The sequence below is a fragment of the Tyto alba genome, unplaced genomic scaffold, assembly GCF_018691265.1.
Source record: "Tyto alba isolate M040663 unplaced genomic scaffold, T.alba_DEE_v4.0 Super-Scaffold_27, whole genome shotgun sequence".
Classification (NCBI taxonomy): domain Eukaryota; kingdom Metazoa; phylum Chordata; class Aves; order Strigiformes; family Tytonidae; genus Tyto; species Tyto alba.
Window position 1 is genome coordinate 19,763,567 of NW_024881301.1, and position 72,089 is coordinate 19,835,655.

Sequence of the window (72,089 nt, forward strand, 5' to 3'; positions counted from 1 at the left end):
TATTACCCTAACCTCAGGCTTCACTTCCAGCAGTCTCAGACTGGTCACATGCCTAATTTCCAATTAGCTGATCCAATCATTTCACATCAGATGACTCTTTACTCTGCAAAGTGTTGCAAATCTTTAAGTGGACTTGGGATTTTGAAAATATGTATATAATTGATTTCTTCAGGATAGCATAGAGGGAGAAGTGAAGCAGAAAATGGATTAACACTAGAGTATCACCTGCTGAAGACACAACAGGAGGTAGGATTCAGACATAAATCTGCTGGTCCCAGAGCCAAACATAGATCATCTTCAGTAACTTAATGGCTTGTTCATGCAAGTACATTTGTGCCATCAGGTTTTTTTAAGAATGTATATAAGCTGTAAAACTGAAATACTGAGATTAAAAAAAGGATCAGAATGTCAATTACTTCCAGTACTTCCTAAAGACAGTGTATTTCCAATTCAATCTTTACCATATGTCCTACAATATGTGAAAGCAGATGCAAAGCTTGAAATGAAAAAAATACTAATTGTATTATTCCATTACTTATTCATTAAATGTCTTTTCAGGATAGCGTAACGTTAGTATTACAAAGTTCTGTCTTTCCTCACACACAAATATTCTACTCTTACAAAATCTACTCTACGATATAATTAAAACTGAAATTTTAAGATCCTTATATACCTGTGTAAAAATTAGAACAAAATATGGTGGACATGTGGTATAATTACTATGATTTTTTTTTTTTTCCTCAAAAACAGTCTTCTACTTAACATATCATACAGGTAGCAAACTTGGAACAAAATGATTTAGTTTCAGAGTATCATACCTCTCTTTTAAGGTTTTTGTTAAAGGTTTTCACTAGGTACACACAGACACCTCTCTTCGCACAATTCTAACAAAAAAAAATAAGGGAAAGTGGTAAATAAAGGTGTTATAAAACAAATGAGATCACAACAGACAAAGAACCACTGATAATCACAAATAAGAATACTGATTTTATTAATTATTTCCAGATTTTTCTGAATGGTGAGAGTTTTCGGTATATTTCTAAATATGTATTTTTTATCTTTACTCATTGTTTTCAGATTTTTCTGAACACCAAGAGGTTTTATTTGTAAAAATGTATTTTTTGTCTTTGGTACGGAAGAAATACTGATGATACTGAACTCTGATAAGCTAAGTATTTGCCTTAGCTTGAGGGGTTTGGTGATGGGTGTTTTATTTAATAGTTCAACACATTCCAATCCCTGCAGACTAAAATGATTTATGGTATTTCAGTGAATAAATAGGACATTACCTAGCTATTACACATTCTTCCCTTCCTTGATTTTTTTTTTTTATATATAAGATTTCATCAAGACAGCTGAATTTAACTTTGTGCATGACTGATTCAGGAGAGAAAAAAATGTTAACATGCATTCCAAGTGGTCTGCATGCACAAAAAAAGTAATTCTACCTACTAATATATGATCAGCACCTGACTCATAAGTGCATTTGCCTACAAAAGATTCATCTCTCTTCTGGAGCTAAACAACTTAAACACACCAAAGAAAACTAAAATGGGAGTTATTCTTTCTAGGTTTAAAAACCTTACAGTTTTTAACTTTATTATAAACACTTCTACAACTGAAGTAGCACATATACAAAGTAGTATTACTCTTTTTTCATTGATATTTCAAAAGAGGCACAGCATGAGGACACCTAAATGGTTTAAAATTTTAAGTAAAGAATAAGCAATGCTTTGACATTCAGTACAAAAAAAATCTTTCCTCACCAACACACAACTCACTATTTATCTTTGTTGCCACCATTTCCCATTCTGATTTATGGTGGAAGCAAGAGACAGAAAACAATGACAGGATTTAACTTTTCACATTAATGTCCTTCCAACCCAATACACACAAGCAGAGATTAAAACCCATCACTTCTTCTCATTTTAATTCCTCGAAACACTATTTTATCTGTGCAGTTTCTAATGCAGTTATATTTGAGCTCAGATTCAGTTATCACAAATTAGTGAGTCACTGTATCAGCTGAGCTGTAGTAATATGCCAGACAGGCAAAAGAGCAAATGCTTTTACCTAAATCTCCTTGTAATTGTTTGAACGTGTTGGAACATCTGGTACATACAAGGTCGGCTACTACATGACTGTTGCTGGATGGTAACATATTAAGATATACCTGAAACACACAACTTGCTCACTTGTCTAGATCCTTAATCTGAAAGAGTATTAATCCATTTCAGCTCATGGTATCCTTATTATACTATAGATATCTTTTTGCTAAGTACTCAATCACTAGCATCAGATAGCCATGTAGACGAATAAAAAGAGACAGACCTCGTCTCAAAAAGCAAGCATAAGATAATGAGAACAGTTTTAATGAAATCAAGACCATACCTAAAGATCTAATGGATTAATGCAAATCAAAATATGCTAAGTAGTAGAAGAGAAGCCAGGCAGTAAAAAAAAAAAAAAAAAAAAAAAAATCTGTGATCAGGCTATCCACCATACAACTGATTTCTGTATTCAATCACATGTCACAAAAGCACATTGGAGCAGAAATGCATTATGAAAGCAGAGCTGGTTCTCTAATAGCAATTGCAAAAAGATGGGAAGAAAACCCAGAACTGAAAGGCCAGTCTGAAGAAAAATACTGTGATTACTACCCTACATTACTTCAGAAATATATATATGCTATTAGTTCCCCACTAAAGTAAGGCAACCACAGTAAAGAGCAACAATTCCAGAGTGGCAGTATTAAAGACAATTCCTCAGATGATATAAACCAACACAGTTCCAACTTGTATCAATCGAAGATCACATTAAGTGCCCAAGAATATTAATGAATTGTTCATTGAAGACATTTTCCATTTACAAATACCTCTTTCAAAAAGAAAAAAAAAAGGGAAAGTCAAGAATACAGAATATGGAAGCACTTAGGTACACAGCCGACATCTGGCAAAACATTGACAAATGACAGGATTAACATTTAGATGTAGTTCTATCAAAAAGAAAACTCTTCCACTATTGAAATAATCTCATAAAAGCTCTTTCATTAAATCACTCTTTTATACTAACTGATTCCTTTTCAATGCAATTTAAACTCATTATGTTAAATGAAGACTATTATACTTGCAATAAAATAAACATAAGTACTGTTTTTATGCTTGCCTACCAGGTAAATTGCCCTTTAAAAAATAACAGTTGTATTTGTTGCAGAGTACTTAAACATACACATGTAAAAGTTGGTGGTGGTTACTCTTTTTACTTGGATGAGTTGGTCCCTGAAGCACACACAAATACAAGTAAAATCTTTAACTTTTACATTTTTTTCCACTTATAAGTGCTTATACTTTCTCTCACAGAAATTGTCTGACTACTTGGATAAACAATGCAATAACAACAAAGACACTGTCCTGTCTTCAGCATGGAACACTAAGAGAATCATTAAAAGCAGTTGCAAGAAATCCTGAGGCATTAAGAGAAAAATGTCATGTAAGACAGTGTCATGACCAGTTGTGTAGTTTGATGACAGGATTTCAACTTGTGCTTCCATTCTTCCTCTCTGTTCTAACAACTGTCTTTTATATAGCAAGAATCTTTTATTGCAAAGTGGGACATGCAACTCATCCTACTGCCGCTTGCACCAGGTATAGAAAAAGGGACTTAGCAAAAGATTAGCTGAAGATTTTATCAAAACACGTAGTTTTTTGGAACATATATTTTCTTTCATGAAAAGGGCCAGTGCAGTTACCTAATGTCACCCTTTTTCTTTGTGGAGGTTCAGTGTATGTCGTCACTTACAGAAAGAAAGGAAGATGGGAGTTGAGGAAATGGGAGTTGAGGAAATGGGAGTTGACTTCGGCAGCTTCACAGCAGATCAGAGAACACACTTGCACATCTCAGAGGATCAGTGCAGCCAGAATAATTCTACACCTTTGTTTACAGGCTTAGCAGTGAGGCCGACAGAGTACTTTGGGACTGAGCTACCGTTTCCTTGCTAAAGGTGGTGCCTCAAAGTCTAACTTCAGGCAAAACAAAATCTTGACTGGCCACTTGCCTGTGCAGCATGAATTTCAGATATTCATCACACCCAGTCCACTTGTTAAAATATTGATATTACTTCAATGAATCACAGTCACCATCAGCAGTCAGTAAGAAAGGAGACAGAATGCATCTGATCATGCTTGTTGCACTGGCTAACCACCAAACACAGAAATGTTTCGGTTTCTTCATTAGGCAAGGTTATACAAGTCAAACTAGAACTGAATCAGCCTTAATTGTATTATCTTTGACATTTACTTTAAGAAACAACCCTACCACTGCAGTATAGATCTTCTACTGTCTCTGTAGTATAGAGCACAAGTGTTTACACATAAACATTGCTTGAATGAACCAATTAATGTACTTAAATGAATAAAGAGAGGAATTATTTTTAAGGAAATCACTATCATAATAAAGTCACAGAACTCAACAATATACTATGACTTATAACATGCTATGTAATGACACTGGAGTCCCAATCTCATGTCATTTTATTTTATTTTTTATACAGGGAGTAGAAGATTTAGTCCTAAAGTTACTTCAAGGAATCTGAAAGATCAGGCACAAACATTCAATTTTTATATGAATATTTAATGTTAGATAAGCAGTATCATATATGCACTGTTTCCAAACCAACTGAATGTTAAGTACCTTATGAGCAGATATGAACTCAGCTGTGCTGATAATTGGGACGCTTATTCATAGGCCAATACGTGAGGCAAGTATCTAGACTCAGACAGAAGGTTAAATATGGGAAAACAGAGCAAACAGAAATTTAAAGAAATCTCACAATAGATATTATATGTGATTTTCTTAACAAATGCCTTAACTGCCATATTGTTCAGATGTGTGACTTCCTGTCTACCTTTTAAATCCTCTACTAGGATTCAAGTGAAGTATTTTCTGAAAAAAAGAAGTATTTCTGTATTTAACAAAACCTGTCAAAAGCTATTATTTACCAATAACCCTCTAACAAATCTGAATGGAACAGCACACACGCTGTTTTACTACTAGGCATAAAAGTCAATGTTCTCAAAAACAGTGTAGCTTACATAAGGTAAGGCATCTTCACAGTATGGCTCTCACAAGAAGTAATTTGTTAACCGTAAGCCATAGTAACAAGTATGTATACAGAAAAATATTCCTGAAAATAATTTCAATATACCCAGTACCAGAAACAGACTAACCAAGTGATGTTCAACAGAGAAGAAAAAAATTCATTTATATCAATATGTCTCTTCAATCTCTCCAATGCCAATTAAAAAAAAAAAAAATATGCAATTGCACTTGTTAACGAAAAACTTGCAGGAACAGTCTTATTCATTGCTATAAATTTTAAACATCAAAAGTTTAGTGTGTTTTTTGCCTTTTTTTTTTTTTAAGCAAGGAAATTAGTGACCTAATTAAGTCAATAATTTGTTCCATACCAGTTATTTACCTTTTTGGTGCTTATATAAAGCACCAAATTGACTATAAAATACTCCTTGGTTTCTTCCAACCATACCAATTCAACACTGACTTTACCCTCTGAATCTGCATAATCTGTGGTATAGGTATGACCCATATAGTCAAAAAGGCAGGATGCCTTGGAGGACAGTTCCATGTGGACTGGGGCACTGAAACACCAGAAGGGCTTTCCAGTTTCATCCAAGAGAGTAACGTCCATCACATAGCAGTCCTACAAACAGAAGCAGAAGAGATTATTTCCCTGTGCCATGGCATAGTAAGTAGACCTGTCCCTGATTTCAGGAGAAATATCAAGGGTTCAGAGAGCAATTTGGTGTATGAAGGCTAAAAACTCAAAATATAATTGATAGTGCTGCACTGACTACTGCAAAGCAACAAATGAGTATTTAGAGCTTTCCTACAGGAATCTGAATTGCAGCCTACAGACATCAAAAACTGTACTACAGAAGGTAATCAACCTAAACCTGACAATATTTCTTGAACATTTTTTTAAGCCTTTAACGTCTGTGTTTCTCAGCTATTAGTTACCTTACTATTTAAGTAACGATAGCCCTTTAAATATGAGAAAGAAACTTAAGTTTGAACTCAGGTGCTAACTTGTGTGAATGCAGCAATGTTTGCAAAGATACCCAAAGAGACTACTCTCAAGGCAGTGTACACACACAATTAACCTCATATGGCAGCTATAAATTAAAGGTATACAGTACTTTTTGAATGACTGCAAGCTTCAATTCCTATAAAGGTAATATTAATATATCTTTCTACCCTCCAAATAAATCTTGCTTTTAAAAATTCTTGAAAATATTTCTTTACAACGCTACACATCATTTTATAATGCCAAAGGCAGGATACGAATTCTAGGGCACTTGCAAACTGATGCCTTCACACATGCCTTAAAAGCATATACGTTATGTGTCATTGTTAATATCAGCTGTTACCTATTCTCATGAGTTCTGAATCACTAAATGAATCAGATTATCTTAATTATGCTCTATATATGCATTACTTCCAGAAGTATCATATGCTTCAAAAGCATAAACAAACCAACATCACCTATTCCTTGCCAATTAACTTAGAACGATACATAGTTGTGCTTCCATTGCTTATAGCATTTCTTTCACTGTTACTGTACTTCAGTTAAACAATACAGAGCATATGGCATAAACTGAATTTGTTAGTGTAGACTCTGCTGAAAATACAAAATTGAAACCAAATCTGATGATCATTTAATAACTTATACAAGCTATAGATTTACTTGAAACAAGAAAGAATTGCTATTTTCTGGTCTGATACCTTTCATCAAAGGCCAATTAAGAGAAATAAAGCAGGGTGGCCTTGAGTGTTAGTTTTTTTGTTTTTTTTTTTTTTCCATGTATTTCCAACTATCTGTACTTCAGCAATTAATTTTTTATTAAAAACCCCATAATTACTAAAAAAAAGCCCTTCTTCCTTAGAGTATTGGACAAAATTAAAATAAATTCAAAGTAGTGGTGGGTTCAGCTGCTATGGCTAATTTCATTTGGCCTTCATATGTTTTAAAAGTTTGAGAGATTTATGTTAAAAGCCAAATTGAATTCTACCCACAGCTATGTGTTGACATGTGCAATCTCTCACCACAAAATGAGGGGTTTAAAACAAAAATTGTTATTATTTATTTTTTCCTAGAAACAAATATTCAGTACAACTTACCCTGTAAGCACATAAAACAGAGCTACACTAAAGACTAGAGCCATATCTCTGTTTCCTCTGACAGTTAATTTCCCAGATTTTTATGTGGTACTCATGATTATTTTCATGGAATCAAAAATTCTGCCAAGCAGCTGCAAATAATGTAGAATCATAGAATATTTTGGGTTGGAAGGGACCTTAAAGATCACCTCGTTCCACCCCCCCTGCCCCGGGCAGGGCCCCCTTCCCCCAGCCCAGGGGGCTCCCAGCCCTGTCCAACCTGGCCTTGAACCCTTCCAGGGAGGGGGCAGCCACAGCTGCTCTGGGCACCCTGGGCCAGTGCCTCACTTCCCTCATCATAAAAAAAAAATATTCTTCCTAATATCCAATTTTAATCTACCCTCTTTCCATTTAAAACTGTTGTCCCTTGTCCTGTCACTACAAGCCTTGGTAAAAAGTCTCCGTCAGTCTTTCTCATAAGCTCCCTTTATATATTGAAAGGCCACAATAAGGTCTCACTGGAACCTTAATTTTCTGATATCTGTCCAACAGAGCAGCAAGATTTCCTACCTCACACCATATGCTTTTCAAGCAAATGAAGCTTATTCTGTAATTATGTGCTAAGACCCCACTAACTTTAACCATGCAAATAGTTCTAAGGAATTTAGTGGGATACACAATAAAAATAAAATTAAAATTATAAAACAAACTAATTCAAGTTTAAAATTTTTCAGAAGCTTCAAAAAAGCACCTATTCTGCATTATGGTTCTCAATTAACATTCACGGCAATTAAAAAAAGATGGTAAACAATTGCCCTAAAAGCATTTTCCGTTTAGCTTAAATTCCTTCTCATTACCAACATGCAGTATTTTTTATTAAAACACATAGGGGAAGGATTTGTTGTTCTTCTGAAAACAAAAGCCCAACTCAATAAAGTTTAGCACAAACTGAGAAAAAAATGCAAGTGAACAAACTGGTCAGTATGCAAACAAGGAATTTGAAGAAAAAAAAAATGCTATCAGCAATTAGAGAGGGAGGACTGAATAGAAACTGTAATTCAAGCTCAACTGTAGTTGATGTTCCCAACAGGTACCAGTAGATTACTAAATTTTAAGATAAATTTTATATTCCTCATTGCATAGAAAAATCGGCTGACACTATAAAGTAAAAAACAAATATGTGAATGTCTATGAGCAAAATATTATCAAACAGTACTCCATTTCATGCTTATGGAGGATTAGCAGGAACAAGTTTTAATAATTTTTCCTTTTTTCAATATAAGTGCCAAAATTGAAATCAAACGTTGAACCAGATCATTTTTCAGTGGTGCTTAGGTGACGTATATCAGAATTTTTGGTACTTCTGAAATATTCATGCAGCTGAAGTACATTTAAAAATACGCGTTCACCACTATTGCAAGATCTACAGAACGACTCCCAGATTTTCTTTAAAATCATTCTTTTAGGAATTATATATAAGAGAACAAGTGAGAATTCCTCTAAAACACAGTTAATCCAGCTGACCCATTTACATGACTCAAGAGCTAGCTGCTGACTGCATGAATGTGGACTGTAGTTTCTGCCCGTGTCCATTGGCATTTTAACATTTTCCAACAGTTTCTGAATTTCATCACACATACATGCTACAACAGAACTGCAGAGTATTTCATATTTCCAGGGGTTCAAGACTTATTACCTGAAAAAAAAAAAAAAAACAAAAACAAAAACCAAAACCCCTCACATCTGCAGTGCATTTTTTGTCCAGCATTTCCAAGCAGTGCTGGTCAGTCACAATATGTTTGCTGAGCAGAAAGCACTGGAGTCATCACACATGCATAATGGGTCTATCATGTAATCTAGACTCTAGGAGAAAAAGGGTAGAACTTTTTTTCCTCAAAATTCATATCACTTTTGTAATATCTGAATTGAGATTATTTTCTAGCTACAGACACCTTCCACAAATAAAAACTTGGTTTTTTTTTTTTTCAAATTATCATACTTAAGATGCATAAATATAATTCAGTTTTGAGATAAGCATTTCCAGAAACAAAAAATATTTCTGACTGACCTTTACATTGCCTTTAAACACATCTGTTTTCCAGGATAAGCCAAGTCTTCCAGTAAGAGGCAAGTGCTTCATACTATCCTCTATGCTTACAACTGTGAGCCTCAAATACCCATTTGCAATGTCACCTGAAAATATTGACAATATATAACATTATACTCCTACAAATCAAACTAAGCCCAAGTACACTGTAAATGTTCTCTAGTTTCCTCCTGCTCACCAATAAGGAACCCTGACATACACCAACAGCTAGATATCAAGCATATTACAGAGAATTTAAGTCACAGTTCGGGGCTTTAATTTTGTGATCCACAGTAGAAGCAGCAGATAAAAAAAAACATTGGTATATTTGAGTATAAAAATCTGAATGCCACCTACAGGACTTACACAAGGATGCAAGGAGCAACTTCCACGTTCAATATTTCAATTTCATGCCACCAGTGGCTTCATCACTGCCCACTCCCCAAAAGTCAAGCTCAACACATAACACAGGAAAGAAATTATGAGATACCTCCCCCTTGCCTTTTTTTTTTTCCCAAATCTCTCTGCTCTGTCTGGTAACTTAAATATTTGTTGTGGTTTGAGCCTGCTCAGCAGCTAAACACCACGCAGCCGCTCACCCACCCTCGCCCCCACTTGGGAACGGGGAGGGAATCGGAGGGGCAAAGGGAGACTCGCGGGTTGAGATAAAAACAGTTTAATAACAGTAACAGAACAACACGCTGACAGCAGGATCAGCGGGTAACGTACAATACAGCTGCTCACCTCCCACAGACCGACACCCGCCTGCTCCCAGCTGGGGATCCCCAACACAAAGGCACCACAGCCACACTCCCAGAAGTGGGAGCCCCTCCCGGCCCACTCCCGCCTTTATATAGTGAGCACAGTGTCACATGACACGGGATATCGGCCAATCGGGGCCCAGCCCTCCAGCTGTGCTCCCCCCGCCCCCGCACACAGGTGAGGGCACTGGGACCTGGGGAGCCCCTGGGGTCTCTGTGCTGCAGCACTCCTCCAGCTACTAAAACAAACAGGAACTCTATTTCAGCCCAAACCAGGACAATATTCCTATGCAACGGGGTCTAAGGATGACTATCAGTCCTCCCTGTAAAATATATTGCATTTAAACTGACAAGCAGTATGCCTTGATTTGCATCAAGTCTTTAAATTATGGATTTGTTCATTTTTTAAATAGCTTTCCAAAGGCTTTTATTTTCTGACAGAATTATTAAGATTTCTTTGTGCTTTTTTTTTTTTTTTAATTTTATTACTACACATAACCATATTTCTTCGGTCTGCCTTCCTCTCCCCCCAGCAGACATCAACTTTTTTTAATTGTTCTTTTTACCCTTGTTATTGGAGGATGAAAGTTAACCTGGAAGTCCAACAGTCTAATTATAATTGGAGTACATCATAACAAATAAGATCTCCGACTACAAAAAAAAAAAATGCATCACATCATAACACAAGCAGATTTCTTAGTACGACACTCCTTAGGCAAATTTCCTTGAACAAGAGGTACTCTCTTAGAGCAAATAAAAGCACACGAGACCTCAAAGAAAAAAACAAAGGAAAAAAAAAAGGGAACAGAACTAAGTATCTAGCATCGACAGGAGACAGACAGGAAAGGAGAAAAGGAATTCCCAGGAAAATACTGCTTGTCAGGATCCAGTAACAAACCCTAGATGGTAAAATGATAACTGAAGGGTATTGTATAGGTTTAAGATGCAAGTGGCAAAGATGAAAAAAGAGGGAAGTGTTTTTCCTGTGGTGGTTCTTCAGTCAAGCTCAAGTAGCAGCATGAGGCTGACAGAAGAAGCGACATCAGAAAGGCTGGCTTTGAGTTAAAAAGCTAAAGCCTTTGTGAAAGAGCAGCAAGCACCTTTGCCTGGTGGCTGCTGCAGGCAGACAGCTGTGGGCCAAGTGACAGAGAAAGAGACCCCACAGTTTAACAGAGAAGCCAGAAACTTCTCTGAGTTGGTACTGTGGAGTCAGGCAACTCCCAAGAGATGCCTGGCTGCAAACCAATGCTGGAAAAACATCACTCAAGCAGGAAGTCCAAAGAATACTTACTGTGTGGAGAAAGCAGCAGCCAAACACATGACAGAGGACAGAAACAGTAGGTTTTTCAGTACAGACACTGTCTGGAATAGGAGTATGAATACAGTGAAACCAACATGACTACACCCTGGAAATATTTTGTGTGATTGAAGGAAAATGCATCACTCCGACAGTGATACCCACTGTCTTTGCAGTGAAGTCCCAGAGAACTCAGTGAGGAAAATGTAAGCAGAATTCACTTTCAGGATCCAGCTCAAAGTGCAAAAAAGGCTATTAAGTTTATATCTACCCAAACGGTTCTGTTCCAAACCTCAGTAAATCAAATACAAATGACAAGATTTCATTCACAATAAAAGTATTTTAGATAAATAGTCAAGCTTTACCGAGTGGATGCTGGAAGCCCACATTTAAAGCTTTTACACAAGAGACTTTAAACAACATCAGTCAACAAGCACTTTTTCCAAAGGACTATTCAGTTATCTGCAGTTCAGATTTGAATGGAAGCAGCTATTCCTCTCACTCATTCAAACCAAAGGAAAATTTTAATGGAATAAAAACAGATTGAAAAAAAGCATACTGCTAATATATTTATGAAGTCCAGGACATCACTGTTATTGCATGGCATTAATAACATGAACTGCTGCATTGCTAGATGGGTCACCTGGCTAAGGTGTAAGTCATACATCCCCTACTGCAGTTACTTCTTAACTTTAAACCAGAATGAAATAGGTGACACGTATCAGGAATCTGAAGGCTAATCATTCACGGGTTAGTTAATCCAGTCTTTTTTTTTTTTTTTTTTAATATATATAAAAGCTCCATTGCAGTCCTCATATCCAGAAAAAAAAAAAAAAAAAAAAAAAAGTATGCCTAGAAATTAGCAAGAAGCCTAAATGCTAAATACTGAAATCTCCTCTTCCTCATCCCAGTCAGTGGAGATAAGGGCAGGGCAAACTATGTTAAACATAACAAAGGAAACACAGCGAAAGCAAATTGGACAGGGCTTTCTTCAGCCTGGTCTAGAATTCATTTCATTGTTCCTTTATAATATCTACAGTCTAGAGTTTATGCAAGACACATATAGCAGCAAAGCAGCCCTTTAATCAGTATAGGTTATAGGGAACAAATATTTACAAATAAAGATAATACCAATATAGAGAACATATATCATGTAGACAAACCTCAAGGGAAAGAAACAAATAGCCCAGTAGTTCAAAAGCACTTATTTTAGCTAAAAGTCAAGCAAGTTTGTTGTGCAAACCAAGCCTTTGTTGCAAGTTGTAATTTGACTGTTATTTTCACAGGGAAGGCTGTTCTTAACATTAATTTTGCTGGCAACAACCAGCCTTACCATGCTGAAATGGTCATTTAAACTTGCAAACCAGTCTTCAAGGTCAGGCAAAAGCATCACATCAGGCATTTCAAACGTTTACTAACAAATCTTAAAAGCTCTCCAAACACACAAATACCATCCCATTACATTTTGCAGGCACAACACATCAACTTACATCAACAAGGAATAACACCAAAAAGCCAAAGCTTAGGCTACCATATGGCTACAAAGCTATGCTTAAAAAGTTGAAAACCTAGGTAAATACATTTCAAGAATGTTTATTAAAAAGCTAGATAGAGTATTCATGGCTTCTATCGAGTCATATGAAAAGCCTGTCACAGCTTCCTGAAAAAAAGAAAAGTTTTCTAATACTTTCAATTCAATTTGAAAATATTTAGCACATTCACCCTACAGTATCTGTCAACAAGACCATATTACCAATTCTGTTTAAATGGAAGGTAGCATAAAATAAAATGATAAAAAAACAGCCAGAACAGTGGCAAAACAGCTAGTTACTGCAATGCAAGTATTAATAAGAGAAGAAAGATCTGAAGCCACATATACTCCATCCACTTGGCTCAATGAAGTGTCATATAGCTTTTTTAATTTAACGTTAAGAATTTTGCAGAAAGAATTTAAAATAGAGCAGCAAAATGAAGCACAACATTAATGAACACTAACAAAAAAACACACAAAAATAAAACTAAACGTGAACAAATAAATCAGTTATTCTGCAGAATAACAAATGGGCATTCCCTGATAACCTAGGAGTGTCTACAGCTTTCTAATGGATGCAAATAAAGAAGTAAAACCCCCAGTATAATAGCTGACAACTAATCTGTGTCTCTGGTTGTGGAAACTACCATTGGCATGTCACATCCTCAATTTAAAATAAATCTGGATTGGGTAGAGAATTTTAAGAAATATCAAGATCTCTCGCTATGTCGGAGACCTCCATGCTTTAGAGCCCGCCCAGAGAATGGGACAAAGAGTATCATTAGAATGGAGCCTAAAAACAAAGCGCAGACCATCAAGTATAACCAGCTTGGACAAACATACATTGTTGGCCATATTCAGAAACCCCATGTTTACCAGAAGGAGCAAAGTGAACAACAAATTACTGTGAAGATATGTGACAGCAGACAGCCATAAGATGCCTCACTACATCATTTCTGAACACAAATTATGGAGGAAATCAAACATTTTCCAAAAGGAATTATTGTGCGAGTACATGGAAGGAACTAGATGACAAATGAGCTTATAGCCTGCAGAACCATGGCTTCAGCTGGCTGATGTGCTGTGAGAGCAGAATCTAGCTGCTGTCACACAGCTGAAGGACACAAAACCAAAAGAGTTCAGAAAACACTCATGATCATAAAACACAACTGTAGCTCCTGGACATTTGTTACAATTTGCATAAACATCAACTTAATCTTTACCAGAACTAGCTTCTAAGCAGCAAACAAGTGATACCAACAAAGAAAATGTGCCACATACTGCTTTCTCTTGTACAGCTGTATTGTTAGGATAGAATTCTTATTTTAGAAAACAAAACATGACATTCACCTAAAAACAAACAAACAAAAATACCATCTGGCCAATTTACAAAATAATTTTTTTATGAGGGTAGAGAATTACACCTCTGGAAAGATTTCTATTGCTGCATGCATAACATTTCACTGATTTTTTACCCTTATAAGTATTCCTTTATTTCAAGCTTGGAGATTTTCAGGAATCTAAACCCATGTATGTTTCAAATTCAAAGGACTACAACACTCCATCCACACTGTGAATAAGGCTACAGTCTAAATTACTTTTCTTGGAGTCATCAAATACAAATTTAAAAAAAAAAAAAAAGTCATGAGGAAATTTATTCTAACACTAAAACCACTCAAGCCTGATAACAGTGCCCTCTACTGTCTTCATCGAAAACAGTATTTTCTGAAATCAACAGAAGGCTCATTAGTACTGTTATCACAACAATACTGGGGAGCAATAATTAATTTACAGTACTTAATTTTAATTGTTTAATTTTAAGTTTAATATTTTAATCTGTCTCTGCTGGCAGAAAGACAGTTGTGTAGCTGTAGGCAGGACTGTGTTGAAGTTAAGTCAACAGAGAGATCACCTATGTATTTTGCAAAACCCTAGTAGAATTATTAAATTGGGCTATACATGAATAACAAGGATAGTCAGTCACATCTCATTAAAATAAATGCTAAGAACTTAAAAAAAAAAGCAGCACAGTTCAAAACAATCACTGAAATTCTTTATCACACAATGAAATGATGTCTGAATAGGCAACCTTATATTGAACTAAATAAAAGCTATCAATCTTAAACTTCACAGTATATTCCACAAATATATTTAAATGTTTAACCTGCCAATACACCTAAAGTATACTTGAGAAGAAATCTACAGAAACAGGTCTCCAAAATGTGTGAGGACAAACTCACTCTCCCTTATAGATACAAGTGGAAGAAACATAAACCTGCACCAAAAGGTGTGCCACTGCTTTATTAACTCAGCACTGAGCCAAATGAAAATATCCTGACAATCCGCAGAACTTACATCTCAGGCCTGACAGTATGTCAGCACAATAGCAGGCAGGCTTCATACAGAGCAAGTTTATGACACCACACAACACACCATGCAGATATGAAGAAATCACACAAAAGAAAGAGAGCTTACTCTTAAAAATCCATTTGAGTTTCTCACCTTAAAACAGAGATATTGCATATAAGAGGGAAAATGAAACAGCAGGGATCATTTTAAAAGAAGACATTACTGTTCTGTCAACTCTACCTTTTCTGCAGAAGAGGCCCTTGAAAGTTCCACACAGGTAGGCACAGCTCCCACTGTGCATATCAAGATGTAGGTTGTAGTCGTGCAGTCCATATTCTGGGTCAACATCATCCAATACAGGTTTATGAGGCGGAAGGGTATATTGACTTTAAGAAAATAGTAACAATTGAATTAAGCAAGGGGGAATGACTTAATAGAAAGAGATACAGTAAATAGCCCTACACTGAGACGATCATCTTAGGAAAGGTTATATGAGGGGGAAAAAATTTCTTCTTAGAAAAGTTATATTTTCTTCTTTATTATTAATGCTTTTGAAAATCAAACTTCTCTAGTTCATCATACTTCCTTTAAGCTAATACAGTGTCTAATACTTCTAATCAGCTGTACGGCCCAACCAAAGGCAGAAAATATGGCAGTCAACTTTAAAAGGTACATCTGTTAAACTCCAAAATAGGGACTTGTTTACACAAAAAAAAATGCAACAGCTTAACTAAAAATCTAAAAGCCAACTAGCTACAGACTTCTCTGGAATAGCAGTTACTGAATAATTTTGTCTGTGCCTAACCTAAACAAGAAACTACTGCACACAAATGACCAGAAAAGCCCAAATCCCAGAGGCAACAGAGCAGCTCCTACATAGGATCCTATCTGACAGTAAGGGAGATGGTGTTAACTCTTCACCTCCTGTGTGAAAAGAGTCATACTAAGTTATAGAGGGCACAGAATGCTATCAGTAGATACAACAGTATCTGAGCAGAAAGCTGAGGGGTGGGCTGAGGAGAAATAAATCCCTCAAATCATCCTCTAAAGCTAAAAAACTCCATCTTTTAAAACAGTTTATAGTGTATAAACAGGTATTATATCATACACTGAAATATACACATATACACAAATACTTCATAGGAAATCCAGCTCATTTTTCAATAGGACTTAATGATAAACGCAGGCACCTTACGAGTTTATTAGAATTTTTTTCTCCCCTCTTGCACAGCTAAAGATTATTCTTCTACTTTCTAAAATGTCTCCCTCTTTTCTAGGTCTTTCAGACAGAAGTAGGAATAAAATGACTGCTTCTGAAAAGGGAGAAAGTATGGGCAATGTATTTCTAACTTTCTCAATACAGCAAGTACTAGTACACTTATGACTAAATTATCTCCTTAATAGCGTAACAATGGCAACATTTTAGTATGAAACTACTTCTACAGCTTTGTATATAGTTACCAGAACTGTTGGTTAAATTAAACAAGAATAGTTAATTAGTGCCTAAGTATAAACCTCTTACAAGCAGCCAATTTTAACTGCAAAACTCAGTGCTTTATTCAAAAGATTATCTTTATTACCCGCAAAGGAGAAACCAAAACTTACACAGTAGCAGAACCCAAAGTGCTTCTCTCAAGAAGTTGATGATAATGAAGACTCGCCATAACAAAAGCAATTTCATTTTTCTCCTGAAAAGTTAATTAAAGTTGACTTATTTTCATCTGGAAATATTTTTTCACAAGGTCTTCCTAAGCATTAAAATTCATAGATAAATGCTGTTGCTTATTACTCTGTCAGTTACCGTAGTCATGAGAGTAATGGCTTGCTTTAACACTTGGACTCCTATAACTGCTGTCTTTTCACAGGAGCACAGAATACATGTAAAAGATGACAGCATTTCTATATTATGGGGAAATGGAGGGAAACTAGCTATGCCAGGGCAAAAGTTATCAGCAGCATTCCATGAATTGTACTTCTCTAGCTTCTACTTACCACTTTAAACCAGATACCTAGAGTCAAACAGGCCTTACTCCCAGCTACTAAATACCTAAGCATCAAGCTGATTTTCATATGTAAGGAACTATATGCAAAGAGGGCTAACATCCGTGAAGAATACAGAGCTATTCAGTAGAAATATTGAATTTCAAAGTAAAACCCCCAGATGCCTTCACCAGATTATGTACTCCTGGGAAAATGGTAAAACATGCCTTCTATAGGCCTATGTAACTCAAAGAAAACTTCAGTGCTCAGTGCGAGAACTAAAGAGAGCCAAAAGTATCTATTTACTTCAAAAGCACAGGATTCTAAGATTTCAGCTCCTTTTGTTTTGTTTTAAATAAAAATGCATTTTAAAGTCCTACATATGCAAACACGTAAATCAATAGCAAAATTATTCACCACTAGCAGTCTATTATTGTCCTCATATCTCTGAGTTACCAAATAGAAAATGACATCCCCTATTCAAACTTTTTTTTTTTTTAGCTACTCCTGTACTTTTGTAGTGCAAAACTACAGCTATAAAAGTTCTCAGTCTTTCTGTATCCAAATACCAGAAGGCCCACATATCCTGTCCTTGGTTGTCAAAACTACTAGCATAAACAATTTCTGCTATGCAGCTAAGATATGTGTAAAAAAAACAAGATGTGTGGCATTTATGATTATTACACCCATCTACAGTTAACTGCGTAATGTTACTCTGCCCACACAGAGAATAAGAACAGCTGTTCAGAAAAGTAAGCAGGAAAAATCTACTGGAGCGAGACATTCAATGCTTAACAACTTTGTGGAACTCAGTTATGATTGAACTGTTTCCAGGTGCTGAAAGAGTTCTCTTTCCAAGCATGGCATGGGGTAATGTGCTAGCAAGACCATAGGGACAATGTCACAGGGACACCAATCTACTAAACTTGTGAAGATACAAAATAAATGGCTGTTAACTTATTGGAGCTTTTAATTGACTGAGATAACCCATAATAGGCTCCTGTAGATCAGCCAGTCTCAAGTTTTCTAGGAAATGGACACCTTTAAGTAAGAGTGAAGCAAATATTCCCTCTGTGGTTTTAAACAATTCTTCTGGTGATTGTGCACATTTGAGGTAGCAAGAATTTCCAGCTGGAAACGAGACATAGTGTAGAGCAACTGTTCACAGGCTTCCTGAGGGAAGTTCCTTGCCAGTGCCAAATAAGGTAAGTCTACGTCATTAACATGGCTGGGGAAGGAAGAAGGGGCTGATACTTCTGAATTCAGTCCAAGAGCAGAACACCTGAGATAGGCTTCCATAGCACCTGACCATATGCAACTTCAGGCAGACACCTAGGTCCCAGTGTATTCGGTGCAAAAATACAGATTCCTTTACAGTAGAAGTCTACTTCAGATGTTCCGCACTGCTCTCTAAAGACATGGATCTCTATGCACAGCCTACAGAGACTAACCCCTCTTAACCTAGACACTCAATACTAAGAATTCAGTATCCCCAAAAGGCCACGATTTACAGCATTCCTACTGCTGGAGCATGGTACGACTACCTGGTGATGTGGATTAAAGGAAACAACTAGCAAAGATCCCTTGTGGGAATTCATCACTTTGAGTGATGGGGACAGGGCAAGGCATGACTCAGGGGAAAAAGCACATCTCTCCTCAAACCATTCTATTTAAAATGTCTTTAGGATATCAAAGTTTGGCATGTGAAGACTGCAAATTAAATGCAATTGAACACAGAAATAAGATCAGTACAGTATCTAATGTACTGTGATACATAATTGTTCTTTTAATTAGAGGTGGATTTTTTTTTAAAAGTACAGACACTCCTGCAACAGCTCTTCAGAATGCAATAAATCATCAACTAGCTGTCCCTACCTGTATTTCCTTGTTAGGCCAGACAAGCTCTTTTAAAATCCAACAAAAAAAAAAAGGAAGATGGAAAAAAAATTAAACAACAAAAGAACCTGAAAAAACTCCCAAAATCCCAAACCACAAGACAGAAAAATCTTTTTCTTCAAGTCATAATAAAGTATTGAAACAAAACGTTATCTTACCTTCCAAAGTCCTACTAAGAGTCCTGGATTCAGACTGAAGAGCTGGACAAGCTTATCAGCACCAACTGCTGCACTACTTTCAGTCAGGTTAGCAAGACAGTATTCAGCAATTAAAGAACGTCGATGAGGTCTTTAAAAAGAATATACAAAATGTAGCAACAAGACTATGTCTCCTTATTTAGGTAAAAGTTCAGCCTAATTTCATTTTTAACTCTGAAGTCTGACCAACAGCACATGATGAAAACAGTTTTGAAAGCGTTCAGCATGCACAACCACAAACTACTTCTGAACAACTACAGCATACTAGCAGGATGTCAACACCTAACAACAAAAAGGAACAAAAGTCCCATAGGATGGCCTAATAAGCTACTTAAAGAAGAAAAACTTACATGCTTGCCCAGTATTTCAAAATAGCCACAGAATTACTTTATAATTTGCTTTTAATACTATGTTGGTACTAGATGGAATCACTGAACATTTGCCAGAATGAAGCAAGCTACTAAGAAGATAAATTCTTCCTCCACAGAAGTAAAATTCCAAGGAAAGGCTAAAACCATACATATAATAAATTAAAAGCTTCTGCTAGAGGAATCTTTCCTTTTTTAGAAAATTATGTCTAGATTTTGCCTGTAATTAAAGAGATTTCACTTCATACACCCTTTAACTAAAGTTCATACTTCACAGGCATTCTTATTGGCTGGTGATGTGTAAAAAAGCAGAAAATGGAGTCTGTGTTACCTATTCAGAGTTGAGAAATAACTCTTTCTAAAACCCTTCACAGACCTAGACTCTTATATTCAAAACTGTTCCTAGATTTCCCAACAGAGTATCACAGTAGTACCACCTTCCACTACACACTATTAGGAAGGCAGGAACCAACAAGAACTTTGTCACATTACCTTGAACTGTAAGATTTGGGGCAGGGATGGGACATCAACCCTTTCCATCTTTAAGTCAGTCAGGCTGGTATAAATACAGGGACTTTCCCAAAGTTCCTGCACTAGCTCCTTACAGTCTTAACATTCTGAGTAACAGTCTGATATTTGTGGAACGATTACTTTCATGTATATTCACAAGCTCTAACAACTTAGGATTCTGTGAAATAAATACATTACCTGTCTGAAATTTTCTGTTACTATTTTCTACATATGTATCATCATCTTGGTAAAACAACTGTATTTCCCATATAATTTGACTGCAAGACTTGTTTAGCTGACTTTAAACAAAAGGCTTCTCTTGATGATTTTTTTTAGGCAAATACTTTACTTCTGCTTGAGGAGCCATGGTTTTTGTAAGTGAATAACAATTCTCTTTTCAGAGCTCTACCACTAGGCATTTTGTGTAAGAAGCATGTAGCTGATACTGCATATACTAAAACAATATATAAGACAGACATGTGGAAAACGCCTTGACAGCAACCAAATACATACATACCTCAAATACATACTTCTAATTTAAACATCTTTTCCAAGAATGTAATGCCAGAAAAATATTGTACACACAAGTTACAAAACAACAACTATTCCACATTGTGCTGTGGACTATGTTTTATAAATATGCAGGTACTTATAATGTACATGCAGCCAAACACCAAGTTCCCTAAATTCACAAACACACCTATCAGATAGAAAAAAATAAATGTTAGATTACCTAATTGTAGCCACATAAAGAGTGATGAACTGTTCCAATCTAAATGTCTCACATTAAATTCTCTCAGATTTATATGTTTGTTTAATGCTCATTTGTACCTATGCCTTAGATTCAACTTTCCAAGGCAGGACCTATCAGTCTTTATCTTGAATGCCAGTAGCTACATTAGCCTATGAATTAATGTCATAGCTTGCTGGATTGTATCTATTTCTTGCTGTAAAGCTCTACCAATGAAGAAAAGGACATAGGCTTTGGAAGAAATACTACAGAGAGGCTGTCCACAAAAGAATTAACTTAAATCAAACTAAGGTCAGATAGCACCCACAGACACATTATCAACCAGTTACACCAAAAACCCCCTCAAAAATCCTATGTTAAAACTCACCCATTCTTGCTGGCAGGTCTGCTTTGGTCAGGAAACACGGGAATAACTCCAAATAGTTTTAGGGTTGACAGGATGTCTATGCATGGCCAATTTGTACTGTACCAAAGTATAGTAACAGATGTGTCCTTAAATGATAGGTTAGCCTTCTCCATTACATGTTCCTTTCCATTTTTGTCCTTTAGAACAATTATCCAACTCAAGCCACAGGCTCTGTAATTTAGGAATTGAGAGGGAAGAAGAGTGTTTAAAAAAAAAAAAAAAAAAAAAAAAAAAGATTCTCAAAGTGACAAAACTTAAACTGTGCTTCCAACAGAATTTTTAAATTTCTACTAACTGCTACTTATGTTTCTCAGGCTAGGTCATTTACAGGCTATCACTGCATTTTCCCATTATGATATGCATTTTATAGCACCATTTCCATATCCCCCCAGCATTTCCAAAGCCATTAATATTCTGTACATTGTTCTTGAGTAAACATCTTTTGTGACAAGGCATTGCTTACTTCATAGCTTCCTTGTTTTTACATGGAAGACCTGTACACGGATCTACAGGTTTAACAAGCCGCATTACTCTAGTTTTGACAGCAGCTATTTGTTTGAAGATGTATTCTTTCTTCCAGTACCCAGGCTTTCTATCATGTAGAGCAGCACAGCCCAAGGAAACAGTTTCTGTTTGTTCAGACTTCACTGTCCAAATTGTCCTTTTTGGTTGAAAACAGCTGGAATAGATTTTCAGCCAGATTCCACTGAAAAGAAAATAAACCACAAACATTTCAAGAATAGTTACTTATTTTTTTATATGCATGTCTCAGCTACCACCGAGCATAGTGTTAGCAGAAAAATATGAAGTCCTAGATTATTAGAAAACTGGGTTTGATCTCAATCTAAATTTATAGAAGACCAGAAACTGTAGCCTCCTAGGTACTAGTCACAAAAATGTAAAGGCACAGATGTACACTTTACCCCACTTTGACCTTCCAACAGCTCGTATGAGTTCAGTTTCCCTGGTGCAAACATGAAGGCTCAGGAACTAAAAGATGCTAGTTGTCAGCATTTCTCATGGGCTTACTAGGTTATCTCTGTTGTGGTTTAGGCCTGATTGGCAGCCAAACACAATGCAGCAATGCTCTCTCCCTTCCCCTCCGGCAATGAGAAGGGACAGAGAGCCAGGCTTGGGGTTCGAGATAGGACTGGGATGGGGAAAAATCCCCCTTTTATGGTCACGAGCAAAAGGCAGACTCATTAGGGGAAGAAAAAAGGAACATACATTTACTACAGACACTAACAACACATAACAGAGTAGGACAGTTAGAGGCATCGCCACATCTTGAGAACACCTTCCCCCCACCCCTCCCTTCTTCCTGGGCTCAGCTCTGCTCCCGATATCTCTACCTCCTCCCCCAGTGGCGCAGGGGCAGGGAATGGGGGGTGCAGTCAGCGCTGCCACTTCCTTCATCTTCGGTGAGGGGAGTGTCCAAAACTTGTTACCCCCTGCTCCATCGTGGTCCCCCTCTCACAGGAGACAGTCCTCCACAAACTTTCTCCGACTTAAATTCCTCCCATGGGCCGCAGCGTTCCCCACACTGCTCCATCATGGGTCACTAACTTCCTCTGACTGGATTCCCTCCCATGGCTGCAGCCCTTCCTGAGCTGCTCCGTTGTGGGACTCCCCCGCATGCTGCAATCCTCCCAGCGCTGAATTACAGCAGCGGGGCTACCTTTTCCCATGAGACCCCGGCCTTCTTCGGGCACAGAACCTTGATTATCCGAGCAGGAGCAACAGGCCATAAATCCGCGTCTGCTCCACCATAGATCTCCATGGGTGGCAGGGGGGGGCCGCCCTGCCGTCTCCCCACAGGATACAGGGGGGTCTCTGCTCCGGCACACCTCCCCCCTCCTTTCCTCCTCCGTTCCTCCACTGACCTTGGTGTTCATGCAGCTGCAGCAACTCCTCCTCACAAGTCCCACTGCCCGTCACCACGTCCCTTCCTAAATACGTTATCGCAGAGGTGCAGCCAATTGGCTCAATTTCCCAAACAGAAGTGGAGCTGACGTGGAGCTGGGGGAGCGTCGAGAAGCTTCTCACAGGGGGCCGCCCCGATAGCCCCCTCCCCTGCCACCAAAAAACTCCACCACTCACTCAACCCAGGACAATCTCAAAGAACATGGAATCTCTGAATACATTTCTTGTTCTGGATTATATATACCTAACGAGATTCACTTAGAACTTTCTGCTCTATCACAGGGGAAAAAAAAATATTCAGTTAATTCTTACAATTTGCCAGTAAGGTTGATAAACATCTCAACTACATATACAGAAATGTTTGACTAGTGCTCTAGAAAGTAGGATCATCAGATATTGGAAACTTCCTACTGTTTTATGCTTCTCAATAGCACACTAGAGTATGTGGTTTTTTTAAATGCCTTCCTTCCCCTTATGCTGCTACTTCCTTCACAGACACTCACTGAAGCAGATTTATAAAAAAAAAAAAAAAAAAAACAAAAAACAAAACAAAACAGTATATATCTGAGAGAAAGCTATCATGAGGCAAGAAAAAAAAGTTAAGTCTTGTCTGTCTTCCTGAAAATACTGGATCCAGGATGAAGGTCAGAGACAGAATAACCATAGTCAGCAACTTAAGTGAAAACTGATGAAGGTTAAACAGTTACTTTTGAAAATTTCATCCCAAAACAACAATGCATCCTCCTCACACAAAATCAGCTAGTGGAAAGAGTGTTTTAATACCTCTTACTCAGCAAAGTCAATCTGGACCCCTCAAGTTTCTCACACAGATCCAGCTGAAAGCAAGGTGGAGGAGGACAATTAGAATCACTTATGTTTGGTGGCAGTACCACTGTCATGTCGATCCCTTCTGCACTCTTTTGAAAAGATCAGATATCTTTTTGAAGAGATCAAAAAAACATGCAAAAGTAATGATGGGTTCACCTCTCTCCTGCTAGGAAAAATATGAGATCACATTTCTGCCCCCCAAACACCAGTATCTCTAGGACAGTTCAGGGAATATTGAGTACAAGAAGTTACAAGAATTCAAACAATAATCTGTGAATAAAGGTTTCCAATAAGCTTTCTAATCTTAAAGTGCTAGCCACACAGTCTACAATAACTGCACTAAAGAAAATTAATAGCAACAGAAACAAATTCTCAAGAGAAATTCTCTACCATTTATCAACAAGATTACCTTTACCAGTTCTTGCTTATCCCCAGGCAAGATTACACTAACGTGCTTTGTAATGCATTTTCCCCTCCTTAAAGCAGGAAAGCATTCAAGGACTGCATCCATCCCATACTGCCTCCTACCCATGAAAACCACTCTCACTTCATCAGCTGCTGAGAGTAAGTTGCCACATGCTGAGCACCAGGCTCTTTGTTATTGATGCAAACATAGTCAATTTCGCAAAAACCTCCCAGCCTGCTGCTCTGCAGAAATATGCACAATCTCCCACTGCCTTTTCTGTTTTTCTGGGTTTTTTTGTTTTTTTGTTTTTTTTTTTTTTTTGAGTCAAAGCTGTTTAAAACACACAGACCCATACATTTCTATGACTGGTAAAGCAGGCTTCACAGTCAACATGAGCTTCCAACTTTTTTTTCACCAAAATCTGGTGGGGAGGGAGGACATAAAGAACAATCCTGTAAGTAGAACAAAGACTTAAGAAACTTGAATTTTGAGACCAGAAATGACAACCCAGTTACCAGATAGTATAAAACATTTCTGATGGAGGGAAGAAATTCTTATACAACTCCAAAGCAGCCAAGAATTGTGGGATGATGAAAACAGAGGACAGATGTCCTTGACACACCATTATCAGGGGAAATTGAGCTGTGTACCATCCAACTGGTCTTATTCAGCCTAAAAAGTCCAGTGAGATGTCCTCCTACAACCCTCTCCTATTAATTAGTAATTCCTTCCCAAGACAGACATCCTTTCTTTCATGAGGAAAGAAACTCAGCATCTGGCTGCATGATGCTGAGAAAGACAGGGGTTAGTAGGATATTCAGGATAGCATTTTGAAGGTATCTTCTCAGGCAATGTAAGCTGAATGAAGACAGACTTGCCAACAATACCTACCATCCTTCTCCTCACTCTCAGTTACATATTGTTTCTTCCTTTCTCAAAACAGCATTTTGCAAGCAAATGAGAAATCAGTTCAAGAAGCTCAAGAATTCAGTCAGGGCAGTGAGGCAGAGGAGAAAAAAAAGAGGGAACTTGGAATTACAAGTGTTTAGGCAGATATCACTGCCCCTTCAACCTCAACTTCTGAAGAATTCAGGACAGACAAATGAAAAAGGCATCTAACTGGGAAGCATGAATTTGCCCCTTTCACAGCAGAATACATGCCACTTTTGCCCTAAATTGTTAATTCTAATATTCACCTCAAGGCCTCTTATTGGACATTGTTACAACAAGCCAACCCAACTTCGTACTGCTAACTCAAATGCCAGAATCAGACATGCACCATTCTCAGTCATCACTTGACCACAATGGCAAAAAGATCTTCTCCTGTGCTCTGGCTTCTCACTTCCCCTTATACATGCACTTTCTGACGGTGACCAAAACCCTCAGGCTTTCAGACAGACCACCTATGTGAGCTTCCCACACTGCATGACAGGAAGGCTGGAATAATACCACGTGCTGGGGCAAGGTCAGGGTGCAGAAAGGGAGGCCAAAAAACATTTCCTTGCCTTCAACAGTTACATTGAAGGCATCAGTGCCAAGTGACTGTTAAAGCACAGACATCATTTGAAGAGCCCAAAGACAAAGCACTGCATTAAGCAACACTGATCTATCACAGTGAAAAACTGATAGTCCTATTGCATCCTGCATAGCCAGGACAGCAGAAATATCCTCAAAAGGATACTCTGCCTAATAAACAAGATCAGATTTGTCACAAACATATGCAGGAGCTTCAGTTAGAACTTCTGTTAATTCACTACAGGGTTCAGGGACTCAAGATCCACGGAAATCCAGCGGGAAGAAGTGACCTGGTCCCACTGAACCAGCCTGTCTCCTAGATATGGGAAAATAGCTCTTCCTTAAATCCCATCTGTACACATACAGTAATCTCTGTCAAGATTAGAAAATGGAAACAGACATTATTGAGATGGAGACAGATTAATCAGCTTCCTTTGAACAGCCACAATGATTTTATCCTGCCTTACTATCCAGAAGTGAAAAACGCATAGTAAGATATATAATTTGTGTCAGCTATGCAATTTTTATCTTCGTGCACCTGCTGACAGCCTCAAAAAGTAAATCTGGATTATGGCCTTCCCTTTAAATTCATCAGTTCTAAAGGTGTCAATGCCAAAGTAAACCAATTCACTGTACAAGTTTGGGGAAATACGTGAGAAATGGATGAATACCAGATGCAGCAACTTCTTATACAGGAAGACGTTTCCTCATTTAAACAGCACTAATGCAACAGAATCTTCAAAAAAAAGGATACCCAGACATCCTAGTTGTCACATAACAATCAGGGTCTCTCCTCTTGATCCTTTGACAAAATTACTATGATACTGGTAGCAGCAACTTGTGAACTCTGTATAACCAATCACTTACAAGAAATATGTCAGTATTTATCTTCACCACTTCCGTTTTCATTTACAAGTCAATAAAATTTGACAGAAGGAACAACAGATAAAACCCACTAGTGAATCACTTGACTAAATCAAACCCTCTGAAAAAATCTAATGAAAGAGCAAAATAAGTAGGACTTCAAAACTACGAAAGCCATGACAATTCTACAAAGCTCCTAGCTATGCATCACTAAGGATTGCCTGAACCAAAAAGCCTGTGCAGGTGCAGGTGGATGAAAACAAATATATGCAAATTTTACAACAAAATAAAGGCTAATAGCAACATTATGAAACACAGTATTTAGTTTTCGCCTCATAACTCCCATTAAACTTAACAGGGCTTGCACAGCTAAAATTCCATACAACACACTGTGCTGTGAGCTATGCAGTACATTTTCAGGAGAGTAATTGCCAGCAGGTACATGCATCAGTGCTCTGGCATCACTGAAACTAAATTAGAAAGACTCATAACTCAGGTAAACTCAACTGCTGCACAGTTAGGACTAGCACTTATGCTTCCCTCTTCCTTACTTGTCATTGGCCAGATGATAGAAGTGCTTATTCACACATCCAACATATAATAGAGACGCAGCATCCAAATAGGAAAATATCTTCATCAGCATTTCTGATGGCATGCTGGAAAACAAGAGGAATACCATTATACTTGCCTGCAAATGCCAGAAATTACAATGGCAAAGAATTTTCATTCCAAACTAGAGCAAAACAAAAGAGATGGAAACTGTCAGCTTGTAAATATGCAAATCAAAACTCACCTAGGAGTTAATTTGCAGAGTTTGGGTTCTGATTTGTCTCTGATAGACATTTGCTTAAAACAATTCACCACAACCCATTCAAGTGGCACAGCACAATTACATGAAAAGTTATGGGTTTGCCTTTTCATCAAACTTTGTTAACTTTATCACAGTTTGACATGAAACTGCCTCACTCAACATCAGTTTCTCACTGCTTGTACCATGACTTTAACACTTAGTCCATAACCACCAGTATTTGTCAGAACTAGGTATACTCACTCTCTCCTCCTGACTGTGGTGTCAGGTCTCGCAAGGCACCAGGACAGAATGTCCCAGTCAAGCAGTGAGATCATGCTCTACTACATCAAAACCTTCAAACCATATGTGCTCATACTGGTTTCATTTATGTCAGCAGAAAGATGCCAGCTTCAGAATAAAAGCCGAGTGGCATCCTGAGAACATTAAAGTTTCTGTGCATCTGCAAGGCCGCCTGAAATGCAGATGCCAGCCTAAGTACACCAAGCACAACATAACCTGGAGGTGAGCCACCATGATTTTTGTATTAACAGACAGAAACCTCATACCTTTCAAGTAGCATGCAGTAACTGCATAAAGTTTAAAAAAAAGATGTATTTTATACTCTAACCTTTTGGAGCATGGTAGTAGGGTAACGTCAAAATCACAACTGAAAACACAAGCTGCTGTGAAAGTCAAGTCCTCAGATGTGTCTCTTGCCAATGTACTACTGTGTCACTTACAACACCTGATGATTTATCATACTTTATCCCAGAAGCATATAGCTTTCAAGTATAGAATGATAATAATGCCAATATTCCACATTTTTTATTAAAACTCAGAATCTTAGTTGCACTAAGAGAGACAACCGTGCCAAAGCTCGGTTATTATGTGAAATAACTCACAGTCTAAGCCCAAAGCAGTTAGTGTATTTATTCCAAATAGAATTTAGAAATGATCCTTTAAAAATCTGTAGGTTATCTAAAATAATATGTTTGATGTAGAATTCTCAACAGGAGTTTTTACAACCATATTTCTTCTTTGAAGGAAGCTGATAGAAATTATTTTTTTTATTTTTTCTCGTCTTGCACACCAAACTAACAACATAAGGGACTGAACTGGCCATCCAATGGAAAACAGAGAAACGACTACACAAGAAGCTACAAAACGTATAAAACAAAGACAATGAATAATCTTTCATGTAACATATTCTTAGATGGTTTTTGTAGAAATATAACAGATTTTCAAAAAGAAAACAACTCATGATTACATCAGAAGTGTCCTTTCACTATCAAACAGGGCAAGAAACATTTACCTTGTAGCAAATACACAGCAGCCACTTTATTCCTCCCCCCTCATCCCACTCCATCATCCTGAGCCTCTCTATACAAAGCAACAAGCATCAAGAGAAATATCAGAAGTTTAATTCCAAAATGGCTTTTACTGAGGTAATACAGTAGCAATTTTTATTCTCAGGGAACATCACAAACCATGATTTGCAAAGGAGCTGCTGAAGGCTTTGTATGACTTGGAAAACCTACATACTTCATATGAGCTAAGAAAAGGAGGCGAGGGAAAACCATGCTTGGAAACATTAGAAGGTCGACATAGGATCATAAAGCAGACCATATAAGCAAATCTCTTCTTTTCACCTCAGAAAATCTGACATGGAAATCTCTAGGGTATCACCCTAATAACTGTAAGCAGTCAAAAGATGCCTTACAGTGTGCACTCTTACTCCTAAACTGAAGACATACTCACCTCTCAATGCCCAAACTAGGTTTTGGTTCTATGGAAGGCATCAAATACAGACTGTTAATTCCAGCATTTACAGTTTCAGAACATTCCTCAGGCCTGGCAGCAAAGCTCCTTGACTTGTTGCTAAAAAGGAAAAGCTGTTAGGAGTCACACCATCACAAAATTAAGAAATATTAATATTGTGCACACCTCAACACCATGTCTCAAGTGAGACAGGATTCAAGGAATGTATCACAAGCTAACTCATTATTATCATTTCACTAATTTGAACAACTGCCACCAAGTTAAAATACCCAACATCACAAAGATGCCAGATTTAAACTCATGGTTGTTTATCCCGTGATTAACCTCTCACAGCAGTCAGAAGGGAACAGTGCTGCACCACCAAATCAGTTTGAATCTGGTAGAGAGCCATTACGAGTAGACAGCTGCACCACTGTGGCCACCATAATCAAGCTCCAGATAGGCCCCTGCAGTAAGTCAAACTCACTGATTAATCTTCTGTTTTGCAACATTACTCCAGAGACCTTTTAGAGCCAACCAACTTTGCTAAACTATTAAAAGATAACAAATAAAACAATACCTTGAAACTTTCTCAAAAACTGACAAGGCTCAAAAAGAACTCCCTTGACTACAAAACAGAATCACATTTAAAACAAATTTATAGTCTCATTTCAGATTTTGCCCTGCTAAAACACTAGCAACTCTGCGGATAAGTGTTAGTTCAAGAGCCAAGTTGGGCATCAATGTTTTTATCGCTCATTAACCCGTAACAATTTGGACACAAATTACTTTCTCTTACTAAAGAAAGCAACTTTGCATATTTCTAACACAAATAAATTCTTATAATCTAACTGGCCACATATTTTTTCAAAGATTTCTGATAGTAAGAAGTTTAGAAGTTATAATTACAAATACTATCATTAAACCACGTAGAAATAGTCAGATGGGGTTTCAGTCTTAATCAAATCCTTACACTTCATACCCACTGATGCCACGGAGCAGGCAGAGCTCCCTATACACTCTGTTAGTGATGGTTTATATTCCAACACCTGGTCAATCCAACTCTGGGTTTCTAAGCAACCAATCAATGTTGGAGAAAAACAAATCTAATTTTGAAGTACATGGGTACCTCGTACATTTAATGCATGCTGCTCTTGATTTAAGATTGGTTTATGATCAAAGAAAAATAAAAATCAGAAATAAAAAACAACTCTATCCTACATTGTCAACTGCTATGTAAAAAAATACCTGAAGTTTTACTGGGAATTTTTAGAAGCGTAACACAAAAAGACATGCACATTTCAGCTTGGGTGCTAATCTCCGATAGACTGACAAAATTAACAACTGCAAAAACGTAACTGTACATCAAATACACCCTGAAGATCAAGCAGATGCTTTACTCGTGTATTATTATCAGGAAGTAAACTTAGATGATGAGATGAGGCTGTAACAAACTGCATTTTTCAAAAGGCATGAAAGGGAATCAGAGACAGAAGCTATGTTCCACAGCAGAACTACCACTTCTGTAGCATTCTGGGCAGCACCTCCTAGGCTACTCTGCCCTGTATCTATGCTGAAAGCACAAAGATACCTAGTCTGGGTGTACTCTACCATGACATGCCTACACTGATCCCAGGTACAGGAATAATTCAGATCAGGAGCTGGGATCCTGGATTTTGCAACACAGTTCACCTGGTACAAGCATAACCTGCACTGCCTGTATTCAGCCCTTCTTCCTCTCTTTTTAACCACTCCTTGCATCCCCCTCTTCTTCACCCCAGGAAGGAATTGCTGAAGTAAGAGATATGTTGCCTACACATGCCTTGAAAACTTCAACATAACATCTACCACTTTTGCAAGCATCATTTAAAAAAAAAATACTGAATATTTGCATCTTCCAAAACAAAAATATTCTCAAAGTATGCAGAAACAACAGCAAATCCATTGCATAAACCAGTTTTCAAGTATTGTGTGTGCTAAGATTTGAAATTAGTATTAACAAAATGCTTTTACACTGCACTGACAAAGCTTGCCTGCCCAAGTTAAAAACGTGATGACAGCTATTACTCCCCCCTCTCTAGAGACTTCTAGTAACAACTGAGATGCTCTTAATTAGGGGCACAACTACCTCAATTGCTATTTCATTAGCTTTCAACTTGTGGGACTCAGTTTCGTACCAGTAATTTCACTTTCATGCCCTGTAGTACTTGCAATTTGACTACTGCTTTTTTTGCTTGTCAGGGACCACCTCTATTTCAATGAATGCAGAGAAAGTTTTACGTAGCGACAAAACCTGCCTCCAAGTGTCAGATAAACATCTGGGGAAAAACAGATATGACAGTAATGTTTGACACGTTGGCTGTTTTGTTTTTTTTTTTTTTCCCCCTCAGCTAACTATTCCAAAGTCTTTCAAAAAGGTGGGCGTTACCCTTTCCATTTACAGGTTGAAAAAAACAGGGGGAATGAAACAGCTGGGAAATCCAAATGTCGAAGAACCTGCTTTCTCAACTTCGCTTCCAAGATCAGTGCTTTACATTTTTGGAGGCTGCACTATGAGAATTAAGCTAATCACACTTTCCACGGGTAAATCCTCTCATTTATTACAAAGGCCTACCTGCCCTGAACACATGCATACAATAGCCACTGAGCTAGCTAGTACTCTGTAGACAGGCAACTGCTTGTTACACCACTTGCCCTGAGCTCAAGCACATACCCAAGTCTAAGCCTCACCACCCCGAGAGAGCGGTACGTTGAACTAATGCCCTCCCTACGCCTGGCAGTGCCCGCGTCTTCCATCGTCCCTACGACGCCGTGCCCTTCCCCAGGGCCCGGGGGAGCGAGCAGGCCCGCCCGCGGCAAGTTTAGAGCTGGAAAGCAGAGCCGTGCCGGGGCTCCCCGGAGCAGGGGCGGGAGTTACGCGAGAACAACAAGGCAGCCCCCCGCGGACAAGGTGAAAAAGGACGAGCTCTGGGGCGGTCAGAGCCCTGCTCCCCCCTCGCTCGGCGGCCTCTCCTCGGGCCGGGCTGGGAGAGCGTTACCTGGGCCCGGCGCCCGCAGCGGCCGGGGTGAACACCCGCGGCGGCCCAACCCCGGTGGCACCCGGGGAGGCCGCCGCGCCGCGCCCGCCCTGCCGCAGGGCCCGCCCGCCGCCATGGCCCGCGGGGCCGGCCCCTCCTCCCCGCCGCTCTGTCGCTACTCCGGGGAAAGGCAGCCTCGGGGAGCCCGTGCCCGGCCCTGAGAAGCAGCTGATTTTTAACTGTAGAGAGGGGACGCCGCCCGCCCCCTCAGCTCCCAGCCTGCGCCGCACCGGGCGTCGAGCGCGGCAGCGGGGCGGACCCGGAGCGGGGCGGCCGCCGGGGTACGAGCGCCGCCTTTTGCTGCGCCCGCTGCGGGGGGTTCCCAGTTGGGCCGGTGTTGGGGCGCACGGGAAGCGCTAACGGACTGGGGACCCGCAGCGACGGCCGCCGGGAGCCCGGCAGGACCTCCGACAGGCACCCTGGCAGCTTGCCCCCGCCCCGCCCCGCCCCGCGGCGAGCTGCGCGCCGCTGCGCCGTCGCGGGGAAGCTGGAGCACCGGCCTCGCGAGTGTTCTGCTCTCCGTTCGTGGAAACGGCAACTGCATCTCTTTCATGCGTTTATGTGTGCGAGATCAAACACCAATGTATATTTTTTTTTAAAAAAAAAAAAGCTTCCAAAAGGTGACCGGGACCGCCAGCGCCCCGTTTACCGGCCGGCGGGCCCCCCGCCCCATGAGGGCGGGTCACGGCGGCTCTCGGCATGGCGGTCGCTGTAGTGATGTTGCTGGGAGGCGATCCTAGCGGCGGGCGCAAGAGGGAGTCCGTTCAAACTACGGCTCCCCGGGCCGGCCGCCGCCCCGCTTTCCCCTCCACCCCCAAGATTTCCGCCGCGGCAATGGCGGGCGGCGGGCGGCGGCGGGCGCATGGGGGCTCCTGACGCGCCGCGCCGGCCGCAGAGCCGCGCTCGGGGCGGGAGGCTGCCCTGACTCTTCCCCTCCCCGGGAGAACTTCCCGCTCGGCTGGGCTGCCCCCGCCGTGCTCCGCCATGCTGCCCGCCTCCCTCGGGCGGGCCGGGCAGCGCGGCCGGCGGGTGCGGGCCTGCCTGGGGGGGTGGCCGCTCGCCCCCCGGCGCTGGGCGCTGCTGCCGCCGCCGGGGCCCTGCCTGAGGTGGCGGCAGCGGGAGCCCGCCCCGCTACTCCGGGCCGCGCGGCTGAGCGTCGGCACGCAGGCCGGGGGGCTGAGAGCTGAAAAGCCGGGCGGGAGCAGCAAACCCGTGGCCGTGCCAGCGGGCCGGAAAGAGGGAGCGCTGCTGTCGGCTGCCCTGAAAGGTGAGGCGGGCTGGAGTCGCTCGGGAGCGGGGGCACTGTGCACTGAGCGGAGGGACTGAGCGCGGCGAAAATTACTCCTGTAGCTGAGATTTTGCAGCCCCAAAATTCAGGTGTTACCAAAAAAAAAAGCTCCTTTCGTTTCGCACCATTACAGCAGTTGATATATTTCAGCGTATGCCTTGCACAAGCAGAACTTGGGTGGCTTCTCCCAAACAGCTTGTTGACCTAGTGTTGCGGTCAAATGAGGGGTAAGATGTAGTAGCCTCTCACTTTCCTTGGCAAAAGGAGAACCTATCACACGTCAGCCTGTCTCGATGCTGTTCAAACAAGTTCGCCTCCAGCAAAATTGTCAGAGCTCCACGTATGATACTAAGTTGTTTTATAGATGGCTGTCACATGGGTTGGTCTCATTCACAGCAGTGAAAAGTGGTTACTACATAATCAGCCTCAAGAATTCTAAGTGTTTTGTAAAGGTTTTTGAAAAACACTCTCAACTGATGAGAAGACTGCAGGAAAAATGGTTCTTAAAGTTTCCTCAGTGACTTGTACTTCACCGAAAGGCATACCTTACTACTTAAATCAGTAGTCTCTTTCCAAGTTCTCAAAAAATATTTTGTAACTGAGAATCTCACATGACTTTTTGGAGTGTATAGTGACACTTTTACTACTACTTCAGATCAAAAGTAATCAGATAAACTGCAGTGAACGATCTCAATAAATAAAATACATATTTCAGTCTAATATGCCTCCTTTTTATTGTTCAGTTGATTGAGAATTCACAAAATCGGTTATTTTCAGTCAGTGTGTGTAACATAAACTTTTGCTTTTTTATTTTTACATCTCCCTTTCTCTGCATAAGGATTGCAATGATTGTGAGTTTACATGGTAGCTAGAGTACTGCAGTGCTAAATACCTCATTAGTTCTTAAAAAATATAGCTCTCACACAAAAAGTAGCAGTAAGTGCCATTCTGGGTCTTGAAAACTTATATTAGGAAAACAGAAAATAATAAGACTTAATACAGAGATAAAACATGCTTTGTATAACATAAGAGATGGTCCATGATCTCTTTTCTTTTAGTGATGAAGCATTGTGGAAGCTGTTACTGGAATTTTTTGTTCTGTCAAAATGTTATTTGATCTGCAGACCGAGAGAAGAGCATTTATATAAGAAAGCTGTGCAAGTCTTACTGTCCAAGATTGTAACTCCTGTGTTGTTTTCTGTCTATTTCAGTGAAAGAAGCTGGAAGAGACTTTACCTATTTCATTGTGGTGCTTGTTGGAATTGGTGTTACAGGTTATTTTTAAAAATTATATTATGTATCAGAAGATGCTTTTCATGAATTCCATCTGGTTTGATTAGTTTTCATTCCATTTGCTGTTGTTTCTGTTACAGGTGGTTTGTTCTATGTGATTTTTAAAGAGCTATTCTCTTCTTCTAGTCCAAGTAAGATCTATGGAGATGCCTTGGAGAAATGCAGATCTCACCCCGAGGTTGGTTTTTGAACCGTAGTTCTAAATTTTGTTTCTCAGTAGCTACTGTCTCTCTTTGAGTCAAAAATTTGCACAAGGAATCTCACAAGCAAAGCTACAGGAAGACCCACGTGGTGCTTAGTGGACAAACACCAGGACAAACTTAGTCCTTTGTTTCTAGTGGGCAAATACCTATGCTTTTAGCTGGCCACAGGTGGGCCAGCTCCAAATTGGAGCCTATATTAGGACAAGTTCATGCAAGCACTGAGCCTGAATTAACCTGCTAAAAGCCAAGTTCAGTGTGTGTAGCACAGCACAAGAACTGATAAATATAGTCTGCCCCTCCAGAGCATGTGCTTGTGTCCCCATACAGAAAGTCTTATAGACATACCTGAGTGCCTATTAAATGTACTTAAGGAGTTCTGCAGGTCAGGGAGGCAAGTGGTCGCACTTAAGTTTTGTAGATCTGGCCTACTGCCTTTCCTCAGCACAGTTATTCTGTTAGGACACTTCACTAGGGTTCTGTCGTTCTGCAAAGCACTGCATAAGAATCCAGGAATTTAAATTCTTCATTTGGAACACAGTGAGCGTTCCTGTGGCTAACTGGAAAAGAAACAGAGAAGAGTCATGTGATCACACAGTCACGTAAGATAGCTAGATGTAAACAAAAAATCAATCTAAAACTAGATTGTAAAAACTACTACTTCAGACAAAACAAGAAATGCATGGATGGAATAGCTTTCAAACAAGGTTGCCATAGATGCCACTAAAGATAACCTAAACATGAAGTGAGAAGTTGTCACTAGAATAAAGATTAAGACTGCTTTGGAACAAATTTGTAGAATTAAAACCTCTCTGGTACTTACACAGTAAAAATCACCCTCCCTTTCTAACCAACTTTGAATTTAAAACTAGGTTAATTTGTTCTGGCTTTATAGATCTGAAAAAAAAAGTGAATTTCTTAAACTAGTGTTTTTTAGGTAATGTGGAGTGTATTTGCATTTTAAACTGAAACATATTCTCTTGGAGGAGACATGAGCAAATATTTCATGCTTTCCTTTTTGCGCAAAATGTCATTAAAGTGTAAAATACACAGAAGGGAGATTAAAATGTCATAATCTCAGAGGACGGTACAAATGGAAGATATTAGTAGGATTTATTTTAGACATTTAATATGTGGCTGTAAAGAAAAGAGCTGAAATACAGAGGAGTTTTCCTTACACTGTTTTCTTTCATAAACTCTTCTGTCCTTGACACATCAGACTCACAAGGGGCATTTTGCTGAAAGATAATGCATTCACAGCAGGGGTGTGAGCTGGTACTGGAATATCTGTTTGAATATGATACTTTCTGACAACTCAAACCTCTTTTCTCTTGTAGATAATTGGTGTTTTTGGTGAATCTATTAAAGGTTATGGGGAGGCAACAAGAAGAGGAAGACGACAGCTTGTCAGGTGCCCTTCAGTGTTTGCCCCATACAGACACTAGTTTTTGCACAGTGAAGACATTTTGACTCACATCATAGCAAGTTAGATCTAGATTAATGAACTATATGGGGTGTACCCTGTCACTTTTGAGTGAAAATGCAAGCAGTTTTTTTACAGTAACTTTTGTGTGGCACATACCACTAAATACAGTGCACATACAACATAAAATGCCAGTTCTGAGTGCCTCAAAACAAGCAATGGTCAGCATAGAGCTGGTCTCTTCAAAAATTAGGATGAGTCTGAAGAGAGTAGTACAGAGGCAGGGATCTGACTGAAGTTTAAAGTCTGAAACCCTCTTCTAATAGAGTGAAATTGTTCTTTGAGAGTTTTTCTCCGCTTGAAGCAGTAGTTTTATCAGGCCAGAAAGAGCAGGAGGTACTAACTTTCAGACTTTGAAGAATCCAGCTTGCTCTGTTTAAAGCTAGTCTGGGTCTGACTGTACAGGTTGTAGTCACGGCAGTGAGTACACTGTCCCAAGCTGATGTGCAGTATTGACTGCCCATGTCTTACATTGCTTTTTGGTACTTGAGGCCCCATCTCTACTGTGTATGTAACAGAACATCTGTCACCTAAACCTTTCATGAGTGTGTTTATTTATTATTCTCCTTTTGAGGGAAACAACAGAACTAATTCTTACAAAATGTAAATCCTATCTGCACTGTAACCCAATAGGGGCGTTGTCTTTATTGTGTTCTTTGACCTGAATTTATTCAAGAAGGTTTCATACAGGATGGGACACATAAGCCCAGATACACAACTTGAACCATGGAATTGAGAATTTCCAGAGGAACATGATTTTTACTGGTGGAAGTTTATCTTTTCACCAGACTCTATGAAAAAGTGTTTAAAGTGGGGCTGTTAAGTGAAAAGGATATGCACAAACATTTTAAGCATCTGTCTCAAACTATGTAAATAAGTCTCCAACTATGAAAAAGTGTTTAAAGTGGGGCTGTTAAGTGAAAAGGATATGCACAAACATTTTAAGCATCTGTCTCAAACTATGTAAATAAGTAAATATTATATCAACTTTCCTAGTGTTTAATTTCAATAATTTGGAAAGTCTAGTATTTTAAATAAATATTTGAGCTGAGGACTTTGTAGGATTGTAGAGTTTTTGTCTGCAGTATAAGGATGACCTTAAATGTCTGAAAAATGTACATATATTTTTTTTGTGGATGAACACCTTGAACGTGAATTTACTGCAGTAAGACTCTTCATTCATCTTTGTTCTCTGTAACCCATCCTGCCACCTTAAACTGTATTGGAAGTTTAATTCACAGTGTGTATCTGGGCATGACTGATGAAAATAAGAGTAGTATGTAGCAGTTAGTAATTTCAGTAGGAAGCATAAACTGGCACCGGTACACTAGTTTGACCATTAGTTTCTGGAAGTGGTGGCCTTGATGGTGATGTGACCTTTCTGTTTCTCTAATACTTAAGCATAACCACTCCAGTCTAAATATCAGCATCTAGGTTGGAGATCTGATATCAGGCCAAAGTTACAAAATTTCCGTAGAACAAAATTATTGCTAAAATAAGTAAAACATATACTAAACTGTTTGTTTTGATGTGATTTAACCAACCTGATAATTAAGTTGACAAAACATCCTTTGTGTGTTTTGGCTTGGTAAGTTAGTGTAAGTGCGTAAACAAACCCAAACCCTAAAAGTCTTGGTGATGCAGGTGTTCCTTTCTAGATGTCAGGCTCTGAATCTGGGCGTTCTTTAGAATAAATACAAGGAAATTCCAGAATCTTCAGACATTGGATTGCGGTCGAGTTTTGAGGGAAGGACTGGGGTGAGGATGTTTAAGCAGTTCATCTGTTAGTCCTCAGCTGCTGATTCATTCTTCTAACTCCACTAGACTTTATGCACTTACAGTAAAGCCATAGAGAAGGAACCCACAGTAGCATAAGGACTGCATCGGAATACACTTTCTCATAAAATAGTTAAGCAGCTCCTCTAAATAAGTTTAAATTTGAAGTTTAACTGGGATATAATATGTATCCTCGCTGGGTGCGTTGGGTTTTTGCTTTGTTTTGCTGTTTTTAGTCACATTGAATACGTGAAGGATGGACTGAAACATATGCGTTTGAAGTTCTATATTGAGGGCTCTGAACCAGGGAAGCAGGGAACAGTCCATGTGGAAGTCAAAGAGGTATGTACAATTGCTTGATACAGCTGGCAAGCTTAATCTTGAATTTAAACTACCAAAGTGAAACAAACAGCCTGAAATTGTTTTCCTTACAGAATCCTGAGAGAGGAAGATTTGAAGTCCGCTACATATTTGTGGACGTTGACACCTATCCTAGAAGAACCATTGTCATAGAAGACAACAGATAGCCAGTGACCGAAGTTGCTGCCACATCTCACTGAATATTGGATGATACTGGTGTAGTCAGACTACACGTGAATTGTCTGGTGTTCTCGATTCTATCTTGCAGCTTTGGGGTTGTGTTATAAGACGTAACAGGGCCTGCTTTAAGGTCTTTCATAATAAGAGATACAGGATTTTAAGTTAAGCTACTGAAATATAGTAGAGCTATCACTTAACAGCAATTACTTTTGACATAGGAAAATAATCGTTGATAATAAACAGTTTAATGCTGATAATACTTCTGCACACCCAAAAAAAGCATCTTCCAAGATTTTAGGTTTGGATGGGGGGTTCTTTGTCTTCCTTTGCTTTGATTTCCCACTAGCACCACAATAAAATAAGTGGTATTTTAAGTGTAGACAAACACTGTTTTCATTCCAGATGCCTTTGTAGATCATAGAATCATAGAATGGTTGGAAGGGACCTTAAAGATCACCTAGTTCCAACCCCCCTGCTGTGGGCAGGGGAACCTTCTAGTATATCATGTTGCTCAAAGCCCCATCCAACCTGACCTTGAATGATTCTAGGGAGGGGGCATCCACAACTTCTCTGGGCAACTTGTTCCAGTGTCTCACCACCCTCATGGTAAAGAATTTATTCCTTACACCTAATCTAAATCTACCCTCTTTCAGTTTAAAACTGTTACCCCTTTGTCCTGTTCCTACACTCCCTGATAAACAGTCCTTCCCCAGTTTTCTTGTGGTCCCCCTTTAGGTATTGGAAGGCTGCTCTTCCCTTTAAGTACTTAAAGAGCCTTCTCCAGGCTGAACCGTAGTTCTCTCAGCCTGTCCTCACAGGAGAAGTGCTCCAGCCCCTTGACTGTCATCATACCCTACTCTGGACCCACTTGAGCAGGTCAATGTCCTTACGTTGAGGGCCCCAGACCTGGACGCATCACTGCAGGTGGGGCCTCACAGGAGCACAGTAGAGGGGCAGAATCGTCTCCCCTGACCTGCTGGCCACACTGCTCTTGATTCAGCCCAGGACACAGTTGGCTTTCTGGGCTGCAAACACATGTTTCCAGGTCATGTTGAGCTGCTTGTCAACCAACACTCCCAAGTCCTCTGCAGGGCTGCTCTCAATCTACTCATTTCTCAGCCTGTATTTGTGCTTGGGATTGCCTCAATCCATGTGCAGGATTTGCACTTGGCCTTGTTGAACTTCATGAAGTTTGCATGGGCCCACCTCTCAAACCTGTCAAGGTCCCTCTGGATGGCATCCCTGCCCTCCGGTGTGTCAACTGCACCACACAGCTTGGAGTTCTCAGCAAACCTGCCAAGGGTGCACTGGATCCCACTGTCCATGTAGCTGACAAAGAGGTTAAACAGCACTGGTCCCAACACTGACCTCTGAGGAACGCCACTCATCACTGCTTTCCATTGGGACATCAAGCTGTTGACCACAACTCTGAGCGTGAACATCCAGCCAATTCCTTATCCACTGAGTGGTCCATCCATCAAATCCATGTCTCTCCAATTTAGAGACAAGGATGTCATGCGGAACACTGTCAGACGCTTTGCACAAGTCCAGGTAGATGACATTAGTTGCACTTCCCTTACCCACCAACACTGTAATCAAATTTGCCACCAAATTTGTCAGGCACAATTTGCCTTTAGTGAAGCTATGTTGGCTGTCACAAATCACTCCCTTATTTTTCATGTGCCCTAGCACAGTTTCCAGGAGGATCTGCTCCATGATCTTCCTGGGCACAGAGGTGAGGCTGACTGGCCTGTAGTTCCCTGGGTCTTTCTTTTTTCCCTTTTTAAAAATGGAGGTTATGTTTCCCCTTTTTATCAGTGGAAACTCCACCAGACTGCCACAACTTCTCAAATATGATGGATAGTGGCTTAGCCATTCATCTACAAGTTCCCTCAGGACCTGTGGAAGTATCTCATCAGGTCCCGGGGACTTGGGCACCTTCAGGTTCCTCAGATGGTTTTGAACCTGATCTTCTCCTACAGTGGGCAGTTCTTCATTCTCCCAGTCCCTGTCTTTTCTTTCTGCATCTCAGGTGGTGTGGCTGGAGCATGTGGTGGTGAAGACTAAAGCAAAAAAGTCACTGACTGACTCAGTCTTCTCCATATTCTGGATGATCAGGTCTCCTGTTTCCTTCTGGAGAGGGCCCGCATTTTCCCTAGTCTTTCTTTTAACACTGATGCACCTATAGAAGCTTTCCTTGTTGCCCTTGACATCCCTGGCTAGATCGAATTCTGTCAGGGCTTTAGCTTTCCTAACCTGATCCCTGGCTGATCAGACAATTTCTCTCTATTCCTCCCAGGCTACTTGTCCTTCCACCCACTGTAGGCTTCCTTTTTGTGTTTGAGTCTTTCCAAGAGCATCTTGTTCATTCATACAGGCCTCCTGGCTTTCCTACCTGACTTCCTCTGTGTCAGGATACATCTCACCTGAGCTTGGAGGAGGTGATCTTTGAATATTAAACAGCTTTCTTGGGCCCCTCTTGCCTCCAGGGCTTTATCCCATGCTACTCTGCCAAGCAGATCCCTGAAGAGGTCAAGTGTGCTCTTCTGAGGTCCAGGGTAGCAAAGCTTGTTGTGCACCCTCCTCTCTGCACTCCGGATCTTGAACTCCACCATTTCATGGTCACTGCAGCCAAGGCTGCCCTTGAGCTTCATATTCCCCACAAGTCCCTTCTTGGTGAGGACAATGTCCAGCATGGCACTTCTCCTTGCTGGCTCTTCTGTCACTTGGAGAAGGAAATTATCATCATCATCACATTTCAGGAACCTCCTGGATTGCTTGTGCCCTGCTGTGTTGTCCCTCCAACGGATATTGGGGTGGCTGCAGCCCCCCATGAGGACCAGGGCTTGTGAACGTGAGGCTGCTTCTCTCTGTCCATAGAGGGCCTCATCAGCTCGGCCTGTAGCAGACCCCCACGGTAACATCACCTGTCCCTGCTTGACTTTAATCCTGACCTGTAAACTCTCAGTCGGCTCCTCGTCCATCTCCAGGCAAAGCTCCATGCACTCCAGCTGCTCACTGACATGGAGGGAGATACCGTTTCCTTGTCTCCCCTGACTGTCCTTCCTAAACAGCCTGTCTCCTTCCACTCCAGTCATAGGAGTCATCCCACCATGTCTCTGTGATATCAATAAGTTTGCAGTCCTGCAGGTGTGCACACACACGCGGTTTGGCTTGGTAACTTCGTTTAAATGCCTAAAAATACCCCTGGCAGTATTGGCAGTATGGGTGTTCCTTTCTAGATGTCAGGCTCTGAATCTGAGTGTTCTTTAGAATAAATACAAGGAAGTTCCATAATCTTCAGCCACTGGATTTCTGCTGAAATAAGGTAAAATAAGAATTTATGTTAGTGATGCAAAGGAGATCTAGCCCGAAGGCATATAAGGATAGGAATTATGGAGATGCGCACCCATGACAAATGACTGAAGATAAAGACTTCACTATTTGCATCTTCTAAATAAATTATCAGCACACAGAGCAGCAATACTGTCTGCTCCTTCCGACATTTGCCATGGTGCTCTGCAGTGTTGTAGCTGCTCAGCACTGGCCACAATATTTCTATTAACTAATCTAAACCTTCTGGGAATCAGATTCACATAGGTTTACCCAAACTCAACTGCTCGACTCATGACCAATTTTCTCACCTGGGTTTCTTCCTCAGTGCAACATGGCAGATAGCAAGCATAACCCTGTGTGTCAATAATCAGACTCAGTCATCAAGCAGTCATCAGATCTGTCAAGCAGCACCAACCAAAACATTTCAAACTTTAGCTTCTTACATTTAACCACTTTCTTAAACACCAACTAATGCATTTTTTTTCTGTAGTTACCTATCATATACTATGAGTTTTTTCATTCACTAGTGAATTATCCCTACATTAGGCATATACTGATGTTCAGTTATCAGCCCTTATTATGAGTTCATTTAATGATACATTTGAGCTGTTCTGAATTTCTTACAATATTCCTACATACAATGCCACAAATATCATATGTAGGCCTTTAGTAATACTTTACTGGACTCTAGCCATCCTATTCTGTCTTCCAGTAATCTCATTTGCCTAGTCATAACTAAACATAATACTTTGTTAGACCTGGATAACTTTATATTAATCACTACAACATTGACTTCAGTCAGAACCTCATATTATTCTAAAGTATTGAATGAAGAGGAATCACGCATTCATTCCAGTTCTGTGAGCAGAGCAGAGTAAACACATTCTACAGAGCAGCCACCACCATTGTCAATCCGTGTTAAACTGCAAGGCATTTTCAAGTGTCTATGCTGTATACGCTATAACTGACTTATACTGTGCAGGCCAAAGAGATTTTTACGAAACTTCAAACATCAGTTGAGATTAACTGAAGTGATTTCGTATCCATAGTTTCAGCAGAGTTATAAATGTGTCTGCTTTTCATCCCTCAATGGATGCTGGTCAAGAATAACAAGCCAACAATTTTACACATAGTAAAAAGCAATGGAAGTCCATATTGGTGGCTCCCTACTGCGTCACTGACTCCCTGTGGTAAGTATGAAAAATCATTGTGGTAGTCAATATCATCACCATGAAGTAACTTTGATAAAGTTCTATTTTTACCTCCAGTTACTGCCTGGAATGGTGTCTTTAAATAACGAAAGCAATTGATTCCCATTGTTCTTCGTGATTTTTCTTGAAAGTAGAGTCAATAATACCTTTTGACTTATGACTCTTCCCAATTCTTAGCATTTTACTTGCCAAATCTTTTGTTTCAGAAGAAATTTTCCAACCAACCTAATCAATTTATAACCCAGTTAAAAAAAAAAAAAATCTGAGGCCTTCATTGTTTCATTGCAACCTGCTGCAGTTCTGCCTGACAGCATTACATACCACATTTACCTATCACCTCTTATGTCCAGTTGCTATAGGCACGTGTCATGCTGTGGTGGTTACTGAAAACCATCTCTGCAAGAGCTTTTCATGAATGCAAGATGGAGCACATAGAGCACATCAGAAATACTGCAAGCTATATAAATTTATAATGTAATACTAAGATTACTAGCCTTAAGCCCATACTATACCTTGATAAAAATGTAATCATTTTTCAACTTTTACAAAGCAAGACTATATAAAAATACAGTTTAAACTAGAAAATACAATACTAATTTTGCCCACCCTTTATGAGTTTCTACCATATCAGGTGGCCTGAAAGCCATTGTAAACCTCCATGTCAACAGCAGAACTGACAGACTAGGCTTTTTCCTGTAACTCTGCACCCCAGCTTTGCTTTCTTATTAATCCAGCTTGTTTTCAGTGGGCTTTACTTCTGGAGAAAGGAGTATTTCCTAAAGAAATATGTAAAAAACTTTTTTTTTTTTTTATAGTAAATAGTAAAGGTACAACAAAGAGACCAGCCATTAGGTTTACTTTTGTCTTGTTTTAGAGTCTTGTCTGCACTGAAGAAAGAAGCTGTCAGGACTAGAAACATTCTGGGAAGGAAAAGATGATGATCTCACATAATGATGCTTTTCCAATGGTGCAGGTACGTGAAATTCTGTGTCAGGCTTGTGGTGAAACAGCAAGAATTGGCCATTGGGTTTAATGTGTATGTTTGGCTTCAGCTTGAGAAGACAGACTAAGAATTTGATTATTTGCAACCAGATTTATTTACAGGTTTTTTTCGGTAGTGAGAACTTACTAACATACATGGAAATATAATGTATTTCAAGAGTTATGTGAAAGAACTGTCTGTTTGGAAATCAGATCCCTGGTTGGTTGGACCCTTTGAGACATCAGAATAGAAGTTTTTGAAGTTGTAAAGCTGTCATTGCCATAGTTCTTGCACTAAGAGCCCTTGTCATACTTTGGCATTTGTGTCAGGCCTCACTATCGTGCTCCCAAGCTGGGAATAAATGCTACAGTTACAGGTGTCAGTAGAAGTCTTAATGAAGTCAACATAATGATTCTGTCTGGGACTTTGGCAACCAGTCCAGACCCACCTGAGAAAAATGAAGACAGAACAAAACTGTCAATAAGGAAGAGACACAAGTGTAATTTAAAAGACACAGATGGATGTGGAGTTGTCCACAGTGCAACTGACCTTCACAATTTCTCCACGATGCTATGACTGTCTAAAAGCAAAGTACAAGCCTCCAGTTTATGCATTTCATTTCAAGAGACTGAAGAATCCAGGGAAACAAGTCAGGGGATTACTTTCAAGCTTATTTTTTCTTAGGGTAGCCTTTTGTAGGGTTATAAATAAAATGTCTCATCCTGTATTTACATAGACTGCACTGTCGTCATTTTCACAACTCATCTTTCTCCCGGAGTTGCAAGAAAGCAGGTGGGTGAGCACACTTGTTCAAAGCAGCAGGATACACAGCCGTAGTGGCACCCTCCATATATTTGGTAACAAAAAAAAACCATCCCACAGTCTGGAAAGAAGCTGCAATGGAGGAGTATATCATGTAGAAATCATCTTTTATACCATCCTGCTTTGTAAACAGCAGAGTACTAGGGAGGCAGGATAATATTTTGCTTCTAAAAAGTGGAAAGATAAAATTTCCATTATAAATATAAAATTATAATTATCTCCAGGAACAAATTGCTCTTTCCTAACTGAAGCTTAACCCACTTTTATTTTGTCAGAGTCCAAGGAACATAGCAAGTCAGTCAGTCAGTCTCCCCCCCGGTGGGAAGGCGTACAGAGCCCTTTCAGGGTGCTTTCAGTCATCCTCTTTCCCAAAATGTTCTCCTGTAATTTCAGGAGAATGTTTATTATTTGTTTTAAAGCTGCCTTTTAGTGTACTCCATCAGTATACTTTGTTTCAAGCCCTGATACCAAAATGCTAGCTAAAATGCAACAGTGAGAGAGATGGCCATATACACATAAAAATGTTCACGCAGCCAAATGGTAGTGAGATTTTCACTGGTGTCTCTTTAAGAAAACTAGCTAGCCTTGAATATTGTTACTTTCAAAACATTCTGAAAAACACGATATTCCATTTAAACTTCTCTCCTTCCCATCCTGTCTGTCTAGAAGTAGTAGTTAGGAGGACGGATCCTCAGTCCATAATGTGGTCCTCATGATTTTTTTTACTGCCTGCATCACCTCACTTACTAAACAGATATACAGGGATAATTTGCTTTATATTTCTTAAACGGGACACGACTCTAAAGGACATCACTTTTCCTGCTTTGTGAAAAAGCTGACAATATACTTGATAAAATGAAGGCAAAACAAAAAGTAACAGGAGAAGTCCACCTTTACCTGGGCTTAGATATATTAGCATTCTTCATTTGGACAAATGACAAATACAGGGCTCAAATGCTTTCAAATCTCGTTGGAGGAAAGCTTTTGGGAATCCTTCTTCCTAGTAAAATATCTTCGGTGAAGGAAAAAAAAGGAACTTCATAGCTTGGTTTATCATCCTCCTCTTAGCTAGATACCTATCACCAGCAAGATTATTTAAGCCCTAGGAGACTTTAAAGGTATTGAAGTTTCATATGCATGTAGTTTGGCTGCAGAAAAATAAGTTAAATGGCTCTTGCTAACAGAAGTCTTGTGGGAACTAGTTACTTCTTTGCATATTCCTTGTGAGGATAAAGTTCTGTCTGTCCCTATGGACCAAGCTGGGATCAGTGTTTAAAAAATTATTTTCTCACATCCTGTTTAAAGCAAGCAAATATATGGGGACACCTTCATCAAATTTAAGTGAAGAAGATTAGTCCAGCAAGGCACCTGGTTCAGAGAACACTGATCTCTTCCACAGTACCACTTTACCTGGTGGTAGTTTTGCACTGGAGGAGAACAGCTGCATTCACTGAGCTTAAACAAAATGTTTTAGAACATCCCTGATGCAATTTTGAAGACTATTAGCCTAGACTGTTCCTTAAAATGCTGACCCTGCTTCACTGGATCGTTGCGCTACCAGTAAGCCATGCAGAGCTCCTTCTGCAGGGCAAGCAGCTCAGAGCCTTCCCTCCTCTTGCTGGACGATGCTTGGCTGGGGAGAAAGCAAAGTAACTGGAAGGTTCAGCTTCACTTATCAGTAAACACAAGCAATAAACAATTCAGTGTTTCCTTTTTAAAGCTCTTTCCTCTTTTTCTCCGTGAAAGCACAAAATTATAGCGCGTGCCAGTTACTTTCTGATGTAAAACTGTCATGTTATTGTTACTAAAGCTCTGGAAAAAAAATCACTGCCAGGAAGTCAGAGCCAAAACAATGATATTTTTATGGAAATTAAACACATCTTCCAGAGTTAAGTTTTGATTGTTGCAGAATTAATAAAAATATATATGCTCATAACCCCCTTCTCCTTTAGGAAATGAAAATATGTCGCTCACCAGTGAAATGCTGTTTTTCCAGAAACATGGTGTGGCAGGCTACTCAAAATATGTTTGAAGTAGGCGTGCAACTTGTTCTTAACTTTCCCATCTCTGCCTTCATTTTTGTGGATGCCAAAACCCGTGTGTATAGTATAGGCAGCCAACATTCTTAGACTTGGTTTGTGGGAATAATAATATTACTCTGTCATCTACGTGACCTCTATTTGAGTCTGGGTCCTGTGTATACTTGCTGTATCATGACAAAAAGAAATATACCTCCAGAAAATCAATTTTGTGAAACTTTAAAATATCAAAAAATGACTACTCTTTTACTAAGCCTCAGTGAACAGAAGGTCTTGCAAAGAAAATGGAATTTTAGACTGGGAAGGAAAAATGTTGTGGTGCATGACTGATTGAGTTCAGAAATGACCTTGATACATAAATAATTCCAGCATGGAAATAAAATTTCAACAACCGATTTAGGCAACAGAGTCACGATCTTGGGAATGGTTGCAAATAAATGCATGTCTGATACAAGAAACTTTAACAACTTACTTAACGAGCAGGGAAGACAGAAATGTGAATTAGGGAATTTTTGTATCACATGCCAACTGCAGAAATAAAGAGACAAAGAAGATGTGCTGGGGGTTTTCACAATTAATTTCAATTCACTTTGTTCTTAGCCTCGTCTCACTATCACAAGGGATGCCATCCACTAAGATTCATGGGAATATTCCAATATATAAATTATCAGCAAGCTGACCTGTGAAAGATTAGGTCCAAAAAACACAGGAGGCACATTTTGAGTCAAAGCCCACTTTTAGGATTCATTGCAGCCTGTAAGCCAGTGGAAATACATAAGGAAAACCCAAAGATTTATAAATAAATAAATCCATAAATAATTATTAAAGGATAAACAGTTTTAAGGCGCAAGCTTAAAGACGACAGTAAGGGCTCATAACTGGCTTCTGTATATGGGGCTGTGAAATCTTTTTGAAGATCTAGAATAGAGTTGGAACTGGAAAAAGAAAGATCTCCCCTCCTTTTTTTTTTTTTTGAAAAAAAAAAAAAAAAAAAAGAAAAGGCCTAGTCTCTAGAGATATGTTCACTTGCTGAGAACAGAAAATAATAGAACTCTGGTGCAAATTCTCCTTAGGCAGCTGGGAATGTGTATCATTATGATATAATATACTAAGAATTATGAAACGATTACTCCAAACTGTGTGGTAAATAATTGAACAGGAGTATTTGATAGCTTTCTTAGTAAATTCTCAGGGTTTTTTTATTCTGTATGTGTTATGTAAAAAAATCTATATGAATTATAGAAGAATGTGCATTAATGCCATCCTATATTCAAACTCAGTATATTTAGATTTTCTTAATAATGATATATAGTTAAAAGTTGAAAATGTAGCAAAAATATTTTGCAAGTAAAAGGAAAGAAAAGGAAAATAAAATTAAAAAGCAATAAGCACAAGTACCTCTTTCAGTAAAGCAGTTCAGTCTGTTTGCCTCCTAGTGTTCAGTATCAAACTACTGCATTTCGTTTTAAATATCCACATAAAAAATAAGACCAGTTATGGAAAAAACATAGTAAGATCAGAATTATCCACATGAAAGAGATGACGCAGTATGTCAAAAAGAAAGCGTCGGGGAATTTAAACAAACAGAAAATGTCAGTTTCAGTTGTCAAATATGGCAAGTATAATATTTACCCATCTCTATAAAAGCTTGCTGTATGTGCAGACTGTATTTGCCCGAGGTGGTGGTGTGAGGACAGCACACGCGCCCCTGCCCCTCTGCCCGGGGGTGGGATGCCCTCGCCTTCTCCAGCCGTACTGCGGCAGGTCAGCCTCGGCCGGCACCCAGGCTACCGCCGCTGCTCCCCCCGCAGCGCGACGGGGGCGAAAACGGGGGGCAGCACGAACCAGAAATCCTGGGGTTTGGCATGAAGACGGGGAGATTGCTTGTCAACTAGAGCCGCAGGTAAAACAGACTTCAAAATGAACGCGATGCATTGCCTGTCTTTGCCACCGTGGCCTGCACTGCTGCACGGCGCGGTGGCGCGGGCAGCCTGCCGCCATGGTGGAGCACCCAGGGGGGCTGGCGGCCGCGGCGCCTGCCTCCTCGTCTTAGAACCTCCCAACACTGTGCTGCGAAACCTTTCTGGGATAATCGTGTTCATCCCACCTCCAATTAATTACAATTCCCCTTCATCTGTATCACAGTTACGTTCTCTAGGCATGAGTTGCCTTCTTGTATTTCTCCCCTCAATTAACTCTATTAACCTTCATTTATCCAAGCGCATTTTCACTTTTTATAGGAACAGGGTTGTGTTCCAATTTCAATCCTAATTCTTTTTCTCCACTAAAAACATAACAATCTCAGCCATAATAATGTCTTATTACAGCTATTTTATACACAAGCTAAGTACGCGGCTATATTCCCTGAGAACTGATTTGCTTCATTAGTGCTACAACATTCATAGAAGAGCTGGAAGTGAATTGCTATTTTGTCTGCTGTCTAGGGCCAGGCATTACCCTGTGTTTAATAACACAAAGCCAAATGCTAATGGTGGAGCACAGATTTGCAGAATGCCACCAGTTGCTTTTCGGCATGATACCTGGCAAGGTCCAGGCACCCTCTCTTCCACCGTGTGGTTGCAAAGCCACCGTTATCAAGTGTGTGACACTGGTCAGGATAAAAGTAGTGGAGAAATATAGCTGAGATATATCAAGATTTAAAACAGAGAGCAGCTTTCTGTCAACTGTCTTGAGCATAAAAGCCTCATAAAAAGCCACAACTATTTTTCCCTGAAAACATCTGTGAAAGATGTCCTGTTTATTAATTTTTTGTACACTTCCCACTGAATTTCTCTTTCAACATATTTTTTGAGAGTCCTGCCAGCCTCTACATATATTTCCTTTTTCCTTCAAAATATTACACTTAACTTCCATGTCTGCATTTCTCTTCTTTACCTATATTTAATTTAGCAGAATGAAAGCTGAGGGAGAAATATTACACCTTCAGTTTCCAAGGTTTCTAGAGCTGGCGGCTTTTCTCCTGTGGCTTTCTCCAACTTTTCCATCATGCTGACTCACTTAAAAGGTGGTATGAAGTCAATGTCTACAGCCTGTAATTCAGCATCATCTGGGTGATAAATAATCTTACAGCTACCAAATATTTTACCATATGTTAAGGTAGATAAAGTGAAACGATTTCAGGGAAATCATTTCAATTTTATTGAGTGTCTGATGTCTACATGAAACGGTGGCATTACAACATTTAGGGTACTGCCTATGAAAATCTGGAGGTATGATTATATCAATATACCATATGATACACGTTGGTTTATATCCAAAATAAAAGTCAAGGAATTCATCCCTGCCCCATCAAATACTGAACAATTAATCCCAAAGGACAGTGTCATCCAAACCAGACCTCTGCCACATTCTGCAACTATTTGCATTTTAATGTGGAATATGTTTCTACATAAATACATATATATGTCTATGCACAAAAACATGTATAAATATATAATGTAGAGCATATGTCTTACATAATGTCTAGTATGTATACATACTAGAAATATCTACCTACCCACCTACATATATATATACATATATATATATACACATATATATATGTATATATGTTCCTGACCTCACCTTGGTAAGCTTTTCATGTAACATCAGAGTATTTCAGCTTCTGAGGCCATTCAAAACCAGACACCTACCTTTGCCGACCAAGTCATATCGAATAGCAGGTCTCCAGCGGCGTTCCTGAGGTCACTGTGATCTGTGAAAGACCCATGGAACTCACAAGTGGTAAATTCTGGATGGTGGGTCAGATTGACCCCTTAATTTTTTAACCTGTGTCCAGCACCTCATCCAAACCTTCAACAACTGACATCTACAAAAGCTCCAGACATCTCTCAGTGGCAAATACTCCAAGGGGAATTAGAAAGAAGAAATCAGATAAGCACAAGGATGTGACTTGTACTAAAATTAGAGCCAGTCAACTCTAATCTTCCCTCCTGCACTGAGTGAATCATGATAGCAGTTTCTCCTGGATAATCCCTCACCCCATCCTGCATTGTAATGGTGAAGGCCAGAAAAATAGTGCTGCATTCAGGGGTGGTTGGCAGCCTTTGGGATGGAATACCAAATTTAAAGTATATGGATTTGGGTTTTGTAGTTTTGTGAAAAGATGCATTTTTCATGTTGAAAGCATTAATTCTAAACCAACTGCCAATGCCACAGTCAGCCCCGTTTACTCACCGGCTGGCCATCGTGCTGTACCACCCACCTGAGGGATGTGACGTAGTGACTTACTGTTCATGGGGGACTGGCCCCGTGCTTCCTAAGCGAAATGTTCCTACATAATGTCTCCAAAACAGTTATCCACCACAACATAAGTATCAACACATACACACTCAAGATCAAATAAAAACTAATACTCTAAAAAATGAAACCACCATCATGTCAAGAAAATGCGTACGTATTCCATGGAATCAAATATATGTTTTTAGATTTCACACACTTCTGTGAACATTGTCAGGCAACGCTCTCATCAGTGAGCAGTCTTGCTGGGTGAGAGCATTCAATACTTTTGCCATATGTCCAATCTGATGTGGTTACATTGCTGTACCTTGAAGTAGAGTGCAGGAGCAATCAGCACATACGTATCCATGTTGAGGTCATTGTGATGATTTATAAAGGGTTTTGCTGCTGTGCCCACTGGCGTCATACTTGTGGGAGTCTCCACCTTTCAAATGGAAGACATTTGTTGGCTTTCTAAAGACTATATTCTATTCAGTCTTGGAGCCCTGGGAAAGGTTCCTGTCTCTTAATTCAAGGGTCATTCATCTCCCCGCTGGGAATAAAAGGTGGTTTGTTGGAGGACAGCTGCAGGCTGGTCTTTCAGACCTCTGTGTACCATATAAATGCTCCTCAGGCCATGCTTTCTGCAGTGACTACGTGCAGATCTCACTGGAATTTTAAAGACATGAAATAACTTGTATATTTTTGGAACTGCCTATACATCACTGTCACAATGTACAGGGTTATGTGAGAAGCACACTTTCACACTGAAGTAATTTACTTAGTAGAAAAAAGGACTCGTCGGTAACGATACAGATATTTTCTGCATCACCTAAACCAGTAATGAGCACAAGGCTGGAACTCAGGAAATATTGATTCTAAACTAAATTCTGTCACCCATCCCTTCTGTGGGTCTGGAGTGAGTATTTTTGTCTTTCTTTCTGCTGTAAAAATCACCTGTCCCAAATAAGTGTTGTGATAATCAAGTAACTAACTGAAGCTGCAGAAAGCCTGGGCAGGTAGGTGGAAGCAAAACAATGAGTTTGAGGAACCCAGAGGGATGGGTTTTCAGAACTCTTGAGCACATTTCTTACACACATTTCAAGTTAGGTACTCAAAAGCATTTTTCCAGGAAGATCTTAACATTTCGGTTTATTAAAGTGATGAGTAAAGAAATTATTACATCATATGTCATGACATTAAAAAAAAAATCACAATATCAACCTTTCTCTCAGGCCATTTCTCAAAAAATCTGAGATTATACAGGAAGTTTCATAGGAAACTGATAATATTAGCACTTATAATGAAGGGCCAAAGTGTCCAGTAGCCCAAGCCTGGTATTCCTGGACATCCCACACCCCTGCGCTGCACTTAATCTCTGGTTTTAGTGAAAAAGTCTTCAGAATTGAAAAAGAATGTGACAAGAACCAGAAGCTCACTTTTAAACTCAGATTAAAAAACAGAACAAACTAAAAATTTTATGCGTAACAAAACAAAACTCATCAGTCAAGGACAGTATGAAATTCTTTATGGACATAAGGAATATAATACATTTCTCTGAGCTGGATGCAGCTTTCTTTTGATACAAACAGGATCCATAGCACTGCGTGCCATAAGTGGGAGCACACACGTTGCCCCATGATACAATGGGCCGCATGACTAATAGCAATTAAAAGTCATTGAACTGCCACCTACTGTAAATGACAGTGCCGTAATTTACAAAATGTGATCTGAAAGACCATTTTAAACCTCGCCATCGCATGCTACTGCAGGGTTTTCTTTTTGCCTCATTACAGCTTAGCCCCTCAGGAAAGTTTCTTTCGCTGAGCCGGTGGGTCTGGCTGGGGAGGAGCAGGCGAGGCTGAAGCACAGCTCCTCATCTCGGGGCACAGGGCCAGGGCGCAGAGCCTGTGAGCGTGAGCCCCTCGTGAGCACAACTGCCCAAGGTGGAAGGAAAAGCAGGTCTGGAAACCAGATCCAGCTGAACACAGGTATTACTCTCTTACACTGCAAGTGATCTAACAGATGGACTGGTTAAGATTTTGCTCCCTCGGCTGACTTTTAGTTGATATCGTGAAACACATGCAAAGAGAAATTTGCAGATTTGTGTCTCAGGCGTGCATCTTCTAGACCTTGCTCTACAGCTGCTTCGGCCCCAGAAGGATTACGCAGATGATCCCTGATGGGGAACTGCTGCCAGCAGTCTGTGCACCCAAACAAACTGGCACCTCGCAGCAAATGGTCGGGCAACAATCCACAAACTCAAGTGTGTTCGCAATGGGCAAATTATTTGTAAGAGAGAACAAACATATGGGATCAAGAAAGCAATAATCTGCCCGGCTGTTGTTCACAAGCAAAAAGGATGGCAATAATTGATGAATATCTCTTCACTGTAAATAACAAGTCCAGCTACATCATACCTGGATCTCACAGAACATTTGATGAAAACTTGGTGGAAGTAAGGGAGAACACTTGCGACTTCAAATATCTTTTTAGTCAACACTTAAAGTTTTGCATTATTTCATGTCTGTGCACATTAATTAAGGTCTCTAGGAGTTTTCATAGTAGATTCTCACTGATCATAGAAAAAAGCCACAAAGTTGAGAGCAGATCTTGATTCTTCTCACACAACAAAATCAACAGATGCTGCAGAAAGGATTGAGCTTTCCTAAAACTGAACTGAGAACTTCATTAGGAGATGATAAATAATATTACCCTAAGCCTATTCACCTTCCTTTTCAACTCCCTACAACATTCCTTCTACAGTCTTTCTCAAATTCAGGAAACGGTAACTACCATCAGTAAATCCTTTAGCTGCAAAGAATGCACACTCCCTCAGCTTCTTTTGCCATAATTTGTAGTTTAGCACCACCTTCCTAGACACCAGAGAATGACAGCTTTGCACTGCCAGATCTTTTGGCTTGAAGTTTTCATACAAAAAGAAAAGTAAAAAGGGTGGATATTTCCCAGTCTGTTTTAATTACTAGACATTTTTAATAATGAGTTAGAGTTCTCCATCTTCAGCAATTTTTAGAGCTCATCAGTTTTAAGAAGCTAACCCACAGACGAGTGCTCTCTGTAGCACTTCAGTGATGGCAGCTCTATCGATAGATGTGGAAATGTGCTATCACGGTTTCAGGGCCCTTTGCTTATGTTTCCAAGTCATGAACACTGAAATTTCTAATGTAAACTGTAGTTTATGCTGGAAATAGTGTATTTTAGCATTCAAAGGGAGTTTGTGAGTACCTGATCTGAACATGGCACATTTACTCAACATTCTAGGCAGCAAATTTCAACTTATTTTCTACACTTCATGATAAATAACTGTTAAGGAAAGAGTTTCAATGATTCCTTGAAAAACAGAATTAACAGTGGTAGTTGTCAGCCTCATAGTCCACAATATAAATACTTTCTTCCATAATCCAAGGAGATGGCAAGAAAAAGAATAAAGGTGACAGATGTAGGGGTAACTGACCTGTGTTAACATCAAAGACAAGCCCATACCTCAAATAAAATTAAAGCAAAGCATGCAGATTTTTTTTAATGCATTCTTCAGTTTTTCCATTCTGTGTTCCCCAGCATGCCCTCACTTGCATGGGGCATGACCAGGATCAGCTAACCAAGAATAAGCTTAATCATAAAATTACCTCACAGTCACCGTCTGCAAAACCTTATTCTAGGCTGAGCTCCTTATCCTGTGACCCAGAAGCTGCATAGACCCTTTGTGACATGGCCCGTTTTACAAAAGTCTCACGTATTGATACTTCAAAAAAAAAAACCCCAAGACCTCTGTGTACTTTTGCTTGGTTTAATGCTTCACTTCAGCGCTGTACCAGAGACTCACAGGAAGTGTTCCCCAAGATGTGGTCACAAAACTCTGGGTGACAAGTTGTGGCTGTCCTGCCTATGTTTCTCGGGACAGCCCAGTGGCTAAGCCACTCACTGCCATGTTGGATGATGGAGCTGCAACCCCTCTTAAGTCTTTCCTTCCCTCTCTGATTGTAAAATTATTCTCTACCTAGAAAATGCTTTTAGTATGGGGGAAATATCTTATGCATTTTGTGTGTTTTAGTTTCTTTAATTATTTTATGTAATTATTCAAATGTAATCTGACTGTGAATACAAAGCAACCCCTCATTTTTGTCTCTTTGGGAGAAGGAAAAAAAATGATATTGCATATTAAGCAACCATCGCACTTTCCCTGCTAGGTCTCAACCCATCTATCACATACTTCATTTCCCAAAATCAGAACCCCAATGGCAACCAACAGTGGTTTTAGTTATGGCAGTGAGCTAAGGAAAGGACGCATGTTTACATCTGCTGACTCTGAGCAACAACACAGGTAGAAGATGATAAATGAGAAGAGAGGATCTGTAGGTGTCAGCCTTTATAATATTCCTCGAATTCCACATGTGAATTGGGTATTGTTTCTGGAGATAGCCTCAAGAAAATGTATGTGAATGAGTCTTTTAAGTTGGATTAGTTTAATTTCTTTGCACTTTTATGTGGATATTCTTATTCAGAATTAAAAAACTTAAAGTGGCCATAATTTCATATACTTAATTTCCAAGGAGAACTAAAGCAGACTGAATTAAGGATACTGTAATTGCGCCTAACAGTGTCCACATAGTACTGTATAATGCAGTTTAATTCTTGCCTTTTCAATTCACGTCTTTAGTTTGTTTGGACTGCATTTCCAGCATGGCACTGAGAAGGCAAACACCTGTTTGAAGAATGTCATGACAGTGTGCAATGCTAAACAGATATATATTATTTTCTTATACCAATTAACGGAGCATATAAACATTTCTATAGACATTGCTAATCAATAGAGGCAACTGCATAAACAGACCTGTATGCTTACATAGCATAGATTTTTGATACTTCTGTTAAAATTTTAATTTGACTTTAATTGCACCTGGAGTTTGCATAGAAAATGCATTATGTCAGAGAGTTCTTTCAACTGCATATGATATTTACACTTGCAGAAATTACTGTTTTTCATACAGACATACCCAGTATAAACAGATTAACTCCTACTTATCAGGAAAAATATTTTTAGATGTCTGTACTTACCTTGGCTCTCCAAGACCTTCTCAGACATCAATTATTATCTCTAAAACCCCTCTCAGATTCCTCAGTATCAGATCCAGACCAGCCACAGTGTGAGACAGGTAGCTCAGATGGGAAAGCCATGGGGAGGACTCAAGCGTCATGGCATTTTCCAGTCATAATGTTTATATCCCCAGTTAATTAAATTGATTTTGGCAGGCTCTGACTTCTCTTTGTAAAACATTAGCACTCTAGATGAGCCAGCAGGTATCTCTGAGGTGTTAACACTGAACAGCAAGCCCTTTACAGCTCCGGTCCATCAAAAGCCACAGTTCTGGAAAGCGCAGCCCACATTGCTCTCCATTTTTCTCTCTCCATCACTCTCGGCGTTGCTGGTGGTAGCAGAGGCCACAGCTTGGCTGTCCACAAAAAGGGGAAAGCACCACCTGGGGACTTTTGGGCCTTGTGAAAGAGTGGCCTAGAGGGCTGCCTGAGAGAAATCAAGTCCAGGCTGAAGCAGAAAAGCAATGGATTGGGAGCTATGGGCTCACTCACTTCAATAGTTTTCTGTGTAATCCATCTTCCCTCATGAGTGACTGGTAAATCAGTCAAATATTGTGGGCAGTAATAGATTTCTACCTCAAATGTACTGGGCTGGTGAAGACATTTTTTTTGCCAAGCAGTTTTCTGTCTTTCAGGTAAGTGAACTTCACAGTTAGCTCCCTGAGAATTGTATTTGCATGAAAATCATGCCATTAAGGATGCTCTCTTTGTCTTCCAGCTGCTGCACTTCAAATTTGATGGCACAGCTATGTTGTTAGAAATTTGAACAGAATGAAGGGCATACAGAGAGAACAGAAGGCACACAATATTAACAATTATTGTTTGATGAATAGAAAATGATAGCGCCAACTATAAAAGCTAGAAAAGTCCTGCTTACAGTTGTTTAACAACTTTGAATTAAATTTAACACAATGAGCATCTGTTATCAGACGGTTTTCCTCCATGCTTCTTCACCAAAAGCTTCAGTTAGGATAATTTGCCCATTTCTGGTGCCAAGGCCAAATGAAAAAACACTTCTCTATTTCTCCTGTGCCTGCTGTAAAACACTAAGACCCTCTTCTGACAGATCTAGAAACCTCCAGTTTCAGGCAGGAATTTTGGATTTGCTGGTGGACAGCTTCTGCGGCAGAAATGGGATCTTTTATCCCCATGAAAATCCAGGCAAACTTTGCCAACGTACCAAAAGGTGATAATTACCCTTGTCTGCTTCCCACAGATCAGGGCCAATGCCTTCTGCCTGTGGTTATACCCCAGTACCAGGACTGGATAGCCCTTCCTGGGTCATGGCACCATCAAATGCCTTTGGGCACCCAAGCCCAGGCACACTGGGGTGGCCATACCACCCTCTGCCCTGACTGCCAGGTTGTATCCATGCAGATATCCCTCCTGGCAGCAGGAAATCCCCCAGAATGTCATTAATAACCTTTCTTCTGGCACCCCACCCTTTCCTTCAGGATTTATGGCAAGCAACAGGGAATAGATTTCTTGGAAAATTTTTTCATCATATTTTTAAAATATAACATGTTACTTCTTCTTGACTGAAACTTTTCTCTGTGCTGACAGATCCTTGCATCCTTCATGCTTGGAAAGGTGAAACCAGCTGAGCAGCTCACTGATGAATTGTAGTTGTGCAGCTACAAAATCCATCCAGCAGACCCAACACAGCTGCCATGGGGAGCCTGGGACCTCTGCATGGGCACCCAAGAGATGACTTCTGATTAAAGCAGAGCTGTGAGATCCTGCTATAGATAAAAATATGAGTAACAACACACCCCACCTCACCCCCCCAAAGAAAAACTCAACAAAACAAAAAACAAATAAACAAAAAAAAACCCCACACCAAACCAAAACAAAAAAACAACTTATTCTGAGATGGATTTGTTCTTTCTTATCCTCCTGTATGTTGAGAGCACTGGCGGCTTATCCTCAGTAATTGCAGCAGCACCAGCAGGCATCACTGACAGGAGCAGGGACTGGCAGATCTGGTTTAATTAGCACATCCCACCTCACCCTGGGGACCGGTGGCTCCTTCATCCACCATGTCTCAGTTACACCAAGTCATGTCCACAGTCCATTAGGTTTTTCCTGTCACAATAGAAAAGGTGATAAGCAGAGGCTGGAGCAAAAGTCTATAGCAATGGAAGAGGATGTTTTTCCAAAGGCATTTAGCAACAGCTCTTATTGAATGTTTGCAAACTCCCATGCACTGCTAGCAATCAAAAAATTTGAAAAAAATGACTGAATTGTCTTAGGTCACCTGTATAAACAGTTTAACTCCTACAAATTGCACTCTGTAGGTATGCTGGGGAGGAGGTTGACAGCAGTGAGGACCCACTGGGATCCATCATCTCTTCTGCTGATACACTTGGGTCAGGAAGGGATTTAATTCCATGGCCTAATGACTGAAACTCCTTAGTTTTAAGCCCAGCTTAGACTCATTAAATCCACTCTGATGCCTTTAACGAGCTTCTTTTTTCCACTTCAGAGTTCCCAATGTGGTAACTGGATTAATTGCTGTTTACACAGAGCTTTGTGATGGAAAGTCTTGGTAAAATGTGTCTGTAGATTTAGCACTGTTTGGACTACAGATTTTAAAAATTGCAATATGAAGTTATTTAACAGTCCTCATTCAGTAAAATACTTAAGAACATGGTTAAGGCTAAGAATTTAGGTTAAGAACCACTAATTTCAAGCCTAACTTCATTAATTTCTTACACAAAATAAGCAGTTTTCCATATTGGCATGTATGCCAGATTTCAACAAGATTTTATTTAAAGATGTAAGCAAATTACATTTTTGTCAGACATCTGTAAATCCTATTGAAAATGTATTTGAGTTATTTTGCATAAATAATTTGTGAATGTATATTGGAAGATTTTAAATGTTTGGAGACAGATGCCTCTTCTACATCCCTGAAGAAAAATGGAGAATAAAAGTGCCTTTAACCATTTAGAACAGATGGTAGGACAATAAAAATGCTGAACAGATATAAGGCAAGTGTCAGAAAATGACATCGATCAGAGACGACCAGTAGCAGTAAGATGCACAAGTACAGATATTAGAAAGAAGTTACTGAAAAGTAAAGAATGAGACTTTTCATCCCACAAATCATATTCTGTCAGGATCTATGTCTTTTTGGTCCTCCTGATGCCAATCTACAATTGAGCAATGAACAAAAAATACAGTTAATTGCTTTAGTGGAAACAGGTCCAGCTGTATTCAGCATTTATCCCTCATGAGCAGCAGTGGTTTTATGCTGTATGCATTACTGATTTCTTCACCCACCAGTGCTGAAAACAGTGAACATTTTTCACTGTAACTTCAAAAAACCCTACCACACATCCTGAGGAACCAGGTTTTCTGCTCTTCTCTGTCTTCTGCTTTGACTTGCCCTGTTACCACTTTCAAGCAGAACTAGAAGGACACAGGTTTCCCTGCCTGGGTAGTCAATGGCAATATTCAGTACCTGATGTACTCACATGTGTGTTCACCAGTGATTTCAGTGATACAACCACCTGTCTCTCTGCTACTACCTGATCTTCTGTAGCCTATGACAACTTATTTTCAAACTTCTATTAATAATATTCTTAATATGTATTAAAATTATTAATCATTACATTATTCTTTTTACAGTTATTATCTCTACCACTCCAGAGCTTAATGAAGAGCTGTGAAACATAACACTTCTAAGGCAGCCCTGTGGAGAAGGATTTGGGGTGCTGGTGGATGAAAAACTGACTGTCAGCCAGCAGTGTGCACTCACAGCCCAGAAAGCCAGCTGTGTCCTGGGATGCTTCAAGAGCAGTGTGGGCAGGAGGTCGAGGGAGGGGATTCTCCCCCTCTGCTCTGCTCTCGTGACACCCCACCTGCAGTGCTGTGTCCCCCTCTGGGGCCCCCAACATAAGAAGGACATAGACCTGCTTGGAGCAGGTCCAGAGGAGGCCACAAAGGTGATCGGTGGGAAGAAGGCAGGCTGGGAGTGTTGGGGTTGTTCAGCCTGGAGAAGAGAAGGTTCTGGGGAGACCTTATAGTGGCCCCCCTTAAAGGAGGCTACAGAAAAGGTGGGGAGGGACTTTTTACAAGGGCTTGTAGTGATAAGACAAGGGGTAATGGCTTTAAACTGAAAGAGGGCAGATTTAGTTTAGATGTAAGGAAGAAATCCTTCCCTGTGCAGGGGGTGAGGCGCTGGCCCAGGGTGCCCAGAGCAGCTGTGGCTGCCCCCTCCCTGGAAGGGTTCAAGGCCAGGTTGGACGGGGCTGGGAGCACCCTGGGCTGGGGGAAGGGGGCCCTGCCCGGGGCAGGGGGTTGGAGATAGATGATCTTTAAGGTCCCTTCTAACCCAAACCTTTTTGTGATTCTATGATTATCTATCTACTCTGGAAGACCAGTAATTCAGTAACCTATTTGAAAAAGTAAATGATTTTAGGATCTCTCATTATCTGTTATCTTCAGACTTTGAAAGTATTGGTAGAATTCTTAGGTCCAGACTCCTCTATTCCAAAAATCCGTTTGTCTCTGTAGGTCTTTCTGTCTTATTTGGGACCTTGATGTCTCTTTGAGTTCCTCATGATCCACATAAGAACTCTTCTTATCTTCAGATTTTTCACTGAAAACTCCAAAAAAGATTGTCCATAAGGAATAAATATTATGTTTCAAAGGACATTTCTAATTTTGCAAGCCTAGAATTTAAGACTTTGAATAAATATTACCCTTTTAAGAAAATGGAGTTTTATCAATCATAGCTTTTATGAAGCGATTGTTTTGATTTGTTACAGCCAAACTGTGATGCTGACACTGCCTATTGACAAATCATGAATCAAGCCTCCTGAAAAAGATTTCTTATCCTTTTATTTTCCTTATTTATCTCCTTAAGCTTTGAATTAAATTTGAATATGCTCTGGTTTTGATCACAGTCACAGAGCCCACAAACGTGTAAACTGAGAATATTGGATAAATCTCTTGACTCCAGAAACAGAAGATTTATACACATCTTTTCAAAAAAAAGAGTAGCACTGCAAGTCTAGTAGCACAGCAAGTAGAAGCCTATAAACAAAAAGGAAAGAAAAGTTAATTTTTATTACCCAACTTTAATTAAATTCAAGGAGTACATAAGAAAATAAAGTAGAAAAAATAGATTATATATTTTAAGTCTTTATTTTTGACATAAGAACTCTTGTAGACAAGATGAGTATTATTTATATCTGAGAATATAATTCAATGGTTTAATCTTCATTGTTTGGTTCCACTGAGAGTGCTTAATCACATGTGTAGGTCATGGAATGGGTGCTTTTGAGTCTGCACAGAGCAATTCAAATAATATAAGAACTCCTAAAGTGGAGCTAAGCTTCTTTCTTACAGAAGTAAAGAAAATTTCCAAGTTCCTTCCTTCCCTAGAAATGGAAAATTCTCTTTTCTTTGATGCTTTCTTTAGAATTTATGACATGCAGAAGGCGGCTTGAACTTTATTGACAGAAGGAGGGTTCACATCGACTGACTGCACGATGATGCCTCCTGCCTCAGATCTGCTGATGTTCCATTTTCTTTGAGATTCATCACCACATAAAAATAAGAATTACATCTTTGCTTGAAAACTGTTATGTGGTTGTCTAATGCTTCATACTATATCGCCGTGTTGCAATGACAGGCATTTTATCCTGAATAAAAAAATAGATGAAAGGTAGCTGGAAATGCAGTTTCTTTGGGTTTTTTCTGAACAAGACCAATGTTTTTTCTCTATTCATAACCTAACTTCTTCAGCTGTCCTTTACAAAAAGCAGATATGGGATTTCATAGTGCTTTTGTCTACCGTATGCATCACTTTTTACACAGCTACAGTTACATACTATAAAATGGGAAAACAGCTTCCAAACAAGGCTGACAAGTTTACAAACTTTTCCTGTTGATCAGCAGAGTTGGCTAGACCTTTAGTATTTTTCTTTCCATAATGTATGTCAACAAACTACAACTTATTCCAAATTCACATAGATCCTAAGAGGAGAATATTAACTCTGGCTAAAGCCAAATAACTCAGAGTTTTTGTGTGTGAACAGGAAACAGATTCAACACAAATCTTGCTATATCCGAAATCAACATAACAACAAAGGGGCCACAGCAGGCAAAGGAACGAGCTGTTGGGTTGGGTATACCTACCAGTTTCTGAGAACTGAAGAAATTACTTTCAGAGCCCATAGGTAGTACCTTGGAGTTAGTAAGTCAATGGCAAAACTCCTACTGACTTAGCTGAACTATCACTGACTGGATGGATCTTCCCAGATATTTAACTGTAGACTTGCCTAGAATTCACCCTGGCAGGTCAGCCTGCAGGCATGAATCCTGAATAACACAGGAAGAAAAGAAGTTGAAATAGCTACACTTCCTATGCAGCACATGTTATTTGCTGCAAACATAATAATTAAAATGTGTTCCATTGCACAATAACCATCAAGAACATACGCATGAAACCATAGTTACTATTCAGAGATAATAACTTTTAATCCTTCTCCGTTGTACCACCATTAGAGCAGAAGTAGCCTATTAGTTCAAAACATGTACCTTTTTTCTAGTGTAGGTCCAAAATGTTTTAGCATATCATGGCAAAATTCAAGAGAAAGTGCACAATAGTTTACATGACTATATACCGAATATACCACCTATGCAATATTTCTTAATGTAACTCTTAGTCAGTAGGGAGAAGATGTTAAGACTATTAAATGAAATCACAATAGCTTTTAGCACTTCTGCAGCCCTCTGTAAATTTCCTGAAATGCAGTCATTCACTTTATCAACTAGTGAACACCTTATTAAAGCTTGAGTACTTTCACCAACACAATTCTATTTTCCAGTCACAACTATTTTACTGTTATTGTTTCCCACAATGAAGCCACGCTGGCAGCAGTCACTTGCCCTTCTCTGTGATGCTGTGTAACTCTGCACAGCTGTGGAGAGCGGTGAAGCGCTCGGTCTCCTGCTGGGGTTTATACTGCCCCAGCCATGGGGATGTCTGTGGGCCACTGGCCTGTGAGCACAGCTCCATGCTCTTCCTGCTTTCACAAAGAAGAGCAAAGGGGAAAGATTAAATTCAAAGTCTTCTTGTCCTTTGAGTCTTTAGATGGGCACTGTGTAAATACACAGAGACTGAAGGTTATTAGATGGCAGCCTTACAAAAAAATTTTTTTTAATGAGAGTTTGTTACTAAGTGGGTCACTCAGATTAAGATTTTCACCTCAACTGTTGCCTGGCAGTCAATAAATGAAAGCTCTATACTACCAATTACTGAACATGCATCTGATTACTTTTATACCATAAGGTTCAATGTTTTATTTACAGCTGTGGCTGATGTGTTATGTCTATTGTCCAAAGCAGTACGTGGGAACACCTTACCCCTTTATGATTAAATACTCGCAAGAATTGCTTACCTTTGCTGCTAGAACATGGGAGTGGAGTGTTTGGCAAATCTAAATTGGTGTTTCACTGAAACACATCTGTGCAGAAAGTTGCAACAAACAAGTACTGAAATGAGCCATCCCCACTTCTAAACACACAAAAGGGGTTAGAAAGAACACAAGGCACATATATGCTGAAGGCATATACATCCAGGAGTATTGTGGTAGCATGTAAAACTAAGGATATGTTTCACTGTACAAGACAGTAGTGGGGAGGTATCTGCAATAGCTGGGACAGCTGAAGCAGCATGTTAGCATCATGTCGTGCCAGTATTGATTCATGCTGTGGTCAGGCCAGATATTATGTTCTCTCAGCCCCCAAACACTTTGTACCATACGGACAAAAGCTCAGATAAAATCAAAATGGATTTTGGTTTAAGAAGTCATTAGTCCCGACATAAACTATGCTCAACAGCTTTCATCCAGCTTTGTCCAAAATCCCATGCAGGCCCTGTGTGGGATCTGTCACTTTTGCACGGGGCAGGGAGAAGACCCAGCAATGTTTTCTGAATCCACAGGCCACATGACCTGCACGTCCATGATTCAAATCCTCCACAGGTACAACCTGCCTCCGTTTCATTGAAAACTTCTGGTGGACTCTGCTGTTGACACTGCTTTTGACCTTAATGCTTAAACCCCCATTTGCTAAATACATCATTATAGGCAAAGTACCCATAGGACACCACAAAGTCAGTGCAACCAAACTGTGTCAGAACAACATATGAAAAACTACCCAAAGCATCTTTGCACTCACCCGGATGTGTAGCCGCACAACAAAATCTGGAAACGTGTGGGTCCCACCCATGGGCACATTAGGTTACCGTACACTGCTCGGTGCCCCAGTGTGTTTGGTTTCTCTGGTGGGGGTTTTGGTAGCAGGAGAGGGGGCTACAGCGGTGGCCCCTGTGAGAAGCTTTTCGAAAGCTCCGCCGGCTCCAAGTCAGACCTGTCTCTGGCCAGGGCCAAGCCAATCAGCTGCACCTCTGTGATAACACATGTAAGAAGGGGAACCTGAGATGGGGTTGGGTCTTGTGAGGAGGAGTTGCAAGAAGGATGAACACCCAGGTCAGTGGAAGGAAGGGGAAGAATGTGGGGGAGGTGCGGTGGAGCAAGGACCCCTGTATCCCATGGTGGGATCGGAAGGGCTGCCCCCCTGCCAGCCATGGAGGTCCACGGTGGAGTAGGGGTCAACCTGAAGCCTGAGGAGAAAGCCACTCCAGAACAGGTGTCTGCACTTAAAGGAAGCCGGGACTCTGAGGGGAGAAGCCGCCCCCGCTGTTGTGGTTTGGTGCTGGGGGGACTGCAACATGCAGGGGTGACCCACGTGGGAGCAGCGTGCAGCTGCGGCCTGTGGGGAGGACTTGTATCGGAGAAGGTTTGTGGACGGTTGTCTGCAGTGAGAGGGGAGACGTGTGGAGCAAGGGAGGAATGTGTGGCTGTCCTGGGTTTGAGTGAGTGCTGGGGTTTTTTGGTAGCAGGGGAGGGGACTAAAGAGGTGGCCCCCTGTGAGAAGCTTCTCAAAGCTCCCCCAGCTCCAAGTCAGCTCCACCTCTGCACCAAAACTGAGCCAATCGGCTGCACCTCTGTGACAACGTATTTAATAAAGGACGTGGTGAGGAGGAGTCAGACTTGTGAGGAGGAGTTGCTGCAGCTGTGTGAACACCAAGGTCAGTGGAGGAACGGAGGAAGAAAGGAGGGGGGAGGTGTGCCGGAGCAGAGACCCCCCTGTATCCTGTGGTGAGACGGCAGGGCGGTCCCCCCCCCCCCCCCATGAAGATCTATGGTGGAGCAGACATTGATTTATGGCCTGTGTTTTTTGCATGGATGACCAAGGTTCTGTGCCCGAAGAAGGCCGGGGTCTCATGGGAAAAGGCAGCCCCGCTGCTGTAATTCAGTGCTGGGAGGATTGCAGCATGCGGGGGAGTCCCACAACGGAGCAGCTCGGGAAGGGCTGCAGCCGTGGGAGGGAATCCAGTCAGATAAAGTTGGCGTCCCACACTGGTGCAGTGTATGGAAACGCTGCAGCCCATGGGAGGAACTCATGTCTGAGAAAGTTTGTGGAGGACTGTCTCCTGTGAGAGAGGGACCACGACGGAGCAGGGGGAAGAAGTTCCAGCAGCTCCCCCCACTGAACATGGAAGAAAGCGGCAGCACTGACTGCACCCCCCATTCCCTGCCCCTGCGCCACTGGGGGAGGAGGTAGAGATATTGGGAGCAGAGCTGAGCCCGGGAAGAAGGGAGGGGAGGGTGGAAGGTGTTCTCAAGATGTGGCGATGCTTCTCACTGTCCTACTCTGTTAAGCATTGTTGTTAGTGTCTGTAATAAATGTATGTTCTTTTTTTTCTTCCCCTAATGAGCCTGCCTTTTGCCCATGACCATAATGGGTGATCTGCCCCTCCTGGTCCTATCTTGAATCCCAAGCCTGGTTCATCTGTCCCTTCTTATTGCCAGAAAAGAAGGGGGATTGAGTGTCTGCGTGGTGTTTGGCTGCCGACCAGGTTCAAACCATGACAGTGGTATTCACCCCACCTCCTGAGAAGGAAGGAGCAGAGAGCTGACTGTGACCCCCATCCCCGGCTCCCTGTGCTGCTGGGGGAGGAGTCAGAGAGATAGGGAGCAGAGCTGATCCCAGGAAGAAGGGAGGGATGGGGGGATGTGTTTTTTGGATGTGGTGGCACTTCTCACTGTCCCCACCTTGTCTGTTAAGTGTTGTCTTTGTTAGCATTTGAACTAAAGTGATGTTTTCTTTTTCTTTCCCTAACAGTCATCTTTTGCCTGTGACCATAATGGGTGAGCTATTCCTTAGATGGATTCTTTGAGTCATTTCTGTCTCACATATTCCTTCCCATCTCTGATGGGGGAAGGAGTGAGGCAACGGCTGTGGGGTGCTCAGTTGCCCTCTGGGCCTAAACCATGACACCCAGGAAGGTAACAGCCCCTGCCCCACAAGAATGCTTCCCCTCTGTTTCACAGGCACCAGCCATGGCAATCAGTCTCTTCTTAGCAGCTGTTCTCAGTGTGTATTTAGCTTTGCAGGTTGCCAAGAATTTGAAATCCAAAGACCTTCCACTGTACTTGCACAACATAGTGTTTGCTGCAGAAAGCCAGTGCACACACACTCACCGGTTCAGCTTCAGCTGTATCATGAAATTGCAAACTGTGCTTTTAGACCTGAGAAGTCACGGAAGAGACAAACTAGTCTTACGAAAGTAATCTGAAGCTAACACATCCCACACCCACAGCCAGCACTGCCAATATCCAAACAAATGGTAAATGAAAATAAATGAAATGGAAACTTAAGTCAAAAATCTGTTGTAACTAAAACATCTGCAGCGTGTTTATCAACGACAGCTCGGGACTTTCCAAAAATGCAAAACGGGATCATCTTTTGCCTGAAAAAAATAATAAACAAGGGCAGAAAAATATTAGGGGATTCTTATACCCGAGATACACTAGAGGGTCACCAGAAGTTTATAATTAAAGTATAAAGAAAAAATAATTTTCATAAACAGTGGGAAAGTTCTTAAACAACCACTGAATACAGGTGACTGTAAGTTACCCTTACAAAATTTTGCATCATATAGCATAACCTTGAATAAATGTCTGAACATTACTTTCATATGAAAAAAAAATGCTATTTGGGATCACTGAATAATTCCAGCTGGATGGATGCTCAGGGACCTCAGTCCAAACTCCTTCTCGCAGTGTGCCAGCTCTGAGGTCTGACCAGGTTACTCAGGTCTTTATCCACTTCATCCACTTCTTACCACAATGGGTTTTTTACCCTTCAAAGTAAAGGAAAGATAAAAACATGAGAAGCTGTACTGCTTCAAACAGAGGAACCACCTCAGCCAGGTGTGGCTTCCAGTGGTGCTCCACCAGCTGGGGCATCAAGAGTTGCCTTCATTCATGTCCTCTGTGTGTGGCCCCAGGCAGCTTCACCTGATGCCCCAGTTCTGTACTGGGAGGGAGGGTGGTCAGTCCCTCTCTTCCCTGGTTTTACCAACCCTGCTTTTATACCGCTGGGGAGCTACAACACCAGAATTTCCTCATTTCCTTTCCTGGATTGTTCCATTCCTTCTTTTATTTTATTAAAAGATGTACAGTAATGAACTTATAGACCAATGTTACCTGATGTCTGAGCTTTTAGACTTCAAATATGACAAAAAGGACATATTCATACATGACCGGATTAGGAGCAGCCATTAAGCAGTTAATCATTGCTTAGCAGAAAATAACACAAGTCTAGCAAAATACAAGTTCTTGTATGACCTTCTGGGAGAAAAGTTTGCATGAAAGGAACACATCAAATCATTATACCCTTTCCCAAAAGATAAAATTTTAGGAATGAATAAACGCTAGTACTACGGAAACTTTACATGATTTTATACTAAATTTGGTCCTCCAGAAAAATATTAACTGCCATGTTGAACAGAAAAAGGGGAACATCTAGCTTAAAAATGTTGCTAATTTAAAATTAATCAGTCGATCATCAACTGCTGTAGCAAAGGCCCCTAGCAATGTTGTAAAATAAGTACTTTCTACAGACATAAGAGAGATTTCACCCAGAAACCTGAAGGGAACTGTACAACAACTGTGCTGGTCAGTGCCTCCTCTAGGACATACACAGTGTGGAACAGACATCTCAGAAATATCACTCTGCTTGCCTTGGTTTCATGGAGGATATCAACTTCTGATGTGGCAAAAATGTTTACAAAAATGCTTAATGAAAATTAACTCCCAGTATTTAGGGTAACTCAGCCTGGCTGCAAAACCTCTGTATTTATATTGCTGTTATCTTAAATATTTTTCAGCTGCAGGTACAGACATTTTTCCCCCTTGGTTTGAAAGAAAATGCTCTCTCAAAATCGCCATTGATCAGAAGCTTATAGATGAGCCACTTGTGAAACACATATTGATCAGAAGCTTATAGATGGGCCACTTGTGAGTCTGAACTGCTGACATATCTACTGCCATACCATAAAGAAAGTTTGATAGCATTTTTCTCAGCTGTGTCCCTTGGAGGTGGTGGGTTGCCCTGGTTCACTCCTAGCTCCTGCCAAGGCCTGGAATGGCAGTTTTCTACCTGCAATTAACAGAAGAGAATAAATCCCATAGAAAAAGAATTGCTGGTCTGGTTTTATATGTGATTGATTTGATAGTTCAGGGTATAGAAACGGATTATTCCTTTGTAAGTTACTTGCAGAAAATTAATAGCCTCTTTCTTCTGCCACAAGGGCAACAGAGATACCTGCTTGCCTAGTGGAGTCTGTTCCATTTCTCAGCTTATTTATCAAGAATGAGTTCAGATGAGGAGCATTTTGGATCCTATTCTTTAGTTGAATAAATCATGATTAATTCTTTTGGGACATTTCAGTCTGGTTGTGTGCTACACCCTTTTCCAAAACATATGCAATGATATACCACTCATCTCTGGGAGCTGCTTATTTTTACAGTTGGTTCTGTCTGTCTTGCTTTATAGTACTCTGATACATGTGGATATCCACGGAAATACATTTAACAGCTTTTCTCTCTTTGTATTTATCTATACCTTTTGTGGTCTTTTCTTTATGTTATTCCCTAACATGGGAATGATCAACACGCCAAGCAAAGCTGCTTTGGTACCTTGCTACTAAAATGTAAAGCTGTAAAGCACTTAGAAATTTGAGTTTCCTGATTTAAGGAATGCTATTGCATGCTATAAGTCAAAATGGCTGTAAGAGAACAATTCTTGCCTTAAAGAAATTGAAATCATTCAGCATTGTGTAGAAATACTTGAAGAAAAGTGTAGACACAAACCAGGTATTTTGGATACAATTCAGTAAAACAATTAATTTGATCAAAATTCTACTCAAGTGTAACCTCTGATATAGTTTTTTAATGAAAGTTTATGCATTCCTGAAGATGCAAGTATGTTTTGAACAGATAGGTTTTAAGCAAGTATGGGAATGAGGTTGGGTACCTACGCTGCCTCTCAAAAGCATTTTAAATCTGCTGAGTTTACAAGGTCAAACACTTCTTACATAGTCAGCCCTGCAAAGCCTGACAGAGAGCTGCCAAATTAGAGGGTTTCCTTTTTTTTTTTTTTTTTTTTTTCATCTTCATTAATTAAGGTCTCAAAGGAGAGAAGTTTTACGTGGTTTCAGCAGCACCAACTGTAGCCTACTCATCGTTGAGCTATTTAAACTATGCTGAAAATTGTGAGGTGGCTTGAGAGTTTTTGTCTGGCTTTCTGATTGCAGTATAACATCAATTTTGGTCCCGAGTGCACTTGCAGGAGAAAAGTAATTTGTTCTGAGCTTTTACCTTATGGGTCTTGCCTACATTACAGTTTTTTTTACACACACACACACATACACACAAATCGTTATTGCAAGTAAAGCTGAGAAGATACACACTAATGTGCTGCTGAAAAAAATGTGAGGTGCCCTCAAGTTTTGTATGGTAATATATCCAAAATTAACATTTGAAGATGCAATCTCATCACAGGGAATGAAAAAGATCTAATTACAGATGGGTCTTTTTACATCAGTATTGTGATGCTAACAACTCTAAAAGACAGAAATAATTTATTTTAATTTCTAAAATATGCATAATTGGCTCCACATACAGCCTGGATGCAAATTTACTGACACAGAAGACACCATTCTTGTTGTCATGTGCAAAAGAAGCATTGCTCCTTAAATATAATTAAAATACTCAGAGAGACTACTTTAAATATTTAATGAATTTCAGGTCTTGCTAAAGTGATGTTGATTATTTTTCAGATTCTGCACCCTCTCATCTTTGGGAGACGTTTTTGTTGTGAGTCTTACGTGTTTGTATAAATATCTCATGACAACTGAGACTGAAATTTAAAGTTATCAGTGTGGTGGGGTTTTTTCTAGTTGTAGTGACCAGACGCACAGGATGTGCATAGTATCTGGCAACTGTAATGTCCTTCCTTCTCCCACCTCCCCTTCCTGGGTTTGTAGAAAACAATGCTTTTCAAATACATTAAAAAATCAGTGGAGTATCTTTAAATATTTGCTAACCCTGTCCTTCTGTACATGCCCCGTATTCTGTGGATAAAACCACTTTAAATAATAAGAGTATAATGTGTGGGGAGACAGATGGGAGCTGGGGAGAGGCAGATCACTGAAGAAGCAAGCTGGAAGGAAGAAATGAGATGATGTATCAAGGCTGCAGGTAGACAGTTGGTCCCTGGCCCCTGCTGACACTATCTCAGCAGGACATGGAGAAATTGCTGGAGGTGACATGAGAAATTGCTGGAGGTGACAGCTGACAGTGGGAGAAACTGCCAAAAGTTAGGGAGAGTGCCAGGAGGGGTGCTGGATTTCACAGAGGGCCAAGGGAAAGGAGTGTGAGCAAGGGCCAAATATGACAGCTGAAGGTTGTGCGGGGAACTTTTGGGTGCATGGCATCTCGCAAGGCCAACAGGGCCCAGGGATCCACTTCAGTAATGCCCTCCAAGGCTGAGGGTATCAGAAATAGCAAAATTGAGGTGGGATGCAGCAAAACTGGGAGCAGTGAGGAAAAAGTGATTAGCGGCAGGATGTTTATCTGGGTGGAGACAGAAGGAGGTGGAGAAAAGGATGTAAAAGGGCAGCTAAAAAAGATGATCAAGAAAGGAAGAAGGAAAGGATAGGAAAAAGGATTACATATAATATATAAAAATAAGGTATACAAAAGATGTGACCTGGGTGGTCTGGAGGTACTTGCAGAACAGCCCAGCACCAGGTCATTGGCTTGCAGGACCATTCAGGCTGGCAGGGAGCTCAGGAGGTCTCAGCCCAATCTCCTGCTCACAGTTCTGAGGTCAGACCTGGTAGCCGAGGGCTTTGTCCAGTTGGGCCT

General features: G+C 40.2%; 2 protein-coding genes across 2 annotated transcripts; one reads left to right on the plus strand and one right to left on the minus strand.

Annotated features, from left to right (window-relative positions):
- Nucleotides 1-4,613: 4,613 nt before the first annotated feature.
- On the minus strand, nucleotides 4,614-32,801 carry FBXO15 (F-box protein 15). The gene is made up of 10 exons (XM_033010694.2): nucleotides 32,428-32,801; nucleotides 29,390-29,509; nucleotides 27,393-27,497; nucleotides 21,769-22,011; nucleotides 21,267-21,476; nucleotides 19,232-19,361; nucleotides 16,803-16,885; nucleotides 15,438-15,583; nucleotides 9,242-9,366; nucleotides 4,614-5,716 (listed from the first exon to the last, which is right to left on the minus strand). The coding sequence occupies exons 2-10, from the start codon at nucleotides 29,428-29,430 to the stop codon at nucleotides 5,447-5,449; spliced, it is 1,353 nt and encodes a 450-aa protein (XP_032866585.1). The 5' UTR covers nucleotides 29,431-29,509; nucleotides 32,428-32,801; the 3' UTR covers nucleotides 4,614-5,446.
- A 442-nt stretch (nucleotides 32,802-33,243) lies between these two features.
- TIMM21 (translocase of inner mitochondrial membrane 21) lies at nucleotides 33,244-39,425 on the plus strand. Its single transcript, XM_033010652.2, has 6 exons — nucleotides 33,244-33,733; nucleotides 34,966-35,028; nucleotides 35,128-35,225; nucleotides 36,585-36,658; nucleotides 38,743-38,848; nucleotides 38,941-39,425. Exons 1-6 carry the CDS (start codon nucleotides 33,451-33,453, stop codon nucleotides 39,031-39,033), a joined length of 717 nt encoding a protein of 238 aa, XP_032866543.2. The 5' UTR covers nucleotides 33,244-33,450; the 3' UTR covers nucleotides 39,034-39,425.
- Nucleotides 39,426-72,089: the final 32,664 nt, after the last annotated feature.

What these genes read in the sequence shown, in the direction of transcription:
- FBXO15 (XM_033010694.2), bottom strand. Translation starts at nt 29,430, where the DNA reads ATGCCTTCCATAGAACCAAAACCTAGTTTGGGCATTGAGAG. An exon ending in TATCATCTGGCCAATGACAA is followed by an intron (nt 22,012 to 27,392) that starts GTAAGGAAGAGG and finishes TTTTCTTTTCAG; the next exon opens with TGGAATCTGGCTGAAAATCT. An exon ending in ACTTTGGGTTCTGCTACTGT is followed by an intron (nt 15,584 to 16,802) that starts GTAAGTTTTGGT and finishes ATTTTCTTAAAG; the next exon opens with TCAATATACCCTTCCGCCTC.
- TIMM21 (XM_033010652.2), top strand. Translation starts at nt 33,451, where the DNA reads ATGCTGCCCGCCTCCCTCGGGCGGGCCGGGCAGCGCGGCCGGCGGGTG. An exon ending in GCTGTCGGCTGCCCTGAAAG is followed by an intron (nt 33,734 to 34,965) that starts GTGAGGCGGGCT and finishes TGTCTATTTCAG; the next exon opens with TGAAAGAAGCTGGAAGAGAC. An exon ending in TCCATGTGGAAGTCAAAGAG is followed by an intron (nt 38,849 to 38,940) that starts GTATGTACAATT and finishes TTTTCCTTACAG; the next exon opens with AATCCTGAGAGAGGAAGATT.